The 72089-nt window shown below is 32.9% G+C and overlaps 4 protein-coding genes across 5 annotated transcripts; 2 read left to right on the top strand and 2 right to left on the bottom strand.

Annotated features, from left to right (window-relative positions):
* The first annotated feature begins 7160 nt into the window (after positions 1-7160).
* LOC115721736 (pentatricopeptide repeat-containing protein At1g05670, mitochondrial-like) lies at positions 7161-9267 on the top strand. Its single transcript, XM_030650807.2, has one exon. The coding sequence runs from the start codon at positions 7360-7362 to the stop codon at positions 9127-9129; it is 1770 nt and encodes a 589-aa protein (XP_030506667.2). The 5' UTR covers positions 7161-7359; the 3' UTR covers positions 9130-9267.
* Positions 9268-20593: 11326 nt separating this feature from the next.
* Positions 20594-23480, bottom strand: LOC115724148 (probable glutathione peroxidase 2). The gene is made up of 7 exons (XM_030653612.2): positions 23147-23480; positions 22868-22944; positions 22094-22155; positions 21858-21976; positions 21388-21555; positions 21249-21295; positions 20594-20813 (listed from the first exon to the last, which is right to left on the bottom strand). Exons 1-6 carry the CDS (start codon positions 23294-23296, stop codon positions 21257-21259), a joined length of 615 nt encoding a protein of 204 aa, XP_030509472.2. The 5' UTR covers positions 23297-23480; the 3' UTR covers positions 20594-20813; positions 21249-21256.
* Positions 23481-40902: 17422 nt separating this feature from the next.
* Positions 40903-67532, top strand: LOC115721856 (G-type lectin S-receptor-like serine/threonine-protein kinase SD1-1). 2 transcript variants are annotated; one of them, XM_061103720.1, is made up of 7 exons: positions 40903-42386; positions 42973-43086; positions 43389-43531; positions 66114-66324; positions 66602-66671; positions 66768-66918; positions 67014-67532. In XM_061103720.1, exons 1-7 carry the CDS (start codon positions 41045-41047, stop codon positions 67323-67325), a joined length of 2343 nt encoding a protein of 780 aa, XP_060959703.1. In that variant the 5' UTR covers positions 40903-41044; the 3' UTR covers positions 67326-67532. The 2 variants fall into 2 exon arrangements, with proteins under 2 accessions (XP_060959703.1, XP_030506805.2); XM_030650945.2 differs by having other exon boundaries at positions 40906-42386; positions 66434-66671.
* Positions 67533-71009: 3477 nt separating this feature from the next.
* Positions 71010-71444, bottom strand: LOC133031363 (uncharacterized). Its single transcript, XM_061104847.1, has one exon. It carries the CDS (start codon positions 71442-71444, stop codon positions 71010-71012), a length of 435 nt encoding a protein of 144 aa, XP_060960830.1.
* Positions 71445-72089: the final 645 nt, after the last annotated feature.

Raw genomic sequence — 72089 nt, 5'->3', positions numbered from 1 at the left:
AAAACGATGAAATAAACACATATAAAGTTTAGGAAACCTTACATTGGTTGCAGCGGAATATAATGACTCCTTCCGTTCAGATATCTAGCCCTTGATTCCTTTCTGTAGCAGAGCATTATCAATATCTGAACCTGGATCTCTTTCTCTGAATCTTTGATGCTGAAACTCCTTCTTGCTGAAAGTCTTTCTTCACGATCTTCCTCACTATGATTGAGGTATCACTTGCTGTGTGTGGGCACTACTCTCACACTAAGATTTTCGAAATTGAAGAGGGAAGGAGAAAGAGAAGGGTCAGCCAAAGATAGGGAGAGAGAAGGCTCAGTTTTTTCTGAATCAGAAGTGTAGAAATTAAGTGTAAATTTCCTGAAGCCTTCACTATCTATTTATAGCATTTCACTAGGGTTAGGTTTGCATTATTTGGCATTAAAATAATGAAAAAAATCAGTTTAAATTTCCTACAAAAGGGGTCGGCCCTATACAAGTGGATTTGGGCCTCACTTTTTGTAATTTTGCAGTTTTACCTTTTCTGCATTTGATTTTCTCAAAAACGCCAATTTTCAAATTCAACCATTTTAATGCCAATTCTAACTATTTAATAACTATAAATAATTATTAAATAATATTTTCATTTATCATATTTATTAATTGAACCATAAAAAGTATCATAATTAACAAATATGCCCCTATTAACTCTTTCTTTACAATTTCGCCCTTACTTAGTGAAAAATTCACAAATAGACATAGTCTAATTTGAGAATTATAATTGATTAATCAAAACCAATTATATGAGTCTTACAAGCAATATTATCTCAACTAGTGCGGGGACCATGGGTCTATATAACCGAGCTTCTAATAAGTAGATCAAGAATTTAGCACTAAAATTCACTAACTTATTAATTCTTCGTTGAATCCACGCATAGAACTTAGAATTGCACTCTCAGTATATAGAATGCTCTATATGTTCCACCATATAGATGCATCATTAGTTATCCATTGTTATAATCCTAATTTGATCAATGATCCTCTAAATGAATGATCTACACTGTAAAGGGATTAGATTATCGTTACACCCTACAATGTATTTATTCCTTAAAACACTTGACCCCGTATAAATGATATTTCAGCTTATGTGAAATGAGTACTCCACCATTTATGTTCGTTTGGTCAAGCTCGAAGGAGATCATCCTTTGCTTACTATTCGCCAGATAGAAGCTATAGATTCCATGTTTATGCTAGCGCTCCCACTCAATTGCACTACCGTGTTCCCAAAATGTACGTATCACCCTGACCTAAAAGTAGGCTTAACTAACAAATCAAAGAACATGAATAGCCTTTCAAGATTGAGCCTAATCATAACAGGATTAAGAACATTTGATCTAGGATCAACTTGGCGATATTGACTTGAATATATATTACGGTAAGTTTAATAAATCTAAGTCAAAGTTCAATATTGATCCCTTCTGATGCATACTCCATGCATCCAACCTGAGCTTTACTTTAACCAATGCTCTGGAAAGAACATAGCACTTCTCCAAATGCAAGTAAACTCTGTTGTAGATTATCATATCAGATAACCCTATGTCTGATAAATCTAGGAAACTTTATTCACATAGTCATGTTTACTTTCCAATGTGTTGACCGCACAATAAACATGATCAAGTATGTGAAAAGGGTTTCAAATGAATTTATACATTATATACATATAATCATGAAATAAATCATGTGAACCATGCAACATTAAATGTTATTTCTGATCTATATTAATAAGTAAATCTGATTATATTGAAATGAGTTTTATTTAGGGCATAAAACCCAACAGTTACCTATAAATACATATTGATGACTCACACTTAAAGATTGATGAAATTTCTTGTCTTCTGAAAATTGAGCCTCCTACCTATAGCCGAAACCACTTCCTCTCTTTTCTTTTTTATATTATTCAGCCTTGAGTGATAGAGTGAGTACCCACACACATCAAGTGGTATCTCAATCATAGTGTGTAAGACTGCGAAAAATCCAATCAATAAGAAGGAGAATCAGACTCACGAAGGAGAGAAAGAGATCCAGGTTCAGATCTTGATAATGCTCTGCTACAGAAAGGAATCAAGGACTAGAGATCTGAACGGAAGGAGTCATTATATTTCGCTGCACCCAATGTAAGGTTTCCTAAACTTCATATGTGTTTATTTCATTGTTTCAGAAATTCATATTAGAATGTTAATGAAACATACTTGTTAGTAAATCTAGATCCTGGTAAAATATTTCCAACAACTGGCCTCAGAGCCATGGTAATGATTTACTTTCATGAAATATGAATTAAAACGATGATGTGTGTTGATTTGGATGGCTTCATGTGGTTTATGTGTTATTTGATGAATGTATGTGTTGTACAAAATTTTTCCATGAAAATTATTTTTTCTGTTTCTGAAAATATTTTATTTGGATTTCATGTGAAAAATTAAGCAATTTTGGTTTTTACGGAACTCGATTCCGATAAAAATTGCAAAAGTTGTGAATTTTGGAAGTTTCGGGATGCATGGTGCTCAATCGCACGCACCAGGCTTCGGACAAGGAAGCCTGACGCGCGCGGACAAAGGAGACGATGCCTATCTGAAGCTGTGTCATGCTCGTGTCTTAAGACACGGGATGCTGCACCTCGCCCGCACGTTCCCCTGCATCTCGCACCTCCTGAGGCTGCACCTGCCGAGTTATCTTGGCCAAGGACCCTGCAGCGTCCCTCTCCCACGCGCGGACTGGGCTGCTTTGCAGCTTGTTTTGGAGGCAGCTGGGAGATTAGCCCCAAAAATCCGATTTTTGTGGGATTTTTTCCCAATTTCGAATTTTTCCAATTTTCAAACCCCAAAATTAAAATAAAATATTATTTTTAATATATTTAAACTTAAATATCATTTTTTAAACTAATAATATTTATTTTCTTAATAGATTATTACTAATTTTGATACTTTGAGATTTAAATTTAAAAATTAATTATTTTTTTTTTTTAAATTATGGTTAGATTTAAAAATTTAATAATTTCTTTAATATTTATATATTATTTAATTATAAGATCATATATTTTGACATTTAACATATTTTAAATTAAAAGATAACTTTATCTTTTTTATTTGAAATATTATATTAAAATTATCTTATATGACAAATTAAATAATTAATAAATTTGAAATTAATCTAGATATTTTTATAGATATTCTAACCATAATATTGTCAAATTCAAAAATTTGTTATTTTGTTAAATATTTAATTGTTTACAAATTATAAGTTTAAAAATGATATTTTACTATTATATATCATTTTACTTATTAGAAATTTATAAATTTTATTTTAAATATTTAAATAACTTAGATATTTTTGTAGAAATTTTAATAATGCTTAATTTAAATATTTTGACATAAAATTAGGAAAATTATTATTTATTTATTATTATTATTTAAAAAAATAATAATTATCTAACCATATCTATTTTAAAATTGGTTTATTTTATTATTTTAATTTATTAAATTATAAGATTAGAAAATGATATTGAAGATATTTATTTTCAAATCATTTATCTTATTTGATATTTAATTTAATTTGATAAAAATAATTCAAATAAACCTAGATATTTTAAATTAATTTTTATTTTTGAATTTTAAATTTTGATGATATTTTTAAGGTTGTTTTAACAACCCTAAATTTTCAAAATTTAGTTGGTTAGTTTAAATAATAATTTAATTATATTAATATCTTATTTCACATCTGTTACATGGACATTGTTTGTTTAATTTTATCGTTTGTTCAAAAACTTTTTTTTAACAAACCTATTATTTATTTGATCTAAATTGCTATGATTAACTTGTTGACAGATCCAATGATCTAATTTTAATCATAGTACAATTGTCAATAGATCCTATAAATAGTTTGTAACAGGTAAATTTTGTACTTCTTTCATCTGTGTAAACCTAGTAACATGATAGGGCCCATCCAAATCATTTGACCTGTGTGAGCCTATATGTTTGCTATTGGGCTTAGATGCATATAGGAAGCCCATTTAAGTTTTACTAAGTAAATGGACTAGGTTGCTAAAATAAAATTTGATATAAGTAATTTTATTTGGGCCCAATTAGAATTGGGCTTATTCAATGAATAAAAATTATTTATTTAATGGTTAAATTCCTCTCCTTTGGGTCTTGTGTTAGAGTTAGGGGGTAAATAGCAGTGGGTACGACATGCTGAACCCAACCCTCCCTCACATGAACCACCCCAATTGTGAAGGCTCATTTGCCTTATTTAAATAATTGTATTAGGTTAATTATATTAGTCTAACATAATTAAAATTGAATTAGCAACATAATTACCTTTTAAAATATATGAAATTTATTTTTCATTTAATATTTTAAAGTTAATTTTAGAAAAACACTTAGTTAATGATATATATTCTAGATAGTTATTTCTAGTACTAGTTATTTTTTCTAATATTTAATTAGGAAAATATTTTAAGTTGAAAATTAATTAATTTATTTTAATTAATTTTGGACCAATTTAAAGTAAGAATATTTTTTCTAGTATTAAATTAGAATTAATAATTAAGTTTCTTTTATACTTGATTATTTAATTCTTGTATTTAATACATTTAATTAAATTAAAATTTAAATATTTAAGTTGATTTAATTCTTGATACTTAAATATTATTATTTTCAGGATATTTAATTAAATAGAAAATTATTTTAAGTTGGAAATTTTATTTTTCAGAACAACTTAAATTTGAATAATTTTCAAAATATATTCTATTTTATTTTATTCATCATTTTTTTATACAATTCGAAATTGCATTTTTTTAAATGCTGAAAATTTTGAATTTTTCTTGAAAAATAGATTAAAGTTAAAAATTATTTATTTTAATTTTGGACCAACTTAAATCATTATATTTTTCATTTAAATGATTAATTAAAATAAATGAACTAAAATATATTATAATTAGAAAATGAATTAATTAGTCAATGAAAGTCTAGATAGTTATTATCTGTTTGCTCGAAGTATTTTTCTGGTGATATTTAATTAAATAGAAAATTAATATTTAAGGTGATTTTCATCATGATACTTAAATATTTGAAATTTTTCTTAATATTTAATTAAATAGGAAAATTATATTTGTGTTGAAAATTAATTAATTTTGGACCAACATAAATTGGAATAATTTTTCAGGATTTATTTTATCTTATTTTAAGCAATTTCAAAAATTGTATTTATTTTAAATATTTTTTTTTTGAATTTTGCGTTATATATTTATAGAAAATTAAATTTGAGTTGAAAATTTTTAAGTAATTTTGGATCAACTTAAATTGAATAATTTTCAAAATATTTATTGGAATTAATACTAAGGATGGAAAATAATTTTTTTTTTTTTTTACTTTTCCATCTTCCGTAAGTATAATTTTACAAATATTAAATTAAAATTTATATTTAGAATTTTATTCTAAATTGGAATCTTAATTAAATAAATATATATTAAAATAAATAGATTAAAATAAATATCAAAGAAAATACAACTCTTTAAAATAATGAGTTTTTAGTTGTAAGGATATTCGATCTCCATTGTTGGTCTTACAAAAGTTAAATGTTTTCAATATAACCTTCAGACGCTAGACTTCGTCCCCCTTATGGATGATTATTCGTTGAAAGCATTTAACACCGTAAGATCTCATATGATAAGTATTTTGTAAGTTTTCGTCTCTATTAGACTCTCCCCTACGGTGACTACTTAGAGTCTGATAGATTTTAAAAATTTGGTAAATTTTTAATGTGCTAAGAATTTAATATTTTGTCCTTGTCATTGATTTAGGCAAATAAAAGAAAAATATATAGGAAAAAAATGTATTATTAGTTCTTAAAAGATAGATTTTGGAAAAAAAAAATATTAGTTTAGATATAAAATTAAAATTCTTTTAAAAAAAATAAGTCGGGTTGGATTAGATCCAATCCGAATAAACCGGGTTCGATCATATCCGATTTGAATAAGCCGGGTCGGATCTGATCTGATCCAAGTATCTGATCTAGCAAGAGGGGCGAGACAGATCATTACATAATTCGGATCGGGTCGGATCAAATCTGACCTGACCCATTTATACTCCTAAGTAGAATGAAACTTAAGGTATTTAATTTTAGAAAAAAAATAGTATTAAGTGTATGAAACCGAAAACATAAAGTATTTATGTCGCAAATAATTTTTTTTAGTTTTTTTTTAATTCTTTTATTTATTCATTTATGTTTTAATTTTCTAGACACTTAAATTTATAACTTTTTTAATTTAAAATAATTTTTATAATGTGTAAAGAATTAAATTATCTGGACCAATATAATTTTGACATGTCATGAAAAAGCTGACTGGACAATATTGGAATACACCATGTAGGACATTAACGGAGAAAATTGGATGAAAAAGCTAAATTAGAAACAGAACATGAATTTAGGAGGTTTGACCGTTAACGGGTTACAGAAAAGGTATAGTATTGGAAGTTTAACCACAATTTACTCAAAGAAAAAGAGTTAACACTATTTGGGACTATGTGTTTTGTAAAAATTACCGATTGGACTATCTATTTTGTTAAATGATAAAATAGACCTTGTATTTTCTAAAATTGTATAAATAAAACTCTGAGTTCAATTTTTGACAATTTTTTTAATATAACAAACTTAAAGATAATTCTTAACACGAGTAAATACAGTAAACGTAACTAGTTTTGTCGTAACACTTTTAAATCGAGATATTATTAAGTTTTATTTTGATATAATATCAACTCAAGTTACTATAGTACAATTTTAAAAAATACAAGATTTAATCTATTATTTATCGAATCATAGCGTCCAATTAATAAATTTTATAAAACACACGCTAAAATAATAGGAAAATTACCCCATATACTATTTTTTTAACCTTTTTTTTTTTTCAAATTTACGGTTTGAGTTTCTAAAGTGATTGCAGCGCTAGTTGCTTTGCAATAGGGGTTTCTCTACGATTTTTTGTTGCAACGCTAGTTGCAATAGGGGTTTCTATGTAGAATTTCGTAAAAATGCAAAAAAAAAAATTATTTGAAGTGTAAGAATGAAAAAGTCCCAAAATAATATTTGTTTAATAAAAAATTATTATAATAGGACTTTTGTTTTTTTTTTGATAATTTGTTGGATTACCAAACAATCATATTTACCCTGTACCAAGTGAGGTTTATTTATTTTCTTAAATCTCATATTTGTACATTTTTGGAAAGCACCTGGGGCTGCCGGGCTGGGGCTGAGGCTGGACGCTGGAGGTACAGGGTGGGAGCACGTTTTTCCACATTCCATAACCACAACACAACCAAATCTATGCTCCGCAAGGGTAATCATGGAGCTCTATCTCCTTCTTCCAATCTCTTCAAGTTTCTTGTACCTTTACTTTTTTCTTCTCCTCTTTCTTCTAAGCCCAGCTTGACCTCCATACCTCCCAAACACCTAATCACTGACCCAAAAGTAAAACTACAACCCATCTCCAAAGCACCCATTTCACTCACTGCACCATATCCACTTGGTCCAGACATTGTAAGTCTTTCTACTGCTAAATCAATTTGTTCTTTACTCGCTAACCATGGAGACACAACAACAAGCATTGAGGATTTGTTGAGTACTTATAAAGACAAGTTGAACTCAAATGTTGTGCTTCAAATCTTGATGAACTATGGGCAGTTGGGTCGAATCAAGACCTTGGAATTCTTTTCCTGGGCTGGAATACAAATGGGTTTTCAGTTTAATGATTGCGTGATTGAGTACATGGCTGATTTTTTAGGTAGGAGGAAACTGTTTGATGATATGAAGTGTCTTCTGCTGACCGTGGTTTCTCATAGTGGTCGAGTTTCTTGCCGGACTTTTTCAATTTGTATTAGGTATTTAGGTAGACAGGGGAGGATTAGTGAAGCCCTTTGCTTATTTGAAGAAATGGAGTCAAAATTTAGGTGCAAACCTGATAATCTTGTATACAATAATATGCTTTATGTGCTATGTAAGAAGAATTCATCTGAGCAGTTAATTGATCTTGCAATTACAATTTTCCGGAGAATTGAATTGCCTGATACTTATTCGTATAGTAATGTTGTGGTTGGTTTATGTAAGTTCGATAGAATTGAGACTGCCCTTGAAGTGTTTGGTGAAATGGGTAGAACCGGTTTGGTTCCTACTCGATCTGCAGTGAATGTTCTTATTGGTAAGTTATGTTCGTTGAGTGCTAAAGAAGGGGCAATAGAAAAGGTTAGAGTGGCTAATAATCGTAGGCCTTACACAATCCTAGTTCCAAATGTGGTTGTAAGGAGTGGATCTATACAGCCTGCAGTTAAGGTTTTTTGGGCAGTTCACGGTTTGGGTTTGATACCTAGCTCGTTTGTCACAGTCGAGCTCCTTTCGGAGCTTTGTCGACTGGGTAAAATGGACCAGGCTCTTGATATATTAAAAGTTGTTGAGGACATGAAGCTGAGTTGTTTGGATGAAAGTTACTCTATTGTGATGAATGCTATGTGTAATCATCGTTGTGTGGAGGAAGCTAGCCATTTGTTTGGGAGGATGCTCTCCTCTGGAAAGAAGCCTAAGCTGTCAGTTTACAACTCTATTATTAGCATGCTATGCAAGATAGGGAGTTTGGATGATGCTGAAAGGGTCTATAAAATTATGAACAGAAACAGATGTCTCCCCAATAATATAACCTATTCTGCATTGATCCATGCCTACGTTGAGGCTGAAAATTGTGAAGCTGCTTATGACTTGTTGATGGAAATGTTGGGTTTGGGTTGGTCTCCACATTTTCACACATATGATATAGTCTCTAGACTTTTGTCACAAGCTGGGAAGATGGATATGTGTTGTAAGTTAGAGAGGAAGTTGGAAAGCCAAGCTTTGCAGAAACTCTGTAAAATAGGTCGGTTAGAGGATGCTTATGAGAAGCTCAAGTCCATGCTTGACAAAGGTCTTTGCCCACCAGGGTATGTGAGGGAAACTTTTGAACAAGCCTTTAGAAAACATGACAAGCTGAACATAGCTCAAGAGTTACTAGATAGAGCTGACCAGACACAGAAATCTGATGAAAAGAAATTTGAAATGTTTAGTAATTAAATACGTTTCCTTTTGTTAATAACAGTGTCTCATGGTTCCTCATCTCTCATTGGCTCCTTTTAATCTATGCATCTGCTATCTATTGTTTGTGTATATATATACATTGTACATACTAAAGGAGACATGTCCTTTGATGCATGTGTATACATAAACATAATATAAATGATGACTTTTCCCTTGGTCAAAAAATTTGTATGAGAATCAGGTTGTTATTGCAATGAATTGAAAGGTGGAGTGAATTAAACACAATTGTGGTTCTTCTCAGCAAAAGTGCAGATTTTATATCCATCGTTATATTCTGCACAGAACAACATTGTCAATCTGTTTTTATAAGGCTGCTTCAAACAGCTAATTTATACATTCAAAGAGAAAGATAGATCGATTAGTTGCAAAATAAGACCTAGATATTTATATTACAATCTTGAAGCCCGTTTTACTTTTTCAGTTGTATTTTTCAATTGATAGCTAAATATAAAATCCTTTCTTTTTTATTTTTATCTCTTAAGAAATATAGATTTGATTAAATTTTTTCTTTTACTCTCCTTTGTATATAGAGAGATGAATGCCTTATAAAGAGAATTTGAAACGTTATTACATACTCGTATTTTCAAACCATTTATCTATACTAGTAAAAGTCGTATCTACAATGTATTGTTGTCATGATAAACAAATCAGACTTAACAGTTAATCAACAGTGTAATCAATAATGTACCTAGTTAATTTACATAGTGTAGTACTAATATTATGTTTAGTTAACCAGTCACCACATATATAAAAAGTGACAGTTTTTGTTAGTTGGTCAAACTGCCAACTCACCTGTTTCTATGAGTTTGGCATCTCGGTATCACCAATAGCTATATAAATTATAAAGGGGTGATTCATTTCTCATTCACCCCACTGAGCAAACGGAGAGTGTTTGGAGGGATGTCAAAGGATTTTAGTGTGTGTTTGATCACCAAATCCTCATGTGAGAAATAATTGTCATAGCTCCCTAATTTTGTTTCTTTACTTTCCGTTTTTTAGTTGTACGAAAGCTCAATTTACTTAATGATCAATAAAATCATTTTGTTTTCATCTTCCCTTGTGTATGGTGTCTCTAGTAATTCAATTCTTGTTTATTCATATTGTGTATTAATTGGGTTGTGCTTTGTTGGTTAAGTTAAATTCATCTTTGATCTTGTGTCTCGAGTTCTTGTTGTGTTGTTCTTGAATTTAGGTGATTAGAAATCACAACAAATAATATCAGAGTTTGGTTGAAGGTGCTCAAAGATTTTAAGAATTGTTTGAAGGTTTAAAGAACTCTACTCAAAGATGACATCAACAAATTTTGAGGTGGATAAGTTTACCGGGACTAATGACTTTAGTCTATGGAGAATCAAGATGAAAACTCTATGTTCATCAAGGAATTGCAGCAACCATTGATGAAGAGCTTGTCAAAGAATTGAAAGATAAAAAGATAAAGAAAGACACTAAATCAAAAGCTAACACTGCCATACTGTTGAGCCTTGGTGATGAGATTCTCAGGAAAGTTTCATACAAGGAATCAACTCTAAGCCTATGGAAGAGGCTAACATCGATTTACTTTAAGAAATCATTAACTAACAAATTATATCTCAAGAAAAATTGTATACTTTGAGAATAGATGACACTAAAGAACTGAGAAAATATTTTGATGACTTTAATAGAATAATTTTGGATCTTAACAATATTGGTGTCAAACTGGATGATGAGGATCAATCAATTATTCTACCTAGTTCTTTGCAGGTATATGAGCATTTTGTGAATATCTTTCTATATGGTAAGGATACTTTGACCATGGCCGAGGTCAAGGCTGCTCTCAACTCCAAAGAAATTCAAAAACATGAAGAGAATGGAGAAGATTCCAATGGTAAAGGTCTCTTTGTCAAAGGCAGGTCAGACAAAAGGGATCACAAGAATTTCAAACATAAAGCCAATAATCATAAACCCAATTCAAAATCAACATTCAAGGTAGGGAAGAATTGCTACTACGGCAAGAAGGAGGGACATTATAGAGATGAATGCAAGTTATTAAAGGCCAAACTCAACATAGACAAATCCAAAGAAAGAGGAAAGGCAAGCTTTGTTACAAATAGATATGACTTTGCTGATGTACTTGTTGTTTCAAGTCAAGAATCTGGCCAATAATGAATTCTTGACTCAGGGTGTTCATTTCACATGACACCACACAAACACTTGCTCAATAACTTTAAAGAAATGACAAGTGGGAATGTACTCTTGGAAAACAACAAATCCTGCAAGATTAAAGGCATTGGATCTGTAATGTTCATTATGCATGGTGAATGCACCAAGATTGTTTAATATATTAGATTTTTTCATGAATTCAAGAGAAGCTAGCTAGCAATCAGTGAACTTGCAACAAAAGGGTGTGTCATCAAGATAGAAGACTCCAAGAAGGCTTCAAAGGGATCTTAAATTGTTATGAAAGGAAACATCAGGAATGACATTTATGTTTTAGATGGTAAGTCTGTTACTGGGAAGGTAGATGCAGTAGTTAAAGATAGAGTTATTGAACTACTCAGGTTGTGGCATCTAAGGTTGGGCCATGTGAGTGAAAGAGGCTTGCAAGAACTTGATAAGGAAGGTTTGTTTGGTGATAAACTAAGAGGTAAATTAGAATTTTGTGAAGAACATGTCTTTGGTAATAGTTGAAGGGCAAAACTCCCAACTGACATTCATTGCACAAAAGTCACTAGTTCCGCTAATTCCTGGACCATCCTGTCTATCTTGTTTGTGGACAACGAGCCCTAGTGAGCTCTGACTACAACAGGAGCCTCATCCTTAGACATCGAGGTTGGGATGAATCTATCGCTCTTTTCAGACTCATCCGCGAAGGCTCCCCCCCCCCCCAGAGTCATACCTATGGCTATCTGACAAGTCGCTCATCTGAAAGATAGAAAATCTTTTCAGTGTTGTGTGAGTGCAATTTGAATGAGTTAAGTGCCCTCACCCGCGTTATAAAAAAATTTAAAACTGGCCATGTATCTCTAGAAATGGCTAGGTGTTTCTCAGTGTCATAAGGGTCATATCAATACATGAACATTAATTCACGGAGAAACACCCACCATTTCGAGAATCTAGTCAGTTCCAACAAATAAATAAAATCCGAGAAAAATAAAAACTAGCCGTATGTCTCAAGAAATGGCTGGCACGTTTTGCAGTATCTCAAGGGGCATGCGATGATTGCATGAACATTAAGTTGATGTGACACACCTACCATTTCAAGAACTTAGATAGTTTTCATAGAAAAAATACATATAAACTAAAAGCAAAAAAAAAGGCATAAGAGTTAAAAACTCTAAAAAAACGGGGTCACAAAGTTTAGCTATTGGTTAGATAAGGTTATTTTGAGCATTCGAATATTTGAAGGAAAACTTGCGAGTATTCAAGGTGTTCTTCTTAAAACTCGCGAATATTTGAAGTGTTCTTCCTGAAACCCACGAGTATTTAAGTTTCAGGCATTTATTTTCCAAAAAAACACAGTATTTTGCCTAAACTACGAAAAGCAAGTAGCAAATCCTATTGTTTCATGCATTTTCTACCCCTAAAAACACAGAACGCATACGAATTCTTAAGAAAAAGAAAATGGTTACAGAAAAGGTAAATCACTAACCTTGAAATACAGTTCTTCCTGGATGATCTGTAAGTAGTGAAACCTTCGAATCGTTTTCAGTTAAAAGAAATTCAAAATTTCTGAGGAATTTTGAGAATTTGAAAATTGAGTAAGGGAAGGGGAGAGATGGAAATGAGAGGGAAATGATCAAGGATTATTTTGTATCATGGGGCCTTAAATACCGGTATCCCTCATTTATTGGGATGGAGACACGTGGTAAAGGAATGCCTAAGGTCTCTCAATCCAAAAGTTACCAGTGAAGACGCCTGCACATACCTCGAAGGGTTCTAATGATGTGGCACCTCAAAGAAATAAAATAATAATTACAACCATCTTTTCGAAACCCTCGACAAGACAACCAAGAGTCACCATCTCGTGACAACCACTCATCTGCCTCTCTCTTATAGTTTCTCTCATGACATGGCTGTCAATCGCGAAACTAGGGGCATGTGTTATATTGTGAATTTTTCACCTAGAAACTCGAGATTGGGCTCCCATAAGAATGACAGATGGACTCACATCACTCGAGGGTTGCTGAGCTATCAGATGAGGGCCTCTCAAGAATAAACCTCGCCTGAACCAAGCTCAGCGAGATGATGTGACCTTGACAGAGTCTAGTCGCATTATTATGCCTCGCATGATGTAAGACCAAGAAGGAAATGTTCAAGTCTTGCATATACCAATATATATGCGATGTCTATGAAGACTTCTCCTGCGACTTAGTAAAGATTGACTCTTTACTTAGCGAGTTGGTCCGAATGACCTAACGTGCTCGATGACCCGACTCGCACATCTTGAGTTGTCGACGCTAACAAGGTATCTGTATACGCGACTCGATTAGGACGTAGATACCTTAACACAAGACTCATTAGTCTTGTGTTAACAGGAACACACCCTAAGCCTGCGAGCTTATGCTAGTATATGAATAGACAACTCGCACTATGAAGATTGCGTACGTTGTTGTATTTAGTAAAACAAATTAAAATTGTTTTGTATTTATTCCATTCACGTTTTCTTATATTTAATGTTGATATTCAATGTAAAATGGTTCAATAATTAAGTTTTGTATAATCAAAAGGACACTTGCTTTGTATATAAAGGAGTGATCCAGTATGAATAAGAACAAGACAGAAATCCTTGCAACAGTGGACTAGGCAGACCATGATCTGACTAAACCACTATACTTCTTCGTGTTCATTGTGTTTATCAGTTTTTCCAATTTGTCTGTGTTGTCTCATTTGAATACTCACTATTTTAGATTAGGTTGAGTACTCGCACTTTTTAATAGATAATTATATTGTTATTTTTATGGGATAATTTCATAAGGCACAATTTTTTGTAAAAAAATTATATTTTTTCGCTTAAAGAATTTTTTTTTATATATATTTTTATGGTTTTCCATAAAAACAACATGAAAACAACAAGAAAACTACATAAAAATAACATCAAAACAATAACAAAAAATAACATACAGATAATAAAAAATCAACATAAAAAGACCATATTTTCAGTAAATAAAATAAAAAAAAATCGTAAAAATATTTAAAATTCTGTAAAACAGTATTTTTGTAATTTTTTGTTATTTTTGTGTATTTGTGAAATAATCCCTATTTTTAATTAGTGTTGTCAAAATTCTTTTAACAATAAATTTAAATATTAAATTGGTATTAAGTAAGTATGAGTAAATTACACTCTATACCCTTTTTATATTGTCCTCTTTTATTTTTACCCTCTTTTTTAAAGTCTATCATTTTTACCTCTTTTTTTAAATATTGTACCAATTTTGCCCCTGTCACTTCAAGATACTCTTCATGTGACTCTCTTATGTCAGGGTATTTTAGGTACAATACATATAAAAAGAGGTATGTTTTAAATAAATATAAAATTAGAGGCAAATTTGATTAATTAATTAATAAAAGGGGTATTTTTCAACTTACCCCTATTAGTATCGTTATTTTCAAATACATATTTGATTCTAAAATTAAAAAAAATAGCATTAAATTCCTCATAATTTTAGCTTATTATGATCTTTGTTGAAAACTTATTGTTTGTATTGTTTAGAGGTTCTTTAAACGAAAGTTGAATTTTTGTGAGGAAAAAAAGTAAAAGAAAGATGGAAAATTTGTGAAAGAAACATAAAATAATTTTTTTTATGTTCGCTATATAAAATTTAATTAAATCAAGTTTGCATATACGAAATTATTTTTTTATTATTTGATTCCTACATTTTAGTTACTTTTTACATTACCTGCCAAAATTTAAAATCTAAAACATTTCAATATTATTATAATACAGTACGCACTCTTCGAGTCAGTGCCCAACTTCAATTTGCCTCTCAGCTTTGTATTTCTTTGCATAAAAAAAGCCATCAATTACATTTAGAGTTTATATAGCTCAGCCGAAGCTTCTTTCAAATAACAGATTGAAAACTACAACAGAAATTAGAAATTTGGGTCGAGTTGCTCAGCGTCGCTCAAGCCTAACAAACTCCCTCATCCAGCTGGGCTTCACGCGCTTTCTCTGTCCACGCTCTCTCTCTCTTCCAGCAGAGCCATCGGCTGGAACCATTGTTCCCGTGCTGGTTTCTTCAGTTGCAACTTCCATTTCTATGTTGTGCCCGTGGTCTTCCCCTTGGGTCTGTTGGAGAGCTTCTTTTCCCAAAGTTCCCAAGTCCAAAGTTAATGGGCCACTTCCTTGGGCCGAACCCAATTCTCTAACAACACCCCCTTCCTCAAAAATAACCTTGTCCTCAAGGTTGTTCAGCCCGTATGTCTTGCAAAATGAGGAAAAATTTTCCCAGGTAGCATCCTCAAGAGAACTCAAAGTCCATTGTACTAGAACTTGTTTGAGTGGACCCGTTGGACCTGCAGTGATTCGCGTTGCCAGTATAGCATTCGGTAACATCACAGGTTTGTTGGCTACAGTAAGCTCGGGCAAGGGGTAGCAAGTTACAGAGTCGTTTCCATGATATGGTTTCAGTAAAGAGACGTGAAACGTGGGGTGAATGCGACTGCCTGGTGGTAGCTCCAATCGATAGGCGACCTTTCCGACTCTTGCTGTTACTGCAAAAGGTCCGAAAAATTGTCTGCACAGTTTGGCATTCAGTCTCTTCGCCACTGTGGTCTGCCGATACGTCTGTAGCTTGACTAACACCAAATCACCGACTTTAAACTCAATGTCTCTTCGTTTTTTATCCGCCTGCTGCTGCATTCTATGTCTGGCCTGTTGCAAATGAAGCTGCAAATGGTGCAGAATATCATCCCGCGTAAGTAGATCATCTTCCACTGCTTGTATGGTTGTGGCCCCTCTTGTATACGATGGAATGGTTGGCGGTGTTCTCCCATAAACTGCTTGGAACGGTGTCATCCCAATGGCCGAATGATGACTAGTATTGTAATGATACTCAGCCCACGATAAGAAGTTTGTCCACTGTTTTGGGTTGTCTGCCGAAAATGCCCGTAGGTATTGTTCCAAGTAGCGATTGGTAACCTCACTTTGTCCGTCCGATTGAGGGTGATATGCCGAGCTCATGTTGAGTGAAGTACCCATTAATTCGAACAATTTCTGCCAAAAGGCGCTTGTAAATATCGGATCCCGATCGGACACAATCGTTCTTGGTAATCCATGTAGTTTAATCACCATATGTGTAAACAACTCGGCAACTTTAGTGGCTGAATAATGGTTTGGAAGTGCTCCAAAATGAGCATACTTAGTAAATCGATCCACAACAACCAAAATATTAGTGGCTCCGTTTGACTTGGGTAAACCGACAATAAAATCCATGGATAAGTCTTCCCAAACTCTCTCCGGAATAGCTAATGGTTGAAGTAACCCGTATGGTGCCTTGGTCGAGTACTTCACTGTCTGACAAGTTGGGCAGTTTCGAACAAACTCCTTTACTTCTTTACGCATGCCAAGCCAAAAAAAATTTGCTCCCAGCCTTAAAAATGTCCTCTCGACTCCTGCATGACCTCCAATACGCGAAGAATGGAATTCAGCCAGCAACTGGGATTTTAAATTAGAATGCTTACTGATTAGAAGGCGGTGGCGGTAATATAGAAGTCCGTCTCTGACAGAGTACAGCGAAGTATCAGCGCTGCCTTCTTGTAATTGGCTGTGTAGTTGTCGTAGGTCCGGGCATGTCATGTTTTCTTGCTTCAATTCATCCAGAAAGTCGAAAGACCCCGTACTCATAGCCAGCAATAGATTCGAATGGTATTCTGCCGGTAGTCTTGAGAGCGCATCCGCTGCTGCGTTGTGTTTGCCCGACTTATATTCAATTGAAAACTGATATCCCATTAACTTGTGCAGGAATTTTTGCTGTTCCGGAGTCTGAATAACTTGAGTGAGCAGTTCTTTAAGGCTTCGGTGATCAGTCCGAATAATAAAGTGCCTACCCAACAAATATTGTCGCCATTTGGTGACTGCTTCGACTATTGCCCTCATCTCCTTACCGTAGGTAGAAGCTGTAGCAAATTTAGGTCCCAGTTTTTTGCTAAAAAAAGCTAGTGGATGGCCTTCCTGCATTAACACACCACCAATACCCACATTAGAAGCATCAGTTTCAATCACAAAAGGTTTAGAAAAATCGGGTAGATGGAGGACTGGTGTTGTCGTCATTGCCACTTTGAGCTGTTGAAATGCTTCGGCTGCCTCGTGATTCCAGTGGAAACTATCCTTTCGGAGGAGTGAAGTTAACGGTGCAGCGATAGTTGCATACCGAGCTACAAATCGTCGGTAGTAACCCGTCAAACCCAGAAATCCTCGGAGTTGTTTGAGCGTCTTCGGAACTGGCCATTGTACCATTGCTGCCGTTTTTGCCGGATCTGCCCGAACACCCTGCGGAGAGACAATGTGCCCGAGGTACTCGATTGTGTCTTGGAAAAACTGGCATTTGCTGAGTTTGGCATAAAAACTGTTATCCCGCAATAATTGTAATACAGATTTCAGATGGTGCCGATGCTCCTCATTCGAACGACTATAGACCAAAATGTCGTCGAAAAAAACTGTAACAAAACGCCGCAAAAATGGTCTGAATACCTGGTTCATTGCCGCCTGGAATGTGGAGGGAGCGTTGGTTAAACCAAATGGCATGACGACAAACTCGTAATGGCCTTCATGTGTGCGAAAAGCAGTCTTGTGGATGTCCCTCGGATCCATTCTAATCTGATGATACCCAGCACGAAGGTCCAGCTTAGAAAAAACCTTAGCGCTGCCCAGTTCGTCTAACAGTTTGTCGATGGTAGGAATTGGAAATCTGTCTTTTATGGTAATGCCGTTGAGCGCTCGATAATCTACACAAAATCTCCACGTCCCGTCTTTTTTCTTGACCAACAAAACTGGCGATGAGTATGGACTTGTGCTTGCTCGGATGAACCCGCATTCCTTCATCTCATGAATCAACTGCTCGATGATGTCTTTTTGGAAGTAAGGATATCTGTATGGCCTTACATTAATTGGAGAGGTTCCTGGTTGTAAGAAAATGCGATGGTCCATGGTGCGGCGAGGTGGGAGATGTTTCGGGTCAGAGAAAACATCTTGGAACTCAGTGAGTAATGCGGACCCTTCACTGGGCAAACTTCGTTGAACTTCCACTAGTGCATCGGTACCCTTTTCCAGCTCTGTCACGGCTGTGCAGATTCGAAAACAGTCACGAACATCTCCATCTAAAATCATAGTATGTAGCTGAGAGTAGGACAGTTGATGAGCCTCGAAATCCTTAGAGCCTGCGAGTTTTACGACTTTACCGTCCCATGAAAATTCCATAGTTAGGGCTTTATGGTCATGAATACAAGGACCTAAAGTTTGCAACCATTGCATCCCGAGCACGACATCTAATCCACAAATCGGTAGTACATACAAATCGACCACAAAACGGTGTCCCTGCAACAGTAGCTCTACTCCTCGGCACAGTTTAGAACAAAGAAGAAAATGGCCACTGCCCATATATACTTTGAAACGCTTCGTCTCCTCCCACGGCAACCTTAGTTGAGTTGCTAGTGACTCCTAGATAAAATTATTGTTGCTGCCGGTATCAATTAGAACCTCCAAGGTTTCCGTCCCATGGTTGGCCGAGATTCTGAATATCCGCGGGTTCAAGGGGTTTGACAATGAGTTTAAGCTAACCTCCTCCTCTGCATTATCCTCCAAGTCATTACAAATGGTATCCCCTGTAGAGAGTTGTTCCTCATCTTCGGAAGTACACAAGATGAGCATTCTATTTTTACACTTGTGACCAAAACTAAACTTCTCATCGCAAGTAAAACAGAGACCCTTGTCCCTTTTTTCTTTCAATTCCGCTGGTGATAGTTTTTTGATTGGTAATGGGGAAATGCTCGAAACTGATGACTGTGGTGGAGTGATACCTGGTTTAAACGGAACTATGGAGCTGGTAGTCGTTGTTGTACTTGGCGCCGTGGGCTTACTGTACCAAGGTGAACGTTGCAGATCCACCTTCCGTCGGCCTCCCAAATCGTCATTCCTCTCTTCGAATAATTGAGCCTTTGCCATGGCATCATTCAAATCGATGGGCTTAGCCAGAAGGAGTTCACGCCGTATCTCCATTTTCAACCCCCAAACAAAAAAGTTAAGGAACATCGCCTCTGAGACTCCAGTGATTCTAGGCATAAGAGTTTCAAATTCTGCCCTATAATCAGCAACTCGGCCTGCTTGAGTCAGTTTCGACAACCTTCCAAAAGGATCATCGTATATCGATGTCCCGAAGCGTTGTTGCAGTGCTCGGATAAAAGAAGACCAATCAGTGAGTGCCCCTCCCTTCTCCATCCATTGAAACCATGTTGAAGGTGACCCCTCCAAGTGAAACGCGACCATCGCTAAGCGCATTTCATCATCCACCTTGTGCAGATCGAAGAACTTATTGATTTTGTAGATCCAATCCTCAACGTTTTCTCCATCAAACCTGGGTACCTTGACCCGTAAGGTCTTGAGTAGGGAATTTACCTCCTGATGATCCCTTGTCATCCCTGTCCTCCTAGTGTTCGACTGGCCAGACTCCCTCGCAGTCCCATCGTGACCCTCGGAGTTCTCTGAACTGGCTTGCGGCAACTGGGTGAACCTCTCTTCAGTCTTAGCTACATGCTGCTCCAGTAAGGCAGAAAACTTCTGAAATTGAGCATCAGAATGCTGTTTGAAATTGAGCTCCATTGCTTGAAGTAACCCAGCAATTTCCTCATTCTTCATTGTGAGTAAAATCAATGAAAGCACCAATAATACAGTACGCACTCTTCGAGTCAGTGCCCAACTCCGATTTGCCTCTCAGCTTTGTATTTCTTTGCATAAAAAATGCCATCAATTACATTTAGAGTTTATATAGCTCAGCCGAAGCTTCTTTCAAATAACAGATTGAAAACTACAACAGAAAATAGAAATTTGGGTCGAGTTGCTCAGCGTCGCTCAAGCCTAACAAACTCCCTCATCCAGCTGGGCTTCACGCGCTTTCTCTGTCCACGCTCTCTCTCTCTTCCAGCAGAGCCATCGGCTGGAACCATTGTTCCCGTGCTGGTTTCTTCAGTTGCAACTTCCATTTCTATGTTGTGCCCGTGGTCTTCCCTTTGGGTCTGTTGGAGAGCTTCTTTTCCCAAAGTTCCCAAGTCCAAAGTTAATGGGCCACTTCCTTGGGCCGAACCCAATTCTCTAACATATTATTTTTCAAATATGATTTTTTCTAAACCCTCCAAATATGAATTTATTATTAGTTTTATCTTCCTTGTTGTAATAGTTTGCTTTTAATTATAAAGTATCTATGTATTTATTTATTTTTGTCTAAATATCACATATGATAAACTCACATAATTCACAATTTGTATGATAATTATTCAAATAAATTATTTTAAATCAATACGTACATTTCACCGAGTATAAATTAAACTAGTATAGATAAAGAGGGCAAGGCGTACATAAGGTTTATTAACGAATGATCGAAACACGAAAGAACACCAAGTCTATAAATGAAGAAACAGTATTGACACATCTGCATAGTCATATCACATTTTATGGTGAAAGCAACTCTTTCCTGCAAATCCAAAATAAAGAGTGTTAGTCCACATAAAACATCTCTGCCATCATTCTTGATCAATGGTTTTAAAAATTCTTTATTTTTGAGTAAAAAGAAAAAAAGAATAGACAACATTTGCCAATGAACAGGATCAATATTACAGAAAATCTGTATCCAAAAATTTATAAAAATGATACTGTGTAGGAGGAAACCTTTCTCCATGAATATATATCCTTCACATCCACATAACTTATTGCATTATTTATTCTAATCTTAACCATTTGTAATTAGGAAAACCAGAGTAGGTCCAAGGCTATGAAAAAGAAAAACACCACTTTTCACTTGAGACTTATTTTATAAAATGAGAGCTTGCATATAAACCAGAGAAATCTTTGATTATGAATATATTTGTGTGTGTGTGTAAACAAAGAAATTATGATAACATAATCTAACCTTGGCTCTCAGGAAGTGGAGGCCTCCAAGAGATTCTGAATGTCTTTCTGCATAAAGAAAGAAAACACAAAGTTGGGTGTGAACAATGTACTATGCTTCCTCAGAGTGAGTGAGAGTAAATGAGATAACTTAATCTGACCTCAATTTTGAGAGGAGCTGTGGTAGGAGCATATCTCTCCACAACCTTCCCTTCTTTATTTACCAAAAACTTTGTGAAGTTCCATTTAATTCCATCTCCAAAGATGCCTCCTTTCTGGGCTTTCAAGAATTTGTAAAGGGGAGCTGCTTCCTTCCCATTAACCTCAACCTAATACAATCAACTCAAACTTTTTAAACCAGAAAGGAATGCATGCATACACGAATATTTTGTTATGAACATTTACATATTTACTTTAACGTGAGTAGTGGCAAACATAATATTAAGATTCTCTGCATAACTAATTGCATAAACAGTTCAGTGAATTAGTATTATGAATACAAGTTATCTCTTGCAATATGTCATGATTTCAGAGATAAAGCAGCATAACTTATAAAGTTTCAAATTGGTTTTGACAAAATCTTTGAGAAGCTTGCTTTTGCTTTTCTTTCCTTTCCATTTATCAGGATTACCTTATCAAAGATTGGGAATTCAGCTTTGAACCTTGTGCATACAACATCTTGAATCTCCTCATTATTTCCAGGCTCTTGTCCAGCAAATTGGTTGCAAGGAAATGCCAGGATCTCGAAACCTACCAGGAACAATTTACATGATCGTGACAAATTCAACCGTCTCAAGTCCCAGCTAAAACTTATTATCAAAAGAAATAATAAACATTGGCAATTTGGCATTAGAGTGAGTCTTGTACCTTTGTCTTTGTACTTTTCATAAAGAACATTCAGCTCCTTGTAGTTTGACTGTGTTAAACCACTGCAAAATAAAGATAACAAAAAATATAAAGAATGCGACAAACAAAAATCAAGTTGAACACACAAGTACCATAGAGAAAAGGAGTTGTTGCTGTTAGAAAACTATTAAAGTGGTCCCTCTTTAGAGGTTCCATATATAAGCAAACAGTATGTACTTAATTTGCTCTAACATTGCTTAGGTAGATCATCATGAGAAATAAAATCCAATACCTACTGTGAGCAAACCGTGAGCCTAATTTAAACCAGAATCAAGCATTACCTGATCAAAATTACATGGATTTTACTTTTAATATTCCTTATAAATTACATGGATTTCATTTTTCATCTTCAGTCCAATGGTTCTTTAAATTAACAAAAATCAAAGTTGTATTGTATCACTGTTAATCTGACTTTCACATAGCCATTCATAAAAAAAAAAAAAGTTTGAAAACTTAAAATTCATCCACACTGTTAAGCGAATTTAATCTTAGAGTAAAGACCATTTTGCCAAAATTTGCTGTAAAAGTCTTTCAAATTGCAATAAAACTCTATTCCTTCAGAAATTTGTGTTACTTGTTTAAGCATATCTTGAAGACAAAATCGTACAGAGTCACAAATGTTCTTAAATGTTTCTATATTTTAGTGATAAAAAATTGTTCGCATAAATATTTTAACTTAAGAAATGATAACAACACAGAGCAATTTATATTGATGCAAAAGAGTATGTTTGGTACCATTTTGAAGCAACATTGACGATAAGAACGACCTTTCCATTATATTCACTCAGACTCACATCATTTCCACGAATATCCTGAAATCAAATCCAATTACAAAATTAGAATAACTAAAACAAATATAATAATTAAAAAAATTCCAAGAAGAGCACAAAACAACCCCAAAAAACAGAAACACAAGAGAAATTCTGTTTAGAACTTTTTCTAAAGATCTTAACCAATCATATGACACTCCAAACAGAAATACTTGAGGAAAAAAAAGGCAGAAGAAATAAAGACCTTCACAGTGAAGTCATATATGGATTTGGGGGTCTGTTCAGTTTCGGCCATTTTGATGGAAAGAGAGAATTGATGAGTATGATAGTAGTAGAACAAAGCAAGAAGCACAAATAAAAGAGACACCAAATTTGAGAATTTCCAAAAATGCATTGCCGTATTTGAATGTGATACCTATTTTATAAATTATTTATTTAATGTATTTGTTGACAAATTGTCCTGATTATGGAAACTGATGGGAATGCGATTTCTTTATTTATTATTTATTCATTTATGGGTTTGTTTATAAATGTGAAGGGATACATTGGAAAGGCGTTGCACTGCACTGGTATGGAAAACTTCAATCAAAAGTCAATCATAAGACAATTATATGATTTTATACCTTCTAACATGGAAACCAGCTACGCTAAGCTCGGCGTCTGAAATAAAACAATTAAAAAAATAAATAAAAAAATAGAAACATAAAAAAGAGAAAAATGGGACCAAATAATTGTCTAGAAGACTAGAACTTCACATGTTGACAAATATAGCAAAAATTATTAGTATTTTTTATTGGGCCAAGATTGGAAAATGGTACAACATTTGAAAATTAAATTAGTATTTTTTTAAAATAATTTTCTTATATATATAATAAATTAACTAATAAAAATTATAAATATATATATACTATACATTATTTTTAAATATATATATAATAATTAAATTAAGTTATATAATTTTTTTAGTATTACATATCATTATATTGTAACAAAAACGAATAAAGATATTAAACCATTAAATATATACAATAATATTTGATATATCGTATTATTCTAAATTAATATACCGTATTAATAAAATTAGATACGAAATTATAATAATACTTAATCAATACTCAAAAAATAAATATGTCATACTAACAAAATTATATACTTACCAAAAAATTTATATTATAATAAAATAAAAACTAAATATCATCTTAAATAAATGATATATTATAGACAATAAAAACTATATATCATACAACAAAACATATATACCTACAATAAAAAATAAAACAAAATAATATAATATTATTAAAAATAATTGTATATACTTGTTGCCCTTAATTTGGTCCATAATACGTGGACCAACACGGCTGTGACACGTGGATTTAAGGAGAGACTGAGATAATTCGACTAAGTCTTCTTAATCAAAAGGATCAACAAGAAGCATGCCCCCCGGAGAAGGTATAAGGGATCCACATGCTCCCGGAGGGCAAAGCTATAACAAAGCACCTCCGGGAGGTATCAAATCTTATCTAAATAGTCACCTCGCCTTTAATGCCGCATGGGAGAAGGCGTATTGGAATTGCCATAAGTATTAAAGTCTGATGGCGTAACCCCCCTTCTGCAGCTATTACGCTATGATTAATGAGCCTAGTAACGGCTACTTTATGAGAAATCACATCAGTCAAGAGAGGATAATGGATTACATCCACCTAACCCCTAAAAAACCTAGGGTTTAGACCATGCATTTCCTATGATATATTCATTGGGAATGTGTGTCTCTACTGAATAATACAGAAAGACATGTACCTCGGTTCTAGGGATCACCCCCCAAAAACACTATAAATACCCCCCAAACTTATTAAGGCAGGGGTCGAGAATTCTGGGTTTCATAAGAACAAAAGAGAAAAGTCACCAAGAACATTTTCTGTAATAAATACTCTCATAAATAACAAAGACTCCTGGACTAAGGCTCATTAATGCCCCAACCACGTAAAATCTCGTGCATTAACTTCTTACAACTTTCGTATATATTATTATATTGGTTGTCGAAAACCTCGGTCAATATTTTGGTGCTTTCATTGAGAGCTGAAGGAAGCGTCTACAAGTAGACAGTAATATTACAAAACAACAATGGTGGAGACTCGCAACACGCGTCAACCCCGTAATCCTCAAGACGCCCAAGATCCCGACAATGAGGAGGTGGCCTCAAGAGTGAACGTGGGCTCTGAGGAAGGAGAAGGAACCCACGACGATGAATACAAAGGAAACTTTGATGAGTATGACGCCTATGACGAAGGTAGTTACACAGAACTAGTGCTCTTGAGACAAAAGGCTGCTAATCACGAAGTTGAAATCACAGCCCAAAAAGAACAAAACAAAAAGATGCAAGAGGTGATGCTTGCCATGCAAAAAGCCATGGAGGCAGCAGGAATCCACGTGCATCATAAAGCCATCCCTGCAGGACTTGGAGAAACACCAAGAGAGTCCTCGCCAAGTGTCCAAAAGTAGAAGTCTAGGGAACCTAGCCCTATAAAGTATCCCTCTGAAGGGAACTAGCATAAAAACCCTACTTCCAAACCTGGGAAAAAGAAAAAGGTGCAGGATCCGCGAAAGGTCCGCTCAGATTTCCCGAAAGGGAAAGGTCCGATGAGGGGCAAACTCCAAAAAGGGAGTCTTGGCCCTCAGGATCGAGAGGACCGAAAGAGCGTTTCTTTGCACCAGGAACCTAGAAGGAGAGCAAGAAGGGGCCAAAAATACCCTCCCGTCGATCTGAGACATCAGATTAATGAAAAACACGGTGACCTCCGGGATCACCCAGACCAAAAGAAACACGTGCCCGCGGTCTCCACGTGAACGCTAAATGAAGGAATCATGGCTGAGCTTGCCATACTCCGAAAAGACATTGCGCGGGTCTCCCGGAGACAAAAAGGTGATGACTCCGACTCTGACTGTGAAGACCGGGAGCCATGTGTCAGGCACATCCTGGAGGCGGAGCGTTGGGTTTTATGCCCTAAATAAAACTCATTTCAATATAATCAGATTTACTTATTAATAAAGATCAGAAATAATATTTTATGTTGCATGGTTCACACGATTTATTTCATGATTATATATATAATGTATAATTCTATTTAAGTCGAGAACATATGAATTTGTTAATGATTATAGTGTTGTCAGCACAGTGGAATATAATCTTAATTATATGTTCGAAAGTTTATTTCCTGATTTGTCAGAACACTGGATTTAGACTGGCATGGTATAATCAGCGATAGGTATTCTTACACCTTGGATAAGTGGTATGTCCTTTCCAGGGCATTGGCAAAGTTTACTAGTATCAGATGTATGGAGTATACATCGGAAGGGACCGATATTGAACTTTGATTAGATATATTAAAATTTACCGTAATATCTATTCAATTCAATATCACCCGTTGATCCTAGACCAAATGATCTTAATCCTGATATGGTTAGGTTCGATCTCAAGAGTATTATACATGTTCTTTGATTTGTTAGTTAAGCCTACTTTTGGGTCAGGGTGATACGTACATTTTGGGAACATGATAGTATAATTGAGTGGGAGCGCTAACATAAATATGGAGTCTATAACTTCTATAGGAATTTAGAAGTGAAACGATGATATCCTTCGAGCTTGGCTAAACAGAGATAAATGGTGGAGATCTCATTTCACTTCGCTGAAATATCATTTATACGGAGCTAAGTGTTTTAAGGATAAAATACATTGAAGGTGTAACGGTAATTTAGTTCCTATTCAATGTAGATCATCTATTAGATGGTCATTGATCAAATTAGGATTATAACAATGGATAATTAATAGTGTATCTATATCGTGGAACATATAGAGCGTTCTATATGACTGAGAGTGCAATTCCAAGTTCTAAGTGTGGATTCAATAAAGAATTAATGAGTTAGGGAATTTACTTGGTAAATTCAGTTCGACTTATTGGAAGCTCGGTTTATATAGGCCAATGGTCTCCATACTAGTTGAGACCATACTGCTTGTAAGACTCAGTTAATTGATTTTGATTAATCAATTATAATTCTAAAGTTAGACTATGTCTAGTTTATGAATTTTCACTAAGCAAAGGGCGAAATTGTAAAGAAAAGAGATTCTAGGTTTATTTATTAATTAAGAGACTTTATATGTCTAAAATAATAAATATATTAAATGACAATATTATTTAATAATTAATTTTTAGTTATTAAATAATTAGAATTGGCATTGAAGTGGTTAAATTGGAAAATTGGCGTTTTTGAGAAATTGGGATGAAAAAATGACAAAATGGCAAAATTGTAAAGTGGGCCCAATCCAACATCCTATGGCCGGCCACACTAAGCATTTACCATTTATTTTTCTATTATTTTAATGCCAAATAAATCTAACCTAAACCTAGGTGGTTACCTATAAATAGGTAGTGATGGCTTCAGGAAAAGATGATGCATCTCATTCCTTCAGAGAAAATCTTCTAGCCGCCACCTTCTCTATTTTTTTCTTCTTCAATTTCGAAATCCTTGAGTGATAGAGTAGTGCCCACACACATCAAGTGGTATCTCAATCATAGTATGTAAGACTGTAGGAGATTCCAAACAACAAAGAGAAGAATAAAACAATTAAAAAAATAGAAACATAAAAAAGAGAAAAATGGGACCAAATAATTGTCTAGAACTTCACATGTTGACAAATATGGCAAAAACTATTAGTATTTTTTATTGGGTCAAGATTGAAAAATGGTACAAAATTTGAAAATTAAATTAGTATTTTTTTTTTAAATAATTTTTTTAAATATATATAATAAATTAACTAATAAAAATTATAAAAATATATATACACTACACATTATTTTTAAAAATATATATATAATAATTAAATTAAGTTATATAATTTTTTTAGCATTACATATCATTATATTGTAACAAAAACGAATAAATATATTAAATCATTAAATATATACAATAATATTTGATATATCGTATCATTCAAAATTAATATACCGTATTAATAAAATTATATACGAAATTATAATAATACTAAATTAATACTCAAAAAATAAATATATCATACTAACAAAATTATATATACTACTATTAAATTATATATACTTACCAAAAAATTTATATATAATAAAATAAAAACTAAATATCATCTTAAATAAATGATATATTATAGACAATAAAAACTATATATCATACAACAAAACATATATACCTACAATAAAAAATAAAATAAAATAATATAATATTATTAAAACAATAGTATATACTATATTAACAAAATTATATACAACCACAAAATAAGTATATTATACTTACAAAATTATATATCACCTTTATATATAATAAAATAAAAATTAAACATGATACAAAATATAATAATATACTATACAATAAAACTTATATATCATTTTATAAAAAATATATACCTTATAACCGAAATATATATAATAACAATAAATAAAAATAAAAACATATAAGATGCTAATGTCAACAAAAGTACAATAGAAAATCGAACTTAAATATTATTTTAAAAAAATGATATATCGTACAATAAATAATACATATACCATTCACCAAAACATATATACCAACAATAATAATTAAAAAATATATATATTATTAATATATATATATATACTATACTAACAAAATAATATACCACAATTGAAATATATATACAATGACAATAAAATTATATGTCACCATTGTATATAATAAAATAGAAACTAATTAAATATTAGACAAACGATTCAGTCACGCTTGTTAAGGAGAGTAACATGTTACTCTCCTTTGATCATAACGATTGAGTGTTGTATAATTATATCCAATGGCTGAAAACAATTATAAGGAAAGTAATTATTTCTTTTTAAAAAAAATCTGACATGGATTTAGGGCCCGTTTGGCACAGCTTTTAAAAAAGCTAAAAGTGTTGGAAATTATTTTACCAGGATCTTAGATCTACTCACAAGTATGTTGATTAACACCCTAAATATGAACTTTCTAAAACGATGAAATAAACACATATAAAGTTTAGGAAACCTTACATTGGGTGCAGCGGAATATAATGACTCATTCCGTTCAGATATCTAGCCCTTGATTCCTTTATGTAGCAGAGCATTATCAATATCTGAACCTGGATCTCTTTCTCTGAATCTTTGATGCTGAAACCTCCTTCTTGCTGAAAGTCTTTCTTCACGATCTTCCTCACTATGATTGAGGTATCACTTGCTGTGTGTGGGCACTACTCATACACTAAGAATTTCGAAATCTCAATGAGGAAGAGAAAGAGAGTGGATTCGGCCAAAGATAGGGAGAGAGAAGGCTCAGGTTTTTCTCTGAAGGAAAAATAGAAAATTTAAGTGTAATTTTCCTGAAGCCTTCACTATCTATTTATAGCATTCCACTAGCGTTAGGTTTGAATTATTTGGCATTAAAATAATGAAAATATTAGTTTAAAAATTCAAACCAAGTGGCCGGCCATGTACAGTACTGGGCCTTACTTGGATTTTGCAGTTTTCTCAATTGTGCATCTGATTTTCTCAAAAACGCCAATTTTCTAATTCAACCATTTAAATACCAATTCTAACTATTTAATAACTATAAATAATTATTAAATAATATTGTCATTTATCATATTTGTTAACTGAACCATACAAAGTATCATAATTAACAAATATGCCCCTAACAACTCTTTTTTTACAATTTTGCCCTTACTTAGTGAAAAATTCACAAATAGACATAATCTAATTTGAGAATTATAATTGATTAATCAAAACCAATTATATGAGTCTTAAAAGCAATATTATCTCAACTAGTGCGGGGACCATGGGTCTATATAACCGAGCTTACAATAAGTAGATCAAGAATTTAGCACTAAAATTCACTAACTTATTAATTCTTCGTTGAATCCACGCATAGATCTTAGAATTGCACTCTCAGTATATAGAATGCTCTATATGTTCCACCATATAGACACATCATTAGTTATCCATTGTTATAATCCTAATTTGATCAATGATCCTCTATATGAATGATCTACACTGTAAAGGGATTAGATTACCGTTAAACCCTACAATGTATTTAATCCTTAAAACACTTAACCCCGTATAAATGATATTTCAGCTTATGTGAAATGAGTACTCCACCATTTATGTTCGTTTGGTCAAGCTCGAAGGAGATCATCCTTTGCTTACTATTCGCCAGATAGAAGCTATAGATTCCATGTTTATGCTAGCGCTCCCACTCAATTGCACTACTGTGTTCCCAAAATGTACGTATCACCCTGACCTAAAAGTAGGTTTAACTAACAAATCAAAGAACACGAATAACCTTTCAAGATTTAGCGTAATCATAACAGGATTAAGAACATTTGATCTAGGATCAACTAGGCGATATTGACTTGAATAGATATTACAGTAAGTTTAATAAATCTAAGTCAAAGTTCAATATCGGTCCCTTCCGATGCATACTCCATGCATCCAACCTGAGCTTTACTTTAACCAATGCTCTGGAAAGAACATAGCACTTCTCCAAATGCAAGTAAACTCTGTTGTAGATTATCATATCAGTAAAACCCTATGTTTGATAAATCTAGGAAACTTTATTCACATAGTCATGTTTACTTTCCAATGTGTTGACGGCACAATAAACAGGATCAAGTATGTGAAAAGGGTTTCAGATGAATTTATACATTATGTACATATAATCATGAAATAAATCATGTGAACCATGCAACATTAAATGTTATTTCTGATCTATATTAATAAGTAAATCTGATTATATTGAAATGAGTTTTATTTAGGGCATAAAACCCAACAAAAAGCTGCATTTTGAAAAAGCTGTGAAAAAAATGTGTTTGGCAAACAGTCAAAAAACAACTTTTTGAAGAATTTTTGAAGAAGCTACAGCTAAAAGCTAAAGCTACTCCAACCCAACTTTTAGAAAAAGTTGTTTTGATTAAAAGACTATAATAATTTTTTTTGTACTAAAATCATATTTACTTATTTATTACATATTAAAAAAATAAAAAAAAATTAAAATAAACTAATTATAATAAAATAAATAATTATTAAATCTCTTATTTTTTTTTAAAAAAATAATTTATATTTTATTTTAATATTAACAAGCAACATCAACCTAGAATTTTTCTTATATACTTGAGTTTCTATTTTTTTTTTTACATTTGATAAAACATAATAAACAAATACTATAAATTATTTTTTATCAAATTCATAAAAATTTATATTTGAAAAAAATTTAAAAATATATATAAAAAAATAAAATATTTTATAAAATAATTTTTTACATATTTGTGATTATAATAAACTAAATTATATTATTATCATTATAATAGATTGTTACTTTAAAATTTATAATTTACCAAACACTCAGCTCAGCTTTTTTCTACAGTTTTGCTACAGCTGCTTTTTCTCACAGCACAGCTACAGCTGCTTTTTCCCACAGCACAACTGTGCCAAACTAGCCCTTAATAAATGACACTAGCAGTAGGGGTATTGCACTTTCCCCTCCAACTACTGGTCATCTATTTGATAGATAAAAAAAAAAGAAAAGTGAAAAATAAGACGCTCTAGCTTTCAAGGGTATTTACTTTACTGTTTTGTTTTCACAAAAGAAGTTTCTAAAAGCCCAACTAAAATTCAGCCCATAACTTTTTTGACATTTTTTAAGAAAAACAAAATTAATAACAACCACTTGGGCCAGGATGAAGGATTACATGGGTTAGCATATAGTAGCCCAAGACTAGTGACGGTTCCATGCAAAGTATCAAACAAAATAAATCATATTTATAAACAACTTATTTTCCTAAAGTTTGATTATGCAATTCAATACATGAACATTAAAAATATTTGATCAAGTATTAATTATTAGGGAAATTACCCCATTTACTATTTTTTTTAACTTTTTTTTTTTTTCAAATTTACAGTTTGGGTTTTTAAAGTGGTTTCTTCGGTGGTTTCTATGTGGGTTACTATACGATTTTTAGTTGCGATTTAGGTTGTTCTGCTAGTTGCAATTGGTTTCTAAGTAGAATTCCATAAAAATATAAAAAAAAAAATGTGTTTTGAAGTGTAAAAATGATTCCTCGCCTAAAACTTTACAGTCATCGGGTTGCAAATATACTCTAGTACTTACACAATTAATTAGTTATTCCATAAAAAGATATGACATCAATTCACATTCCCTTTATCTTGACACGTGTCCTCCAGTCGAATTTCGGGTATAACATTAAGAAATAAAATATATTTAATTTTTTAATTTTAAATAAAACGTCTAATTTTATGATTTTGAGAGTTTGTTGAGCCTCTCAAAATCTGAAGACGTTTTTGGGTTTGTTAATATTTTTAGCTTTGTATAAATTTTGTTCAAATGAAAAAACTCTTAAAAAAAGTTCTTTTAGGACTCATTAAGCCGTATAAGGGTTGTATTATATATATTAAATAATAAATAATATTATGTTTAAATAAAGTAATATATTGTATTAATTATTAAGACTAAAAATTTTAATACAATATAAATTATAATATTAAGTAGTAGAAATTACACTATATATGGGAAAATTATAAGAGTTTACTTTTTTACGGCATAAATAAATAAAGATAAGGGATTATGGATTTTTTTGTTTTTTTTTACATTTATATGAGTTTTTTTTTATGCCATATTTTTGTAAAAAAAGATGGAAATCTCATATTTGTAAACAACAATAAGTTTTCCCAGAAAAGTTGTTGGCACCGGAAAGTCTCTGGAAAAATTATTGTCGTCGAAAAAATCACAATCGCCGGAAAAGTCACTGAAAAAGTCACTGTCGTCAGAAAAGTCATCAAAAAAGTCACCGTCACCAGAAAAAGTCACCAAAAGTCGATGTCTCAAATATAAACAAAAATAGAACCGGTTATAATTGAAATATAACCGATTTTGTTACACAAATTATAAAAATAAATAAAACAAAATAACTCAAACTAATTATAATTAAATTAGAATCGGTTCTATAGCATAATGAATCAAAATAAATTACACAAAATAACTCAAACTGGTTATAATTGAAATATAACCGGTTCTGTAACATAAAGAATAAAAACAAAAAAAATCAAAATAACTCAAACTAATTATAATTAAATTAGAACCAATTTTATAACAATATGATAAAAAATAAAAACAAATAACACGAAATAACTCAAATCGATTATAATTAAAATAGAATCGTTATATAGGCATAATGAATGAGTATTTTTGAGGTAGATATGATATGATTGTAATTATTTGTGGATTGGAGCATGTTGAATGGAAGTTTTTGTTTAAGTTATTTTATTTAACTGGTTTTTGTGTGTGAGTTTTTATCTTAGTTGCTTTACGAAACTAGTTTTTTTGTCTTAAACTTTTAACTAGTTGATAAATATAAACGGTTTCCTTATATTATATTTGAGTTATTGTGTGTTATTATTTGTGTTTATTTATTTTGTTATGGAACAGGTTCTTTTCATATTTATACGTTAATATTTTTTGAAATTGATCTCTATTTTTTTTTTAAAAAAAATTATAATCAGTTTTATAAGGTATTATGTGTTATGAGGTTTTTTTATTGTAGAAATAGTTTTATTTTTAATTTATGTTTCAATGTTTTAGGAACTGATTTCCCCTTTATTTTTTAATTGTAATCGGTTTGAATTACTGTGTGTTACTTGTTTGTATTCATTATGTTATATAAGGTTCTATTTTCGTTATAACTAGTTTTGAGTTATTTTATGTTATTGATTTTTATTCATTATAACACTATTATAGAACTGGTTCTCTGTTAATTATAACTGGTTTAAGTTATTTTATGTTATTTAATTTTATTCATTATGTTACAGAACCGGTTATATTTTAATTATAACCGGTTTGCGTTATTTTGTGTTATTTATTTTTATTCATTTTGTTATAGAACCGATTCTATTTTTATTATATCTGAGACATTTGATCCCCACTTTTTTTTTAAAAAAAATTATAACCGGTTTTATGAGGTATTATGTATTATGAAGTATTTTCTTGTCAAACTATTTTTGTTTTTAATTTATATTTCAATATTTTAGGAACTGATTTCTTCTTTATTTTTAATTGTAATCAATTTAAGTTATTGCGTGTTACTTGTTTGTATTTATTATGTTATATAATCGGTTCTATTTTAGTTATAACCGGTTTGAGTTATTTCGTGATATTTGTTTTAATTCATTATAATACTATTATAGAGCCGGTTCTATTTTAATTATAACTGGTTTGAGTTATTTTATGTTATTTATAAATAATATTATGTTTAAATAAAGTAATATATTGTATTAATTATTACGACTAAAAATTTTAATACAATATAAGTTGTGTTATTAAGTACATATCAATTGGTCTGTATATAGCTTATATTATAATATTTACAAAGATATGGGATCAACCCAAATTTTCGATCCGAATCTAGTGACTCGGACCAGGATGAGGATCGAGACCCGGATCAAGACTCCCACCCGGACCTAGACCAGATCCCTGATTCTGGACTCCGGACCTGACTTGGAGTTAATGTTGGGGTCAAGTATTTATTATAATATAATATAATATATGACGTACCAAATCAATTTAAGAAGATTTTTGCAGGTTTGGAAGCCCAAAAATCATAACTTCTAAAAATCCTGTCAATAAACCCCTTATTGGAGGCATTTTTCAGGTAGTATTTGGAGCTGATTGCCATTAGTTAAATAACAACAGCTAAGGCTTGGTCTGTAATGATGTGGCTTAAGACAAATGGGACAGCTGGTTTATTAATTACTATAACAGAAAAGTAGAGTGGTAGCTGCAGCTGCTGCAGTGCATGCGACCATATTAAATGTTTTCGCAAGTTGACCCAAGGCAGCTAACTGTCGCATTATATATAAATGCTTGAAGCTGTGTGAGTTGCATGCTCATATATAATTAACTATCACACCGAAAATATGGGTAATGAACTTCAATTATGTGCTAAAAAATTTCGAAACTATTATTAAAATAAGAAATGTAAAAGGATCTTGTTATTTATGATATCTCAATTTGTTCAATTAAATATTAGATCTCATATAATTTAATATAATAAATTTTAAAAAATATCGCTAACTAATTGCAAGACGTTACTCTTAAGTAGTCCTAGACACTATTAGTGCCAACCAATAGCAATGGTCTATTAAAATATACATATAAGTATTAGAAATTATTTTACTAGAATCTTAATTTACTACTCATGTGTGTTAGATTATAACTAATCTAACATCCTAATACATAAACTTAAAACAATAAAATAAACACAAAAGGTTTTAAGAGATCTTTACAGTAGTTGCAGGGGAATATAATGTTTCCTTCCGTTCATTTCTATAACCATTGTTCATTTCTGTCGCAAAGTATAATCAAGAACTGAATCTGCATCTTCTTCTCTTTCGATTGTGTTCATCACAGTCTTCCACAATGGCCTCAGTATCAACTTGAATAATGTGGGTTCATACTCAAATGACCTTTGAAGAATATTTTGATAGAGTATTCAGTGAATTTCGAAAATAATTAAGAAAGAGAGCAAGATGAGACATTTTTTATTAGCTTTTTCAATTCTTTTCTCTTTCTTTATATAGGTATTCACTTAGGGTTAGATTTAGATGAGATTGACTTAAATAAAGTTTTGGGTTGAAATCTAATACTAGGGTTGAATTCAATCATGAGCTTTAGAGTTAGATTTTTGTCATTTTATTTCAACCAATGAAACTAATGTGTTCTTTTTAATTTTAAATCTTATCTCAGCTGATTATTTAAATACCAATTTTATTTTAATAATTATAAATAATTATCAAATAAAATACAGTTTAAATATATTTATTAATAAGACCCACAAAGTGTACTAATTAACAAATAAACTCATCTTCTCAAAATCGCCAAAACTTGGTAAAAATTCTCAAATAAGACATGGTTTCTTTTTGAATTCTAATTGACTTACAAGATTAATTAGTTGAGTTTACAAGATGATATTATCTCAAATAATGTGGGAACCATAGGTCTATGTAATCAAGCTTCTAATAAGCAGATTTTAAAATTTATCGAGTAAATTTCCTAACTTATTAATTTCTCCTAACATCACTATAGATTCAGAATTGTACTCCTGATTACATAGCTCTATACACCTAGTATAGATAAGCTATGAATTATCTATTGTTTCAACACTACTACAAAAAAGAGATTTTTGCGTCGGTCAACTATTCAGTCAAACTGGCTAACCGACACAAAAACCAACCCTCACTTTTTTTCTTTGATTTTTCACCAATGCCAATAATAACTAATTTGCATTGAGTAATACTCTGACACTAAAACAAAAATTGCGCTAAAGATGATTTTTTTTTAAAAAAAATGTGGGCTTGAATTTGAGTCGGTTTTGCTCAAACGCAACATTTCAGTTGAAGGGTTTTTGCGTTGGTTTATGAACTTACAGTAAATTACTTACAAAAAATCCCAAAATTGAGCTTCGACCCATTTAAAAAAAACCATACTTATATATATCCTAATTTAACCTAATTCCCTCAGTCGCCCCATTTCTTCTCTTACACACTCTCTCTCTCTCTCTCTCTCTCTCTCTCTCTCTCTCTCTCTCTCTCTCTCTCTCTCTCTCTCTCTCTTTCTATGACAGACCGCTGATGATGGAGCCCAGATGATGAAGGCTACCGCTCGCACCATTGACTCAGATGGACCCCACGTACCCACCATATCACAGTAATGTCTCTCTTTTCACCCCTTTTGATCTCTTTATCTTTCGATCTCTCCTTTTCTCATTTGATGTTGGCTGTTTATTTAGGGTTGCAGTTTTGCGATAGCCATGGGTGGTGGTGTGGTGGTGGCATGCGATGTTTGTGGTGCAGTGGTGGTGGTCCGGTGGTTTAAACTTGTGCATTTTGGGTTTAAATGGTTATTTAAATATGTGTATATGTTGTGGTGTGAGATGTATAATAGTGTGGTGGTAGTGGTGATGCGATGGTTCTGATTTTATTTATTTTTAAAAATTCTTTTACATCGTTTCATGACCGAAGTAAAAACCAATTAGCGTAAGTGCACTGGTTTTTTTCTTTGGTTATGAACTGAAATAAAACTTTGTTTTTTACTTCGGTTCATAACCGAAGAAAAAAAAACATTTAGCGTCGGTTCGAAATTAAAGCAAAAAAAAATCAATATTTGCGTCTATAGCTATAACATCGGTTACACAAACTGAAGCAAATTACTTATGTGTCACTTTAAAACTGAAGTAAAAGGCTCTTTTTGTTGTAGTGCAATCATAACAATTACTGATCTTCTATAGACGGTTTACATTGAGTAGAGATAAAATTACTGTTTTACCCTTCAATGTATTTTATCCTTAAAATACTTAGCTACTTGTAAATGATATTTTGGGACATTAATATAATTACCGAAATAAGTGCTCTATCATTTATCGTGTTAGTCTAAGCTTCTAGAAACCATCTTTCATTTCTAATAAATATAGAATCTATAGATCGATGTCTATATTTATGATTAACATCCTAGTCAATTACACTATTGAGTTCCCAATATGTAAGTATAGGCTAGTCCTAAGGGTAAGTTGGTAATTAACAAGTGAAAGAACCCGTACAATACAACTAAGCTAGACCTTAACCATCTCAAGATTGAGATCAAATGATCTATGATCCCCTAAGTGATATTGACTTAGAAAAGATATAACGGTAAGTTTACGATATCTTTCATATTATTAATATCGGTCCAGTTTGATGTATAACCGATACATCCATTCCTTGTTTACTTTACTAATAGTTTGGAAAAGACATTCCACTTATTCAAGTGTAAGCAAACCCTATTGCTGGTTATTACGTTAGTATAAATCTAGTGCAGTGATAAATCGTGAGACTAAATAATTTGAAACATATAATCACAATTACTTTCTACTGTGAAATATGAAACATATAAACATATAATCATGTATAAAATATGCGAAGAAAGCATATGACAAGTTTAAGGTATAATTTTTTATTTTTACTAAAAGTAAGTAAGATTATAATGAAATTAAATTAAGTTTATTTAGGGTATAAAATTCTAACAATAAAATATACCACCTAATATAAATTAAGTTTCGCCTACAAGTGTCAATTTTTAGTTTCAAATTATGTAATACTATTATGTATGTTTATATATTCAAATTAAGAGTATCTAACATATTTTTGTTTAATAACCATTTATAATTGGTTAATAAATTATAATAGTATTTTTCACATAGAAATTATCTTTTTATGAAATAGAAAAGATTATGTTGCCTCAAACTTGAATTTATATCCTAATAGTACCATTTGAGTCTGAAAACCATTTCAAAACCTCCCCTCTCTTTTTTACAATTGTAGTATGTATTCTGGCGTGTACATATTATACTTTGAAAATTTACTTTAATGGTTGTAATCATTACATTTGGTCTCTAAATTTGTTGGTTCCAATAAGTCTAATTACGATTTATCTACAAACGTTGAATTAGTGCGGCAATAGAACTCGTATATATCTTTTTCAGGCCATCAAAACTCTACTTCTTTGTATGGGTTTTAGAATACTACTTGTTGTAGTGGCTGAATTCCTCTATTGTAGCCAGCTCTTTATCTCTTCAAGATACTTATTGTTGCCTATAGACTTGATAAACAAGTGCTCCAACGTTTCTGCTTCCTTTCCACACACCAAGCACACATCATCATTTGTATAAAATATTTTAGTCTTTTTTTTTTTTTTTTTTTTTTTTGAAAAAAATAATAATATTTAAAAAAAAAAGTGTCATGTGACTTGACTTTTGGGCTAAGAAAAATTGATCAGTGGTCTTTCTTTTGGTAAGTATCAACATGTGCTTTATTTGGTAAATTTTTGATGAGTTTCCTCTTAAAATTTAATTTCTTATTCTTTATATTTTGTTAAATTGTTGATCATGATTGTTTTTCAGATCTTATTTTTTAGAAAATCTTAGTTTCTTTTTGTCTTTGGCGCTTATAGATAAACAAAAATGGGGAGTAATTGGATTTTTAATTGTATACTCAACTGTCCAGGGGAGTTGAGGTTTGTGTTTATGTTCATCTTTGGTCAAAGTTAGCTTTGAATTTTTGTTTAATGTTGTGCTTCTGAGGGGGGGTTTATTTTTGTTTCGCTAACTTTGTTTTGTAGGTGTTGGTTAATTAAAAATATTTTGATTATCTAAAGTACCAAAGGGGGAGATTGTTAGGTCCTTTTTTGGAGATTTAGTTGTCAAAATATTTTTTAATTAATATGGATTTTTATTGAGCATTTAAATTATTTTTATTACATTGATTTTGTGCATTTTATTGCTCTTTTCTATCTTAAGAAATAATCATTTTTCAACCGGACTTTTCTTTGTTTGGAAACTTCTTGTAAAAAGAAATTCTCTTATAGAAAGTTCTCTAATTTTGAGAAACTTGACATTCCCTTTTTCTAATTGATGATTTCAATTTTTTCTTTATTAGAACAAATCAAATTATCTTTATTTGGCAAGTTTGAAGTCCAAATTTGTTATCTTGGTTCAATTTGGAAAGTTTCTTTTTTGGTCCTGATCTGCTACTGCAAAACCTGATTCTAATGCTGCAAATCAGGACTTTTTTTAAGAAAGTTTTGTACAGCTGGAAAATCGTTTGTGTGGCTGTCAGGGTTGCTATGTTCTATAAATAGGACCTAGAGAGCAACAAAATATTTTTATCTCTTCAAGTCTCATATTTTCATATCTTTCTTTGTGAGAATAGTGTTTCATTTGTAAAAACCTAGAGTGTTCAACTAGATTTTTGTTTTCTTACTATGATCTCATACTATTCTTAGAATAGGTTGAAGAGAAGCTTTGAACAAGCGTGGGTCTTCGGGAGAAGACTTTTCCAAGTCTCATTTCGGGAGGAAGTGAGCATATATCTTCGGGAGAAGATTTGTTTAAGCCTTACTTCGGGAGGAAGTAAGCACACATCAATAGATGAAGGGAGTTCACTACTTGGTGTGTTTCAGAGATCAGATTACCAAGGTGAATTACAAATGGTTGCGGCAAATCACTAGAGGAAGTCAAAATTTGTTTAAGTCAATTGCTTTTGTAAACTTTGATACTTTATTAATTGATATTATTCTCTGGGCGTAGCACCGTGGACTAGGATTGTTCGAAAGAATACTGATACCACGTACAAATCTCTTGTGTCAAGTGATTTAATATACTGCAATTATTTTTATATTCTGTCTGTTCTGGTTTGTCTCTACAAAACTGGTTTGTACAATTTCAGAATTACATTTTGCTGCTGTAGACGTATACAGTATTATATTTAGTATATTTCTGTAATAATTATTAACATTTACAAAAACTTAATTTTTCATGCTTGTTGGACATGGGTGCTCCCTAGTGTGGCTACTCCTTAAACTATTCAGGACTTGCCTTTCTCTCTGTGAAGGTCGTGATTTGTTGTTCTGGGCTTCTTTCCCTTAAAAAAAATGTATGTAGAAAGTAGCTACCCCTAAATAGCATCTAAGAAATCCATTGCCTCGTATATATAAATCTAGGTAAACTCAATTCCAGCTGCTTATTTGATGTAATGACCCCTGGGTCTCTCTAGTGCTTGTATGTGTATGGACATCTATTGTTCTTTTCTTAATATAATACGCTTAATCATACAAAAATTAAATTAAATAAAATAAGGTTTGCCGAACTTAAAAAAATTAATATAGGTACATGAAGATATTTATGTCATATAGGCTTCTAAAAAAAGAATTAGATATAAAGAAGTAAATTGGAGATTAAAAAATATGGGGAATATAGTAGAGTTGTATGTGCCAAGAAACAATTTAGGTAATCAGTAGTGTAAAAGGTCATTTCAAATTTTTAATGAAGATTGGATACAAGGTGCCATATTTTTTGGACCATGTACTATGGTTCCTTTATACTATATATATCGTTGTCATTAGACTGGAGTTAATAGATTGATTGCTTGTTTGTCTAGCAACTTGCTACCCCAACAGCTTGAATTAATGAATTTCAATATAAGGAAGAAAGAGCTTGACGAATAGTCAACTTGTTCTGATCTTTTTGTTACAAATTATAAATAAGGTATTTTCAATGCTCCATTTTAATATAAGGTATTATAGCACTAGTGCACTGCTATTAATTATTTGTAGCAGCACTCAAATGTCTATATTTTACTCTATTAGCATCATCTATGCTATTAGTATCCTCTTCTTTTGTACTACTTCTTTTGCATTTGAGACTAGTCTAAGTTCATCTCATTCACTTAAAGATGGAACGACTTTGGTTTCAGAAGATGAAACATTCAGGTTGGGCTTTTTCAGTCTTGGCAGCTCAAAGAATCGTTACCTGGGAATTTGGTACAATAAAATCCCAATACAAACTGTTGTTTGGGTTGCTAATAGATGCAATCCTATTAATGAATCATCTGGCTTGTTGAGGATCAATAGCATTTTTGGCAGTCTTGAACTTCTGTATGGCAATAACAGTGTTGTTTGGTCAACTAACTCAACTAAACAAGCTCGAAAGCCAATTATGCAACTCTTGGATTCTGGAAATCTTGTCCTAAAAGATGGAGAAATCAACTTGTGGGAAAGCTTTGATCATCCTTGTGACACATTTTTGCCTGGGATGAAGATAGGATGGAACTTGAAGACAGGTCATCAGTGGAGTTTAACTGCATGGAAGAATGTCAATGATCCTTGTCCTGGAGACTTAAATTACGGGTTTGACATAAAAAATAACGCATGCCCAGAAATCTATATTCTAAAGGGTACTCAAAAATATTATCGTTCGGGGTCATGGAATGGCCTTCGTTTCAGTGGTGTACCAGAAATTCAGGACAATCCAGTGTATGATTTTATTTATGTCTACAACAATAGTGAAGTGTCCTTCTCGTATACTATGAAGACTATGCAATTGTCGTCAATGATAGTACTAAAACAAACAACTGCTAGTCGTCAACGGTTGGCTTGGGTAAATAACAAGTGGAATGTTTATTCAACTTCCCCGGAAAACGATTGTGATAAATATAATCATTGTGGAGCCAATGGAAACTGTTCTATGGTTAATAACAAGCCAATATGCCAATGCCTAGATGGATTCAAGCCCAAATCTCAAGAAGCAATGAATTGGTCTGAAGGTTGTGTAAGAAATGACAACCTCAACTGCTCGAATGCCAATAATCATAGATTTGAAAAATTTGGCAGCTTGAAACTGCCGGAAACCATAAATTCTTGGGTGAACACAAGTATGAGCCTCATTGATTGCAGGGAAAAATGCTTGAGAAACTGTTCTTGCATGGCTTATTCAAATTCAGATATTAGAAGTCAAGGAAGTGGCTGCATATTGTGGTTTGGTAGTAACCTGTTCGATATTAGATATCTTTCTTCAAATGGAGAGGATCTATACATTCGATATCCGGCTGCAGAGATAAGTATGTGGCTTAATTTCTATCAAAATGCTATTCTAACATTGTTCTGTTTGCATTCATAAATTAAAAACTGTTTTTTATTTTTTAAAATTGAAAATAGTTTTTAAAAACTAATAGGGGTTTGTTTGGCAAAAAATTTTAAAAACAATTTTTTAAAAATTGAGTTTTAAAAAACTAGAAAACAGAAAACATCAAAATGTTGTTCGCATGTTATTTTCAAAAATTACTTTTTTGTCTAACATATTATATTTTATATTTTTGCTCACATACTCGCATCGTAGACTCAGAACCATACTCGACCCCGAAACTGAATGGGTTCATGTCATACGAATCTGGATGGGTTCATGTTATGGTATGATGTTAAAATATTATTTTTCTTAGTAAGAAAAAATTTAAAAATAATTTTAAAAAATTTGTGCAAAACACCATTAAATTTTTAAAATAATAAAAAATTGTTTTTTATTCTCACATTTAAAAATACAATTTTAAAAACTGAAAATTAAAAAGATATCCAAACAGACATAGTTCTATACATTATTTATTTATTTATTTACCAGCAGTCTGATTTTTTGAAATACGTAAAAATCAGTACATAAACGTCGGAATGGCCTAATAGAAAAAATAGTTGCAATTGTGGCTTCTGTTGGAGTTGTATTCGGGATGATCGTTGCTTACTGCATTTACAGGAGAAATTTCTTAAGAGGTAATGCTGTTGTAACTTTTTCTGTTTCTTAGCAAGGCTTTCTTATTAATTATTATCTACAAACCTTTGATTTCAAGGAAATTTAATAATTGATGCATTAATTAGCATTTTCCGATATCTTTGGCTTATCTCTTACTATATATGTGTCACGAGAAGACGAGTCAAATCAACAGATATGTGTTTAAAAGATGAAATATTGTAATGTTGTGAAAGTGATGCAATCGTATATGACAAAAAGCACGTGTGTCTTGCTAAAAAAATTCATCTACATATATAGCTCATTTTTAACTCTCCATTCACAGGTACTGGAAAAACATATCTCAACAAGGAGAGAACAGAAGAAGCGGAGCTTCCACTTTTTGACCTTGCTATTATATCTCACGCAACTAATGATTTCTCAAATGCAAACAAGCTTGGACAAGGGGGTTTCGGAGCAGTTTTCAAGGTAAACTTTGATAGGCGACTTATATATCTTTTGTCTATTAACAAATAATTAAATGAAATATATAGTCTCTTATCTACATTGGGTGAGTTGTCTTACTCTTTTAATTTTATTGGTCCAATTGTAATCTTAGGTGACCTATGTCTTATAAAGACCAATATGCTTATAATATAAATAGAGATGGGGCAACTCTTTTAGATTAGCTTCGAATTAGATAAGAGTAGACTCTTTGTGTAGAGACCAATCCTCTCAAAAAATTGAGAATTTGGAGAGACGAGCCTCTCGAAAGCTTGATATTGTAAATTTTTTCACTGTTTTTTTAGAATTAACATTATTGAGGAATTAATCAATGGTGTTAATTTTGGGAAATATCTCATACAACTCTATGATTATTCTATCAAATTGGTGCGGTGAGGTACGGATATGGTGCCTAAGAAACAAGCAGAGACCGGTTATTCTTCCATTGTTTCAGAGGAACATTTTCAAGTTCTGAAATTTGCAATTTTTTGAATTTGTTGAGAATCATAGGGTTCCATCTCAAAACTAATTGGCAATGAGTGGAGTATCTCATGTTCTTATATACGGATCAATTCTCTACTATTTATTCTATGTAGGACAATATCCACCATAGAATCAAATGATCTCTTCATGAATCAATACAAAAGATGATGCGACAACTTCATCAACAATTACAAGAATCTCTTCAACAAATGTTACCGTACATTTTAAGAGACTTTCTTGGAAGTATAAGAAAAATGAAGAATTATCCAAAAATTCAAGGAGGATGTTAATGGAGATGTTGGCAGCATGGAAAAGAAGGAAAGCAAGGATCAAAAAACCCCCATGGCGCCCTAACACAACGCGTCAATACTGGAATACAACTAGCAATCACGAGCATCGCTCCTATGGTTGACTTCCACTTGAATCAGAGCTCAGAGTGGGGATTTTTTTATAGGAGCAAGAAGGACTCACGATTCTGACATGAAAATGATTTAAGATGTTGAGTATGCCATTTTTCGATGGCGAGAATCCTAATGAATGGATATTATAAGCAGAAAGATTTTTCTCTTGTAATGGATACGATAACGACAAGAAGATTGAGGAAGCTATCAATATCATTTCATTTTTAGGGGATATTATACTATCGTATCAATATGAGATTAAAAAGCAAGACATATGAAGTTGGGATGAGATAAAAAAAACTGGTGCTGAAGCATTTCAGAAATACTCAAATGGGTCCCTTCATGATAAATTTATGGCAATCAAGTAAAAGGGTTTTGTATATGAATATAATAAAAAATATATCTGGTTCTTTACTCCATTAGACAACATAACGCTAGAAGTTCAGTTCAACACACTTTTAAATGGATTATTACCATCAATAACGGCTTAATTGAGGGTACAATATCCGAAAATTGTTGATGGGGTGATAGAAATCGCCCTAGAACAAACAAGAACCATTCGAGAACTGGGAGAAAAAGTGTCAAACGCGTCCAATTCTAAAGATATTGAGGGGAAAAGGAGACCAAAAGCATCTATTGAAGAAAGAACCAGTGAAATTTAGTGTGAATACAACCATGGGCAGCCAAAGTGCCACCTACATGGGAATTTCATGGAAATCGTTTGTTCGATAAAAGATCTTATGAAAGAGGAGAATCAACAACTCATTCTAGACATGTGAAGAGATTAAGAGAACTAAAGTTTCTGACCTTTGACAAGGAAAATTTTGATAGCGCGGATACTATTATTTGTGATGAAAACAACATTGTTTCACCCAAGGAGATGGTGTTTCCATTGAGGAAAATCGAGCTTGTTGGAGCAGTTTGCAAGGATGAACAACAATAGAATAATAGAGAAGAGAACTCAAAGGCACGTCAAAAGGAGTCAATTTCAAGGGGTTATTTTTTAAGAAAAAACACATGTTTGTTGTAAGAAAGAAACATTTATTCTCTGCCACAACAAAACATATACGATGGACATTGTTGACGGTAAAAACTTGTCAACTAACTTTAGGCCAAAAAATCAAAACTCAAACACAAGACTTAAAAAGAGGATGAAAATATGAAAGCTTAAAGAGATGTTCAAAGCCATAATGAAGGACAAGAAATTCTTGTATTTCATTGGGTGAAGTATTCCAATAATTTTTCAACACCGTTTCACATCAAAGAAAGAGGTATTTGTAGGCTCTAATGGCATGAGATACAAGTGTAGTCCTAAGGGACAAGGTGACATCTAGGAGTTACAAGTCGCAGGAGGTGGACTTGCAGCTTGTACCTTTGTTTGGTGTCAGGTTGTCCCAGGTATCAGAGATGGTAGTCATTGTGCACCACCCTTGGTCATGATGTCAGGGCTTGTAGGTGTGGTGCCTCCACTACTCGTACCCTTCCTCATACTCAGGTCATGTAGGTGTCATGGTTGTACCGTAACATTTGCCCACCCACGTGCTTTCCTTGTGTTCTTGATTGTCGGCCTAAGGACTATAGCTTTAACACTTAAGAAAAATTCGGTAAGTGTTGATCATGGAATGGGCATGCTTGATGCATGCAGAGTGAAGACTTATAACTGCAACCTCATTCACACATAATCTCTCTCTTGCTCATTTCTTTTTTGACCTTCGCTCCCCAAGTCACCAACCACTTCTTTTGGCCTCTCCATCGTGCCAACATCACCCACTAGGCTTCCTCATCTCGCCAATCACCACCCTCAACTACCCATCTCGCCAATCACCACCCTCAACTACCCATCTCGCCAACATCACCCACTAGGCTTCCCCATCTCGCCAATCACCACCCTCAATAGCCCATCTCGCCAACACCCCTATCTTGCAAACACCACCCATCTTGCCAACAACCCCATCTTGTAAACTCCACATTTCTCAAACCCCCATGTTGCCAACACCACAATCCTCATCTCCACATCTCCCTAAGTTGCCAAGATCATCATGCTCATCTCCTCATTTGACCAACACACCATCCTCATTTCCCTAAGTCACCAACATCACCATTATCATCTCCCCATCTCCCTAAGTTGCCAACATCACCATCCTCATCTCCCCATCTCCCTAAGTCACCAATATCACCATCATCATCTACCAATCTCCCCATCTCACTGAGACCTCTTCTCGACCTCCCCATCTTGCCCAACACTCCTTTCATGGGAAGCCATGAGTCTGACTTTTAATAACTTTTGAAAATAATAAGTGCCAATTTTTGGGGTTAACAAGCAATCTTTTGGGTACACGTCCATTGATCTTCTGGTTAAGCATCGGCTAATCTCGAAAGTTAGCCTTGCTAATTTTTGGGATTAACAAGTAGCTATTGTTGCCTAAAGAAAAGAAGACACCACTGGTCATGTTACAACATCTAATGAGATTTTAGAGTTTAATAATCTTCGTTGATGAAGGAACTTGTACGATTGGCATGCATAATACAACATGAGTCTTCTAAATTTAATGGATTTTGATAAAGGGAAAACCAAGGAAAATACTAACCAAAACATAGTCCATTGCCACGCTCAGCAGCAGGAGATGAAGTGTTGATCAAGTGGCACTCTCTCTCAAATTTTAACGCAACAAAGGAATATATCTTTGAGATTGAAGAACAATTTCAAAGTTTTCACCATGAGGACGTGGTGAACATTCTTGGAAGGGTATTGATAGGCCTAAGACTTATCTTTTATATCACATAATCATTAAATGATGAAATACTTAGTCTCTTATGTACATAGGCCGAACTCTCTTAATGTTTTAATAATGTTTTTCCAATTGTAATACTAGGTGGCCTAAGTTCTTTTAAGACAAATCCTTATAAAAAGAGATGGAGAAACCTCATTTAGATTGCCTTGGAACTAGCTCAGAGTAGAAACTTTGTGGATAGACCAATCCTCTCAAAAGATTGGGAATTTTGAGAGATCAGCCTTTGAAAAAGCTCAATATTGTAACTTTATCATTATTTTTTTAGAATAAAGATCACTTGGGAAATTTATCATCCCAAATTTTTTCCACCTAACGTGGCATGTCCACGTAAGCCAAGACTAAGGATAGGTGGAATACAACCTTGTCAATAGCAGGACAAAGTCTCCTTATAAGGCATGGCAAAATCGTCAAGCAACAGGCGAGAGGAGTTAAGCAAGTCGTCAAGAAGTTGCACAACCATGTCTGGAAAACCAAAGGGAGTAAATGGGCTAGCCATGAGAAACTTGTATGTTCGGCCAGGGTTTGAGCACAAGCTAGTCAACCAAAGAGGGCCCGTTCAACCAAGGAAGCAAGGAATTTGCAAGTAAAGTTGTACAATAGTTGGCCAACACTTGCCAAAGCTGGCAGACTCTTGACCTACCAGACCTTGGCAGGCACTTGACCTGCCAGACCCTAGCAGGCACTTGGTCGGCCAAACCCCCAAAGGCACTTTGTGTGCAGCCTGCAGGCTGGCAAGCACTTGGTGTGCAGCCTGCAGCCTGGCATGCACTTGGTGTGCAACCTGCAGGCTAGCAGACACTTGGCGTGCAGCCTATAGGCTTGCAGGCACTTGGCGTGAAGCCTTTTTTGGGATAACAAGCCAAGCTAAGATTTGGGCTTCAACAACCCACGAAAATAAGGGAGGAATATCAGTTATTCCTCTATTCTTGGGGGATAGTTAACATATTTATTATTTATTACTTAATCATGTAACAAATTCTTAATATTCCTTATTTTTTTAAGGATAATTAGTTATTAATCTCTTATAAGCTCTCCTATATAAAGAGCATGAACCTAACCTTAATTCTTCAATGTCTCTAAGCTCCCTAAAACTCTCAAGCTCTAAGTCTAAAACCCTAGCTCTACCTCTCTCTCTCTCCTCTACACGCCCAAGGCTTCTCTCTTACTTGAGATTTGCCAACTTGATTCTAATATTGTTATCTTAAGAGAGCCATTTTAGAATCCACGACCCATGTGATCTCAGTGGTATTATCGATGGTATTAATATAACCAAAAGGGGAGTAGATCATTACCCGCTAACTAAGGGGGTCAAATCTTTATAAAAATATATTCTCTTTTACTTTCATGTTCTTATTGTGTACACGTGGTCGCATCAGTAATAAATACGACTCTGCTATCAATTGGCCAAATCTAAGGTTGATAGTTTGGTGCTTTCATTGAGAGCTTTGTCAATTTATCTGATCAAACACCATGGTTAAAACAAGGAGAACTCTGGCTACACTTCTACCTCATCATGTCTTCCTCAAGACCCTATGATTGTTGATCACGATGTTCGTGGTCCATACACAACTAGAATCTCCATGAACTCGACAGATGTGGCCAACCTTGCCTTCTCGGTAAGCATCACAAACTTGGCCACTATGATTGGTTAGGTGGACACAACAAACTTTGTTGGTCTTAATGGCCAACCTCTACTGCCCAGGGAGGATCCCAACTAGCGCCTTGTACTGGAAGAATGGCCAAAATGGAGCAACCCCTGGGCACCACAACTAGATCTCATCCCCGGTATTATGCCGGGGGAACGAGGCTAGAAATTGGAAAACCAGCCATTAGCAAACCTAGTGTAGACTTGGGAGAAGATCACGAGTTAGCCAAACTTAGAGAGGTCATCTGCCAAGTCAGATAAACTAAGAACTACGCGTCGTTGGATGCGATGCTTTTACACAATAAGGATGCAAATTTTTAGGATGGATGGATTACCAAGAGCACATCCTTTGATCTCACCAGGAAAAACTTGACCGCTGAAATAGAGCACCTAGTGACCTAATAAGACATTTCAATGAAAGAACTACCGAAAGAGGTCATGATCTCATTAGAGATCCTTTCCAAGGTAGATTGGTTGACAGATCAGGGAGGGTCTACAGACAAACTATCCAACTAGGTTCTTTTGGAACCAGGACAGACCTTCCCCTACCCAAAGGAGGACAAGTCTTGCCACAAAGATCTAGTGGCAAGAACAAAAGGATCTCAACAACTAGCAGTCTAGGAGGCCAGCCAGGGATCTTTGGCATAACAACACCCCTGATTGGCCAACCTCTAGCCGGCCAACCCCTGAATGGTGTACCTCTACCCAACCAACAAGGTGAACTCCCATCCTAGAACATTTTGGAGAGAGTCACCCAAAGGCCAACCTTTAACCAGCTAGGTCAAAAACAGTTGGAATGACCTAAGACAACAACAACCTGAGAAGTGAGTACAATCACTTCAGATACGTAGATCCACCTAACTCCAACAATTAATGTAATCAACCAACTATCAATACACAAGTTGCACTAGCCAATCAAGGAAGAACAAGTGGCCAAGCCATGCCCAGTATCGGGCTAGCCAGTTAAGAACAGCTGTGTAGAGTAGGGCTGGCTAGTCATGGCCAGCTCCTTTACCTAGGGCTAGCTGGCCAAAGCAGCTGCTAGGCTGAGGGCTGGTGAGCCTTGGACATACACTCTCCCATGGGCTGGCCAAGCTTTTGCCAATCTAGTGCTGCAGCCCAATCAAGAAGGGCTAGTCAACCAAGCTCCTGTAGCAGCAAATCCTTCTGTACAATCATAATAGGATCAAATACAAGAAATGATCAAGGGCTTAGCTGGCCCAAAACCATCAAACCTTGAGTTGGATAGGTCAGGGGGCTCACCTTTCTCGGCATACATCAATGACTTACCCTTGCCCAAGTTCAAGATGCCAACTTGAAAGATGTACAGAGGAAAGAAGATCCCCTAGTACACCTAGAACACTTTAAGATCAAACAGTTCTCCAACAAGTATCTAGAGATGTGTGTTGCTGAATCTTTTTGGTAACCCTGGCTAAAATAGCCCAACAATGGTATTTTAAGTTTGCCCCAGGAACATTTAATTCTTGAGAAGAATTCTTCTCAGAGTTCTATATTAAATTCTTTGCCTCAAGAAAAATACCTTCATGACTTGAGGATCTTGTCAAAATAAAGCAAAGACAAGATGAGCCTTTAAAAGACTACATTCAAAGGTTCATGGTTGAGGCCACAAAGGTCAAAGGCCTAATAGAAAGAAGCTCATATACGACCATACTTAGAGGCATCTTGCCATTTAGTGAATTGTTGAAAGATATTAGAAGGATCTCAATGAGCAACATGAAGGAGTTCCTTGAGCAACCCGATGGCTTCATAAAGTTAGAAGAAGTTATCCGACAAGCACAGATAAGAGGGCAGGTCAATTATTGAATAGACACAAGGCATCATACTGCCCCAACTTTTGTCCGAGATGCCTATCAGCACAGACAATATCTGCCAATCTTCCAACAATGAGAATATTAGACGCAAGCATAACAACGATGGATCTAGCCAAACTAATGGCAAAAAGGGAAATTGAACGATTCCCTTACGCCATGAAGTCTAAGGGAGAAGGAGGAGAAATGTGCATGCTTCACTCTCCTACCAAAACTCTCACAGCAATGCATGCCAACTGGCCATGGCAACAGGTGTCACCAAAACCTAAAGCACCTAGGCCATCGAGCTCGGCCAGTATAAGGCTACCTTTCAACCTAGCATGGTTAGAAAAGGCCAAGATCTCACCCACTTCATGGCTAAATATAAAACAATATCTCCCTAAATCTCTCAAGATTTAGGAGAAGAGTGAAAGCAAGACAACTCAACCTAGAAGATGCATTGACCACCTGCCCAGTGCAGGCATGGCGCTCAGGACACTTGGGGAGAAATAGTTTCACGAGGCAATAAAGATCGATTCAAAGCTTCTAAAAATGAGGCTGAATATGAAGCTTTGATTGCTGGCCTCAAGTTAGCACATGAGGCGTGGGCTAAATACCTAGATATATACCACAACTCTCAATTAGTCGTAGGTCATGTCCTAAGTTAATATGTAGCTCAATGAAAAATATGATGGCCTATTTGAGCTAATTTCAAGACTTGTTAAGTCAGCTCAAAGGTTGTACTAAAAGGCAAGTCCCTAAAGATATATGACGCAACAACTAATGCACTAGCTTGACTAGCCAGGAGCGCCTTGACAGCCAAGGAAAACTTGGTACCCATTCAGTTCTTCAAAGAACTAAGCATCCCAATTACAAAAGAAATAGACATGCTAGAAAACCATCCTATTGCTCTTTAGCGATGGCCTCCCATCACTCTTTAGTGATGACCTTTGCACAATAAACCCTGTAGAGGTAGCCAAAAATAAAAGATGTAGTACCCATCACTTTTTTTAGCATATATGGCCTCCCATCACTCTTTAGTGATGGCCTTTACACGGTAATCCACGCAGGGGTAGCCAAAACGTGATTTTAGAAGTAGACATTAAGTTGTAAGATTTTGTTACACATAAGACCAATTGTGTCTAAACCACTTGCTAACAAGATAACTTCTTAAAGTTATTATTGTTCAATTCCACATGCGTACACCCGGTAGCACCCAATGAAAATTCCTAGGCAAGGTCTATGAAACCTGGTGAATTACAAGTGACCAACAGACCGTAAGTCTGCATGCTCACTTGGGGCGTACCCATACTGTACAATGCATTGAACTAGCATGGAAAAATTGTGTGGAGAAATTTTAAAACTTAGTATAAGCTACAAAAACTACCTCTAAGTCAAGTGGAGGCATACTTTAGCTTGGCATAAAAAAGGTAAATCTGGATACTTACATATTATGGAAATAAGAAGATAGCCACGCTGGTCATTTGTCCATAATAAAAGGCTTTAAGGCTAAACAATAGTAGTGTTTAAAAATATAGTGCCTATAGGCCAAAAGCAAGAACATAAAAGCCTTATGGCTAAATATGAATAAAAAACCGTTTCAAGTGCATAAGGTGAGGGCCCCATAAGAACCGTACAACTTGACAAGAATCGGAAAAAGTTCCCATAGGTACCACATACCAGGCTCAATCTTTAAGGCAAGGTAGAGTTCTTGGTAGGTTCCAAGCAAAAAGGCAGTGTTCCTTGCAGTGTCCAAGCCATAGATAAGACTCTTGTCAACTGTACCAAAGGGTACTTGCTAGATAATGTGATTGTCCAAGGCGGGGTATTAGTGAGGTACGATTTCAAGTGTAACAACTTTGACAAATGTTGAGTCTTAAGTTGAGAATTCGACTATAATATACTCACCATTAAATGTCATATAGAGTTTCTAAGGGATCCACGTATGAGACTAAGGTTGTATATGCCTACAAGGCCATGACAAGATTCTCGCCGAGGTTAAAAGATGACAGAAAACTGGCCACCCACTTGGAACTAGGGCCTAGGTTGGCTAGGGTTCCCAAGCTTTGAGAGGGTCAGCCAGGGTCCCATGATCCAACAAAAACCGACCAGGATCACCAAACTCAGGCATGAACCGGCCAGTTTCTAAGGTGAAACCCTAGAATCGGCCAACTCCCATGAAAAAACCCTAGGGTCAGCCTGGTCTCAAACAAGACCCCTAGGGTTGGCCAGGGTTAGTTTTGAATCAAAATGCATATTTTTCAAAACTTTAACGTGTTCTTCATGACTCAAAGAGTCAAGAATCACAAAAAAAGCCAAAATCGAATCTTTCATCAGAAAATCACACATTATACATTCTAAAACTATCATACGGATTCAAATACCAAAAAGATTATAATCTAGCGTGAGAACCAAAAAGTTTCTAATAGCTTAAAAAGCTTGAAACTTATGGAAGATTCAAAGAAGAGATGTCAAAGAAAAGAAGATGAGACATACATGGAGAGAGAAGATCCAAGAACTAAAGGCATGCCATGGAAAAAGCCAATACTTGGCTAGACAAGCTTGCTCGACAGAGGCTACTATAGGCAACACCAGAGCTGGGATGGTATGTCCAGGTAAGCCAAGATTGAGGGCACATGGAATACAACCTTGTCAATAGCAGGACAAAGTCTCCCTACAAGGCATGGCAGAACCGTCAAGCATCAAGTGAGATGAGTTAAGGGAGCCATCAAGAAGCTACATGACCATGTATTTCCAGCCAAAAGGAGTACATAGACTAGCCAAGAAAAGCTTGTAGGGCCAGCTAGGGTTTGAGCATAAGCTGGTCGACCAAAGAGAGATTGTTAGACCAAAAAGGACCTATTTGACCAAGGAAACCTAAACTTAGAAAGGAAAGTGTTACAAAGGTTGGCCAACACCTACTAAGGCTGGCCAACACATGAAAAGGTTGGCTAACACTTGCTAAAGCTCGCAGGCACTTGACCTGCCAGTGTTGGAAATTATTTTACCTGGATCTTAGATCTACTCACAAGTATGTTGATTAACACCCTAAATATGAACTTTCTAAAATGATGAAATAAACACATATAAAGTTTAGGAAACCTTACATTGGGTGCAGCGAAATAATATGACTCCTTCCGTTCAGATATCTAGCCCTTGATTCCTTTATGTAGCAGAGCATTATCAATATCTGAACCTGGATCTCTTTCTCTGATTCTTTAGTGTTGAAACTCCTTCTTGCTGAAAGTCTTTCTTCACGATCTTCCTCACTATGATTGAGGTATCACTTGCTGTGTGTGGGCACTATTCTCACACTAAGAATTTCGAAATTCAAGAGGGAAAAGAAAGCAGAAGTAGCGGCTAAAGATAGGGAGAGAGAAAGGCTCAGGTTTTTCTCTGAAGGAAAAATAGAAAATTTAAGTGTAAATTTCCTAAGGCATTCACTATCTATTTATAGCATTCCACTAGGGTTAGGTTTGAATTATTTGGCATTAAAATAATGAAAATATAAGTTTAAATTCCCTACAAAAGTGGCAGGCCATACATAGTGGATTTGGGCCTCACTTTTTGCAATTTTGTAGTTTTATCTTTTCTCCATCTGATTTTCTCAAAAACGCCAATTTTCTAATTCAACCATTTAAATGCCAATTCTAACTATTTAATAATTATAAATAATTATTAAATAATATTGTCATTTATCATACTTATTAATTGAACCATACAAAGTATCATAATTAACAAATATGCCCCTAAAACTCTTTCTTTACAATTTTGCCCTTACTTAGTGAAAAATTCACAAATAGACATAGTCTAATTTGAGAATTATAATTGATTAATCAAAACCAATTATATGAGTCTTACAAGCAATATTATCTCAATTAGTGCGGGGACCATGGGTCTATATAACCGAGCTTCCAATAAGTAGATCAAGAATTTATTACTAAAATTCACTAACTTATTAATTCTTCGTTGAATCCACGCATAGAACTTAGAATTGCACTCTCAGTATATAGAATGCTCTATATGTTCCACCATATAGACACATCATTAGTTATCCATTGTTATAATCCTAATTTGATCAATGATCCTCTATATGAATGATCTACACTGTAAAGGGATTAGATTACCGTTACACCCTACAATGTATTTAATCCTTAAAAAACTTAACCCCGTATAAATGATATTTCAGCTTATGTGAAATGAGATCTCTACCATTTATTTTCGTTTGGTCAAGCTCGAAGGAGATCATCCTTTACTTACTATTCGCCAGATAGAAGCTATAGATTCCATGTTTAGGTTAGCGCTCCTACTCAATTGCACTACCTGTTGGAAATTATTTTACCAGGATCTAGATTTACTAACAAGTATGTTGGATTAACAACCTAATATGAATTCTAAAACAATGAAAATAAACACATATAAAGTTAGAAAACCTTACAAAGGTGCGGCGGAATAATATGACTCCTTCCGTTCGGATCTCTAGCCCTTGATTCCTTTACGTAGCGAGCATCACCAAGATCTGAACCTGGATCTTCTTTTCTCCTTCTTTGATGCAGAAATTCCATAGTCTTCCATACTATGATTGAGATACCACTTGATGTGTGTGGGCACTACTCATCACTCAAGCATTTCGAAATTACAAAGAAGAAAAGAGAGAGAGAAGGTGGCGTGAGAGGCTTTTCTGAGAGAAACAAAATGATCAATGATGTGTGTCTTAGTTTCCTCAAGCCAACACTTTCTATTTATAGAAAACCCTCTAGGTTTAGGTTAGAATTGCATGACATTAAAATAATGGAAACTACAAATGGGATTTCCTATGCAAGGGCCGGCCATACAAAGGGTATTGGGCCTCACTTTGCAACTTTCCCATTTTGTCAATTTTCCATTCCCATTTTCTCAAAAATGCCAATTTTCCAATTTAACCTTTTAAATGTCAATTCTAATTATTTAATAACTTGGAAATAATTATCAAATAATATTGCCATTTAATATATTTATTAATTTAGACATATAAAATATCTTAATTAATAAATAAACCTAAAATCTCTTTTCTTTACAATTTCGCCCTTGCTTAGTGAAAATTCATAAAGTAGACATAGTCTAACTTTTAGAATTTTAATTGATTAATTAAAATCAATTAACTGAGTCTTACAAGCAGTATGGCCTCAACTAGTATGGGGACCATGGGTCTATATAACCGAGCTTCCAATAAGTCGAACCGAATTTACCAAGTAAATTCCCTAACTTATTAATTCCTCATTGAATCCACACTTAGAACTTGGAATTGCACTCTCAGTCATATAGAAACGCTCTATATGTTCCACGATATAGACACGTCATTAGTTATCCATTGTTATAACCCTAATGTGATCAATGATCCTCTATATAGATGATTTACACTGTACAGGATTAAATTACCGTAACACCCTACAATGTATTTTATCCTTAAAACACTTAACCCTGTATAAATGATATTTCACCTAAGTGAAATGAGATCTCCACCATTTATCTTCGTTTGGTTAAGCTCGAAGGAAATCATCCTTTACTTCTATTTTCCAAATAGAAGCTATAGATTCCATATTTATGTTAGCGCTCCCCCACTCAATTGTATTACCGTGTTCCCAAAATGTACGTATCACCCTGATACAAAACTAGGCTTAACTAACAAATCAAAGAACACGAATAACACTCTTGAAATTGAGCCTAACCATATCAGGATTTCGATCATGTGATCTAGGATCAACTTATGATATTGAATTGAATAGATATTTACGGTAAGTTTCAAAATCTAATTCAAAGTTCAATATCGGTCCATTCCAATGTATACTCCATACATCCGATACTGGTAAACTTTGCCAATGTCCTGGAAAGGACATAACACTTTTCCAAGGTGTAAGAATACCTATCGCTGATTATACCATGTCAGTCTAAATCCAGTGTTCTGACAAATCAGGGAATCAACTTTTGAACATATAATAAAGATTATATTCCACTGTGCTGACAACACTATAATCTTTAACCAACTCATATGTTCTGGACTTAAAAAGAATTCATACATTATATACACATATAATCATGAAATAAATCATGTGAACCATGCAACATAAAATGTTATTTCTGATCTTTATTAATAAGTAAATCTGGTTATATGAAATGAGTTTTATTTAGGGCATAAAACCCAACACTACCGCGTTCCCAAAATGTACGTATCACCGTGACCTAAAAGTAGGCTTAACTAACAAATCAAAGAACACGAATAGCCTCCTGAGATTGAGCCTAATCATAACAGGATTAAGATCATTTGATCTAGGATCAACTAGGCGATATTGACTTGAATAGATATTACGGTAAGTTTAATAAATCTAAGTCAAAGTTCAATATCGGTCCCTTCCGATGCATACTCCATGCATCCAACCTGAGCTTTACTTTAACCAATGCTCTGGAAAGAACATAGCATTTCTCCAAATGCAAGTAAACTCTTGTTGTAGATTATCATATCAGTAAAACCCCGTGTCTGACAAATCTAGGAAACTTTATTCACATAGTCATGTTTACTTTCCAATGTGTTGACAACACAATAAACAGGATCAAGTATGTGAAAAGGGTTTCAGATGAATTTATACATTATGTACATATAATCATGAAATAAATCATGTGAACCATGCAACATTAAATGTTATTTCTGATCTATATTAATAAGTAAATCTGATTATATTGAAATGAGTTTTATTTAGGGCATAAAACCCAACAAACTCCCACTTGCACTAATATAAAACAAAAAAGTGTGTTTCAAATAATCTCAACACCTTGATATACAAATCAAGTGTAGTAGTAGTAAACTCCTCGTAATAGGATCTGAAAGGTTGAATTAAACACAACCTTTTCTCCACCATTACTCTTCCTTAATCACAAAATTATTGATAATGTGAAATTCCTCTCTATATGTGTACTCTCTTGGGATACTGGATTCTATATCTTTGGCAACTACTTCTTGGTTATTCAGGAAGTAACACAAGTAGTTAAGGCAATTTAGAATGGTGCCAAAAATGTATAGAACTTTCCTTAGACTGAATAAGTACCTTTCCTGTAACTTTAACATTCAGTCCCTTCCTGGTAGACCTAGAGACTTCAGATAGGTTTTTACACTTCTCCAAAATCACTATTCCACCCCCAGAGTAATCACCATCTTATCAGAAAGATTTTCTAGCACAAAGGCAAATTTCGAAATCTGATATGGTGTAGTCTAAGAGTTTTAAACATACCCTTATAGACTAACATATAGTTCTTCTTCTTAATCTTAAGATTTACTTGATTATCTTCCAATGTTCTTCTCCTGGATTAATCTGATACCTACTCATTACTCCCACTCAACAGTAGGTGTCTGGTGTAAGGCATACTAAAGCATGTCTATGACCTCTCACTATTGATTTAAGAAATTCTTTCATGGCTTTATCTTTTCTGGAATAGTTGAGACTTTTCCTTAGATAAATAAAATCTATGCCTAAGAAATTGTGAAGCTTCTATAGATTGCCATTAGAAAGAAAATGCTTCAGCATCTTACTAAAGTAAGTTGCTTTCATTAGAGTAAGTAATTACCAGGTATACCATAAGCCATAGGTTTAGATAAACTCAAACCAATAGTACTAGGAACAGGAAGTTTTGTTAAGTCCATTGAATAGACTTATAAATGAAAATTTCCTTTTATGTCCTTGTAATAGAAAACTTTAGGTCATTCCATGTGAATGGATTAAACCATAGTTCTATTGACTTTTCTTCTTAGTTTCTTATTTTGACAATCCATTAGTTGTTTAAACTTACAATGGATTTTAATCACTAGTGTCTCCCAAGTCATGAGAAGGTGAGTTCCTAGAAACTCTCCCACTACGACAAGGTACCGTAAATTATGTCTAAGAAAACTAAATGGTATTGATCTCTTCGGTTGTGATAAGACAACAGAGGCAGTGGGATCATCATATGTCAAATAGGATGATAGAACACTTTTGGAATCAAGAAATAAATATCTCCTGTATTTGCTACTTTATTTTCAGACTTAGTCATTATCTTAGAAAAGTAGTATTTGTTTGAACAAACACTTTCTTATCTATTGACTATGGGATGGTCCACCCCTAATCACTTAGAATAGCTAACAAACCATGGTTAACAGTTCTAGCTTTTCTTAAGATTTTGATTAGGTCATCCATGAATCTACTAATGATTTACATTAAGTACCCAACCATTACATCATTATGAAATTGTATTACCATAGAAGGTTTTAGGCAACGACTAGTAACTAATCATCAATATGCAACTCGAAATTTCTGAGGAAGTAAGTTTAGATATAATTCAAAAATCAATTTAATAATCTTTGAACTGCATATCTACTAACTATTTCTCCACCCCTATCAGTTCGCAAGATCTTTAACCACTTACCTTAATAGTTTTAACCATTGCTAGAAATTAATGAAATTTGTCAAACATTTCAAATTTCTTGCTAAAAGGTATAATCTAGAGTTATCATTTTAAGAATACAACGAAAATTTATATCCACCCCTGAATGTACATCCATCTGTGAATGAGATGAACTACTTTCAGTGGATATAGGCATATTAACTCTTTGCAGAGATTGCTCTTGTCAAATCCACTATGAACAAGATACGAATGCCATAGATTAAAAAAAATGTGGTAGTGTCTTTCGATGACTTAGGTTTAGTTACATCAAAGAGTTCTTAGAATACTGCAAGTGGATCCTGGTCACAGAATACCTAACTCATATTCCATACAGTTTGAATCCATTAATAGAAGATGGATATTAAACACTTGAGAAAGTGTAACTGTATTGTATTCTGGAATTAGAAATATAAGAAAATTTCTGTTTGGAATCTAAAATTAAAGTCAAAGACTTAAATTTATACCAAATATAATGAGTAATTCTATCTTGGACCACCACTAATAATTTAACTCTAAGTCAGATTTGCCCATACAAGTAGGAGATTTCTAAGATTGAGGTTTTATATCAATTGGGAATAGAATTTCGAGATTATAATCATATGCGTCATTTAATTTCTTAAGAGAAAATATAGAATGACATGAAATGATTTATAGACCATTCATCCAATGATATGTTATTGAGCTAATTCGAAATGAATAAGCTAAAAGGAATTAGGATAATTTCGTTTATAAATAAGAATCCAACGATGCTTCGATTAGCGAAAGTCAAAGTAATCTTATTTATACAATCTTCTTGTTTCATATTGTAAAAATACTAGTCTAAGGTGTCATCAATTGATGAACAGCTAGATGTCGCATATACAATATTTATCTTTCGAGATCTAACACTATTATGTATGTCTAATGGTGAAAATTCATTAGGAATTTATCTCATTAGATAAACAAACCAAGTTAGACCAACAATGAAGATTCGAAATTAAACTACAGCTTAATAATAGAAAATAACATGAATTATTTCCATCTTAGTAATAATTTCCAATAAATATTTAGAAAAATATTCACTTTAAGTTGTTACAAAATTAATTTAAATTAATTTACAACTCAAGTCTAATTTTCTATAAATATATATTGCATTTCGAAAAATTAAAGTATTCAAGGATACAATTTTCGAAAAATGCATGTTAAAATAAAAAATTAATCCTGGAAAAATTATTCTAATTTAATGTTGGCCCAAAATTAATTAATAAAATTAATTTACAACAAAAATATAATTTTCCTATTTAATTAAATATATAAGAAAAATTTCAAATATTTAAGTATGAACTTAAATATTAATTTTCTATTTAATTAAATACACTAGAAAAATACTTCAAGCAAAAATATCACCTATCTAGATTTTCCTTTGACTAATTAATTCAATTTCTAATAATATATTTTAATTCATTTATTTTAAATTAATCAATTAATGAAAAAATCATTGATTTAAGTTGGTTCAAAATTAAAATAAATAATTTACAACTTTAATCTATTTTTCAAATAAAATTCGAAATTCCAGCATTTAAGAAATGCAATTTCGAAATTTGATTAATAAAATAAAGAAAAAATATATTTTGAAAATTATTTAAATTTAGTTGAAAAATTAAATTTCAACTAAAAATAATTTTTTATTTAATTAAGTGTCATGAAAAAGAAATATTTAAGTATCATGATGAAAATCAACTTAGATATTTAATTTTCAAATTAATTAAATGTATTAAATTCAAGAAATAAATAATTAAGTGTAGAGAAGGCTTAATTATTAATCTCTAGTTTAATACTAGGAAAAATATACTTAAAATGAATTGTACCAAAATTAATTATATAAATAATTAATTTCACAATGTATAATATTTTCCTATTTAATATAAGAAATAATAAGTAGTCTAGAAATAACTATCTAGAAAATATCTTATTTGACTAAGTATCTTTTCCACAAAATTTGAAAAAATATATAATTTAAGTTGTATTAGAAAAAATCTAGAACTTAAATATTTTCAAATTTAAATTTAATTAAATATCAAAAATTAAGTTGTAACCACTTAATTTAAAAAAAATATATTCCATTTTAAGTTAATATTCGAAAAGATATTAACTTAAAAAATATCTAAAATATTCAATTTTAAGTTAAAATTCGAAAAGATATTAACTTAAAAAAATATCTAAAGAATCTTAATAACCAATGCCTAAAATTACTCAACTTAATTTTGAAATTGTAAACCCAAAAGATATTCAGATTTAAGCTGGATAGTTATAGATAACTAAATGTCAACTTAAATAGGAATATGTAATGAAAAATTTAAATTAAGCTTCAGAAAGAATCTAGATGGTTATAATTCTATATTTAATTAAATACAAGAAAATACATATAGTTTAGCTTAGAATAAAAAATTCTTTAAACTATAATTTTCTTAAATTAATTTCAAAATAAATGAAATTAATTATGTTGCTAATCAATTTTATTAGGTTAAACTAGTTTAATTAACCTAGTACAGTTATTCAAAGCAGGCAAATGGGCCTTCACAATTGGGGTAGTTCATGTGAGGGGGTCCTGGGTTCAGTATGTCGTACCCACTACTATGGCTCCCAACTCTCACACAAGGCCCAAAAGAGAGGAATTTAACCTTAAAATGAACAACTGTTATTAATTGAATAAGCCCAAAAAACTAAATGGGCCTAAATAAAATCTATCAAGAACTATGACATTTTAGTTAGCAACAACAACCTATATGCATCTATAATGAAATTAAACACATAGGCTCACACAGGCACACTTTGGATGGGTCCTATCATGTTGCTAGGTCATACACAGATGAAAGAAGATTGTAAATATACATGTTACAAATTATTTACTTGACCAAGGGAGCCATCAGATCATTAGATTTGGCAAAAAGTAACCATGGCTATTTGCAATCAAGTAATAATAGGTTTTGAAAACTTACACACAAGTTAAAACACATACTCCTGCAACAAGGTCAGCTGGATAGTTGGATGTAGGATTTATTTAATTTTAAATTAAATAATTTCGAAAAATAATTAATTAAATAAAAAAAATATTTTTGAAAATTTAAAAAAAAAAATTGAAAAAAAAAATCGAAATTAAATTAAAAAATTAAATTTAAAATTAAACCTACAATTTTGAAAAATTAAGTTTCAACAAACCTAAATATCATTTCAAAATTTGCTAACTACTTTTAAAAATTTAATATTATTTAATAAATAAAAATTAAAAAAGATAAATGAATATCTTTTTCAGATTTTAAATGTAATTTAAATCAATAAAATCACAAAATTTAAAAGTTAGCAAAATATCTTACATCTATTTAAAATTACATGATTATAGTTATCTTATTTTAAATTTAAATAAGGTCAAATTATTTAAAAAAAAAATTAATTTAAAAATTTAAAATCTGACCTTAAATTTAAAAATAAGATAACATATAATCAAATTTAAAAATAAGATAGATAATTAAGCAAAAAAGATAGATATTTACTATTTCAAATTCACTAATATCATGAATTAAATTTAAAAAATATTAAATAAATTCATTATGATAATTAGAATTGAATTAGGAATAGTAAATATATAAATACAGAACTACACAAAAAATTGGAAGTTAATTCCATGAAAAAGCATGAAAAAACGAAGAAAAACGAAAAAATTGCAAGTTGTACGGACGGGATGCTCTGCATACCTGTCCGCGCGCGCTTGGGGGATGATTGGGCGTGGAAACTCGGCGCACGGAAGGAATGCATGATTTTCGCGCGCAGGTTTTGATGCTCAACCCCGATTTTTTTTCGAAACTTCAAAAAATCATAAATAATTCAAATTAAATCGAAATTGAGTTCTGTAAAAAAAGTAAATTGCTTAGTTTTTTCCATAATATCCAATAAAAATAATTTCAGAAACAAATATTCAATTATTTTTCACGAAAATTCACAAACATCAATCAATCATCAAATAACACTCAATACAACATGATACCATCCAAAACATCAAACAATCGTTTTAAAGTCCAAATTTCTTGCAAGCAAATCAATTACCATGGCTCTGATACCAGTTGTTGGAAATTATTTTACCAGGATCTTAGATCTACTCACAAGTATGTTGATTAACACCCTAAATATGAACTTTCTAAAACGATGAAATAAACCCATATAAAGTTTAGGAAACCTTACATTGGGTGCAGCGGAATAATATGACTCCTTCCGTTCAGATATCTAGCCCTTGATTCCTTTCTGTAGCAGAGCATTATCAATATCTGAACCTGGATCTCTTTCTCTGATTCTTTAGTGTTGAAACTCCTTCTTGCTGAAAGTCTTTCTTCACGATCTTCCTCACTATGATTGAGGTATCACTTGCTGTGTGTGGGCACTATTCTCACACTAAGAATTTCGAAATTCAAGAGGGAAAAGAAAGCAGAAGTGGGGGCTAAAGATAGGGAGAGAGAGAAAGGCTCAGGTTTTTCTCTGAAGGAAAAATAGAAAATTTAAGTGTAAATTTCCTGAAGCCTTCACTATCTATTTATAGCATTCCACTGGGGTTAGGTTTGAATTATTTGGCATTAAAATAATGAAAATATCAGTTTAAATTCCGTACAAAAGTGGCTGGCCATACATAGTGGATTTGGGCCTCACTTTTTGCAATTTTGTAGTTTTATCTTTTCTGCATCTAATTTTCTCAAAAACGCCAATTTTCTAATTCAACCATTTGAATGTCAATTCTAACTATTTAATAATTATTTATCATATTTATTAATTGAACCATACAAAGTATCATAATTAACAAATATGCTCCTAAAACTCTTTCTTTACAATTTCGCCCTTACTTAGTGAAAAATTCACAAATAGACATAGTCTAATTTGAGAATTATAATTGATTAATCAAAACCAATTATATGAGTCTTACAAGCAATATTATCTCAACTAGTGCGGGGACCATGGGTCTATATAACCGAGCTTCCAATAAGTAGATCAAGAATTTATTACTAAAATTCACTAACTTATTAATTCTTCGTTGAATCCACGCATAGAACTTAGAATTGCACTCTCAGTATATAGAATGCTCTATATGTTCCACCATATAGACACATCATTAGTTATCCATTGTTATAATCCTAATTTGATCAATGATCCTCTATATGAATGATCTACACTGTGAAGGGATTAGATTACCGTTACACCCTACAATGTATTTAATCCTTAAAACACTTAACCCCGTATAGATGATATTTCAGCTTATGTGAAATGAGATCTCCACCATTTATTTTCGTTTACTCAAGCTCGAAGGATATCATCCTTTACTTACTATTCGCCAGATAGAAGCTATAGATTCCATGTTTATGTTAGCACTCCCACTCAATTGCACTACCGTCTTCCCAAAATGTACGTATCACCCTGACCTAAAAGTAGGCTTAACTAACAAATCAAAGAACACGAATAGCCTCCTGAGATTGAGCCTAATCATAACAGGATTAAGATCATTTGATCTAGGATCAACTAGGCGATATTGACTTGAATAGATATTACGGTAAGTTTAATAAATCTAAGTCAAAGTTCAATATCGGTCCCTTCCGATGCATACTCCATGCATCCAACCTGAGCTTTACTTTAACCAATGCTCTGGAAAGAACATAGCATTTCTCCAAATACAAGTAAACTCTTGTTGTAGATTATCATATCAGTAAAATCCCGTGTCTGATAAATCTAGGAAACTTTATTCACATAGTCATGTTTACTTTCCAATGTGTTGACAGCACAATAAACAGGATCAAGTATGTGAAAAGGGTTTCAGATGAATTTATACATTATGTACATATAATCATGAAATAAATCATGTGAACCATGCAACATTATATGTTATTTCTGATCTATATTAATAAGTAAATCTGATTATGTTGAAATGAGTTTTATTTAGGGCATAAAACACAATAGCCAGACCCTAGCAAGCACTTGGTTGGCCAGACCCTAGCAGGCACTTTGTGTGTAGCCTACTGACTGGCAGACACTTGATGTGAAGCCTGCAAGCTAAGAGGCACTCAATGTGTATCCTATAGGCTAGCATGCACTTAATGTGCAACCTACAGGCTGGTAGGCACTTGGCCTGTAGCTTGCAGGCTAGCAGGAACTTAGCGTGTAGCTTGCACGCTATTACGAACTTGGCGTGCAACCGCACCTAGTAGGCATTTGGTGTGCAGTCTTCATTCAGGATAATAAGCCAAGCTAAGATTTGGGTTTCAACAACCCACCAAAATAGGGGAGGAATATCAGCTATTCCCTTATTATTGGGGGATAATTAACATATTTCATATTTATTATTTAATTATGTTACAAATGCTTCATATTTCCTATTTTTTAGGGATAATTGGTTGTTAATATCTTGTTAGATCTCTCATATAAAGAGCCTGAACCTAACCATAATTCTTCTAAGTCTCTAAGCTCCCTAAAGTTCTTAAGCTTTAAGTCTGAAACCCTAGCTCTACCTCTCTATCTCCTCTACATGCCTAAGGCTTCTCTCTTACTTAAGATTTGCCAACTTGATTCTCATATTGTAATCTTAAGAGAGTCGATCACTTCAGAATCCACAACCCTTGAGATTTGAGTGGTATTATCTCTGGTATTAATACAACTAAAAGGGGAGTAGGTCATTACCCGCTAACTAAAGGGGTCGAACCTCATTAAAAATATTGTCTCTTTTACTTTCCTATTTTTATTGTGTACACGTGGTATCACCAATAATAAATACGACTCCACTGTCGGTTGACCAAATCTGAGATCAACAAAATTAATTTGTGATGTTTATTTTAGGAAATAGCTGATAGTATATTTATTCTCTAGGATTATTCTATAAAACTTGGAACTTGTGTTTTAGTGATGGGAGAATTAAAAGTATTGAATACGATTTACACAAACAATTATAATTAGTTACTAAAATGATGATGATGTAATTTGTAGGGAACTTTAGCAGATGGTCAAGAAATTGCAGTAAAAAGGCTTTCAAAATGTTCTAGTCAAGGGGTGAATGAGTTTAAGAATGAAGTTATATTAATTGCAAAACTCCAACACAGAAATCTTGTGAAGCTTCTTGGTTGTTGCATTCAAGGAGAAGAAAAATTGTTAATATATGAATACATGCCAAACAAAAGCTTGGACTTCTTCATATTTGGTTTGGATTTTTAAAACTCTAAACTATGTTAATTAGTATAAATGTTTGTCAATTTATTACCTTTTTTTAGAACATCTTATCAATAAGTAATAAGGATTAACATTGCTAGATGAAATAAGAAGAGAATTATTGGAGTGGCACAAGCGCTTTGAAATTATATGTGGAATTGCTAGGGGAATTCTCTATCTTCACCAAGATTCTAGATTGAGAATAATCCATAGAGACTTGAAGTTGAGCAATGTGTTGCTTGATAGTGATTTGGTACCCAAAATTTCAGACTTTGGCATGGCTAAAACATTTGGAGGAAATCAAACTGAAGGGAATACAAACAGAGTGATGGGAACATAGTAAGATTTCTTCGCATACATTTTTAACCATATATTCTATAAGATCAACTATAAGTTTTTCTCATATTTTCTTATGATAATAACCCGTACTTGCAGTGGTTACATGGCACCAGAATATGCTAGTGATGGGCTTTTTTCTATAAAATCGGATGTCTTTAGTTTTGGGATAATGGTGTTAGAAATTATAAGTGGAACAAAAAATAGGGGATTCTTCCATAAGGACAATACCCTTAATCTTTCAGGACATGTAAGTATAATAACAATGAAAATAAAGATATTATCACATACTTTACTCAAATCATAAATTAGTGGCATAAAATTGATGTTTGATGTGTTTTTCAGGCGTGGACATTATGGGAGGAGGGAAATCCTTTAGAACTAGTAGATAAATCTGTGGCGGAGACATGTACTCAATCTGAAGTGCTACGGTGCATGCATATTGCTCTTTTATGTGTCCAACAACGACCTGAGGATAGGCCAACCATGTCAACTGTGGCAGTAATGTTGGGAAGTCATAATGCATTGCCTATACCTAAACACCCTGGCTTTTTCATGGAAATATCTAAGACTAATCATGAAGATTCTTCTTCAAAGCATAACAAAGAATCCACTTCAACAAATGAGGTTACAATTACTCTATTGGAAGCTCGATAAGAGTATATGCCAATATATGAGCATGTTTAGCTAGCACTAACACTAGTTTTTATTATTATCACAAACAAACTCTATGTAATCACTTTGCTGGGAACTTTTCCTATTATGAAGATGGACTTGAATGTAAGTCAATTGTATTTTCTAGAAGTGAACACGTTATATTGTTTTCTTACATTTTTTATTATAATTATTTTTATTTTCGCTAAATTATTGTTAGCCTACTTTGATGGAGAAATATAAACTAAAAACTTAGTACGAAAAGAACTCCAACTCGAATGGCATATAACTCTATGGTTTTTATTGGAGCAAAAAAAACTTAATGAAGGAAAAAAAATAAGCGATAATGTTTTGACAAATCAAATAAAAGACTCTTTTATGTTCAACCTTCTCTCTCGGTGTGGGTTTTTCCAAATAATCTAGCTGCCTGTATTTTAACCTCTTATGGGAAGGCTCATCGTCCCTCTCTAGGCTTAGGTGTGAATCTAGTCAGATTTCTTATTTTTCACATTGGGGTGACTGGATGGTTCACATCAATCTCGGTTCTCTCTTTATTCTCCTAATCTCTCTCTGTTTTCTTGTAATCATTGTGCTTTTTTTGGTCTTGTGTGCTATGGGGTGGTGGTGATCTCTCAAGATCTAGTAGTGCCTGGTTGAGGAGGTTTGATGGTTTTATTCTCAGTTCTGACAGGGCAGGAGCTTGTATTTTGTTTGTGCAGTGTGGAAGTAGAGTGAGGCCAAGTATGTGCTTGGGTTAAGACCAACTGTCTCTTTGTGGCATGTTTGGATATGGTGTGTTGGGGCTTTGGATTGTGGAGGGATCATTAGGACTTTGAAGTTGATTAGTAGTTTGGTGTCTTTGATTTTCCCTTTGTGGTGACTTTTTTTAGTTTTATTATTGTCATTTATTGTATGTTTTATTTATATAATAATTGTATTTTTTTAATACTGTAATAGATTAGTATGGATTGATATTAGTCTGATGCAAGATACAAATGTTGGCTCCTATTGGTTTGTGGGTGTCCCATCAATAATTCCAAATCATTTCGATGAGGACATCTTGGTCTCTCTCCTTGGTCGCAGATATGGGGGATCTCCAGATATATATTGGCCCTCTATTATGTGCTTCAATATCTATTCTATATAAAGTGTGCCTATATAACAGAATTCTTGGTTTATGAGAAATTCATGGGTGACTTTTTATTTATATTAAAAATAAAATAATTTATTATTAAAAATAAAATGGTTTATGAGAAATTCATGGGCCACTTTTTATTTATATATAATAAAATAAAAATAAAATAAATCCCATTAAATCTAAAAAAAAATAAGGTTCTAGATTTTCTTTAATTACCGTATTTCTAACCCAATTTGATTATTTCTAACTCAATCAAATAGTGTTTATATATTGAATTATTTTTTATTAATGGGATTAATCAATATATGAATAATAATTTGAATTAATCTTATAATCTTAACTTTTTAATTTAATTAATAATTATTTATCACATAATTGTTAAGTCTTTTCCCTTTAATTTTTCTTTTGTTGATGATGCTAATTTATTCATATTTTCGTGTAGGTTCGGCCTCAATGGGAAAATAAAACGGAGCACCTAACAACGTATCTTCACAGACCAAGAACTATGAGATCACCCCTTTCATTCTGGGGTGACAGAGGGATCGTACCATTCGATCGAGCCTTTATTTTCATGCTTTTCTTGAAGGTTTGGAGAAAGTTGCAATCAATAGGAAATTTGTTAAATTTCTTATATTAACTGAAATTTTGCTACTTTCTTTTCTTTTCTTTTCTTTTTTTTTTTTAATTTACAACTTTATTGTTTATATCTTATTAGGGACATTCATGGAAATTTAGGTTTCTTTGAAATATACAATTAATGAGCATTACTTTTTGATCATAGTGTGTTTTCTATGGCTGAAAACCTCAATAATCTCTATCATTTGATATCAAATAAAATAAAATTATCATGATGTATACATTATGGTTATTTAATGAGTAATTAGTGTATTGAAATTGTCAAGCTGATATTTAGAATTGTTTATAATTAAATTGTTTCTTTGTCAAAATTAATATTAAGTATATTTATATGTTTATAGGTTTATCTATTTTCTCTTAGATCAATCATGCTCATATAGCAAAAAAATCATACTCATATAGACATGTTATTATCATTTTGTAATTTAGATTTTTTTAGTCATTATTTAGTTCACTTAAACCTCTTCCGATTATGGTAACTGAAGTTTTGTTTCTTTTAGGTACTCTATTACAAAGATCTGTATTACATGTATTATTTATTTTTGACTATGAGGAGGTGGATTTCTTTATTAGGAAACATATAGCGTGACAAATTATTGTTCATATATTGAATAATTATTTTTGATTAATGAGATTCATATAATATATAACTGTGTATATTGAATTCTTTATTCAAATAATTATTTTTTATTTTTACGTGATTATTTATTGTTCATATATCTAGAACCCTATTTGATTAAAGTTAAGATTATAAGATTAATTAATTTGTGATTTATTCCTATACACATAATAATAATCTCACCTAATAACTAATAATATATTTTTTTTAATTTTTAATTGTATCACTTTCAAATAACATAGAAAAAAACTAGCATAAAATTTAGTATACGTGCCTCGCACGTCGCTTTTTGCTAGTTTGTTGATTAACCATCATAACATGGTTGATTGTGTTATTTCCCATATTTATTATTTAAATAATAGAGTTTTTATGTTCCAATTTTTATTTGAAGATCATTAGATGATAGTCATTGATAGGTTAACTTTGTTAGATTTTTATTTGGTTTTAAATCCTAGTATACTTTACATTTCCTTGATGTTTGACCGCTGGCGGCTTATTGGTTCTCTAGTTGAGGTTATTGTTAGTGTTTTCTTCCATGTTATTATAAATGGCTTGCTATGCCTATTTTTCATGATTTTTTATTTGAGTTATATTTTCAAGCAATGGACTTTCTTGAATTTACTTATTAATGGATATTTTTATTTTCTCACATAATAATAATAGACTCCTTTTTCAACTTTTCCTTTTCTTACAAATTTTTAATTATTTAAAATTTTATTAATCTTTCCTTAAAAATCATAAAATTGTATTACATTATAATTGGAAGTAATTGTGTGATAATTAGATAGTGCAATTATTACCCTAGTAATTGCACTCTATTTTAAAATATAGTGTATTTGGATGTTAATTAATAATTTGTTGGAAATATTTTACCAAGATCTAGATTTACTAACAAGTATGTTGATTAACATCTTAAATATGAATTCTCTAAAAAATGAAATTAAACACATATGGTTAAGAAAACCTTACATTGATTACAACAAAATATAATGACTCCTTTCGTTCAAATCTCTAGCCCTTGATTCCTTTCTGTATCAAAGTATTATCAAGATCTAAACCTGGATCTCTTTCTCTCCTTTGGGTTTGGTTACCACCGTCTTACTCACTATGATTGAGTACTTAACTTGCTATGTGTGGGCATGGTACTTTATCACTCAAGTTTTTTTTTTTTTTGATGAATAAGATGATTTCATTACTCCAAACAACCAATTATACATCCAAAGAGCATCCTCAAATAAAAAGAGAGGACCTCACTTCGAAACTATGTACACTTTACAAGGACACAAACAACACTTTACAATGAATCAAACCACACTTTGTCACAATTAGAGGCTTTCTTTGGCCAAATACATGATACTCTATTCTTAGTTACATTTTGTACTTGTTGAAAAATCACCCTACGATTATTCTCTTTACCCTCACAAAGCTTAAGGTTTCGGCAGATCCACAGTTGGTAAATCAGGGCAGCAAGAGCAGCTGTGTACACACCTCTCTTGAGCTTTCTCATCCTAGCTTTTCCAAGCCACAATACAGCCTTTTCAATAGTTTGAACACTAGTCTTCCATCCCAACCAATTTTTAACCAAATCAAAGAATTCTCGGGTGAAAGAGCAAGCAAAAAAGAGGTGATCAACACTCTCTTCTACATTACTGTTGCATAAATGGCAGCTGCTATCAATCTCAAGTCTATAAATCTTCACTCTATTCTTTGTCTTCAATCTTTGTAGCATGGAGAGCCATAAAATAAAACTATGCTTAGGACAATTCAATCGGCTCCACACCACAATGAAGGAGGTGAAATCTCTTTAGAAGGAACTCTCTCATCTAGGTTAAAGGCAATAGTTAAATTATCAAAAAAGTAGATGAGCGAGGGCATCGTGTTCCTTTTATAGTGTTTCAACTAGGGCTTAGGGCTAAATTATATGGATTAAAAAAGAATAAAATATTTGGGAAAAAAAACTTATTGTGTTACAACTCTCTCTCTCTCTCTCTCTCTCTCTCTCTCTCTCTCTCTCTCTCTCTCTCTCTCTCTCTCTCTCTCTCTCTCTATGTTCTTGCAGCTCTCACTCTGAGCTGGTGCCATGGTGAAAACAAGATCTATGATGCAGGGGAAGCTGAAAACTATTGTGAAGAAGAACAAAAGAGGTCCTGATTCCTCAGCTGATGCGAAGAAAACCAAGTCAATGGACGAAGTATTTGGAGTGGAACCAATGGAATTTTCTAATGAAGAAGAGGATCAATTAACAAATGCTCCGGTGCTTAATTCTAACTTGCACGATTGCTTTCCAGAACCTCTCTCACCTAGGTTTTCCCTGAATGTGATACTGCAACATCAAGAAGTAAAACGAGATGTTAACTTCTTCCTGGAAGTAAAT

This window comes from Cannabis sativa, chromosome 9, assembly GCF_029168945.1.
Source record: "Cannabis sativa cultivar Pink pepper isolate KNU-18-1 chromosome 9, ASM2916894v1, whole genome shotgun sequence".
NCBI classification, from domain to species: Eukaryota; Viridiplantae; Streptophyta; class Magnoliopsida; order Rosales; family Cannabaceae; genus Cannabis; species Cannabis sativa.
Note: the sequence above shows the minus strand (reverse complement) of the source record. Positions and strands in the feature narration are given on the sequence as shown.

Excerpts from the sequence above, each read along its gene's own strand:
- LOC115721736 (XM_030650807.2), top strand. The coding sequence starts at position 7,360 with ATGCTCCGCAAGGGTAATCATGGAGCTCTATCTCCTTCTTCCAATCTC.
- LOC115724148 (XM_030653612.2), bottom strand. The coding sequence starts at position 23,296 with ATGCATTTTTGGAAATTCTCAAATTTGGTGTCTCTTTTATTTGTGCTT. Across the intron at positions 21,977-22,093 it reads TGAAAAGTACAAAGACAAAG|GTTTCGAGATCCTGGCATTT; the intron begins GTACAAGACTCA and ends TGTTCCTGGTAG. Across the intron at positions 21,556-21,857 it reads AATTCCCAATCTTTGATAAG|GTTGAGGTTAATGGGAAGGA; the intron begins GTAATCCTGATA and ends TGATTGTATTAG.
- LOC115721856 (XM_030650945.2), top strand. The coding sequence starts at position 41,045 with ATGCTCCATTTTAATATAAGGTATTATAGCACTAGTGCACTGCTATTA. Across the intron at positions 43,087-43,388 it reads CAGGAGAAATTTCTTAAGAG|GTACTGGAAAAACATATCTC; the intron begins GTAATGCTGTTG and ends CTCCATTCACAG. Across the intron at positions 66,325-66,433 it reads CTTGGACTTCTTCATATTTG|ATGAAATAAGAAGAGAATTA; the intron begins GTTTGGATTTTT and ends TAACATTGCTAG.
- LOC133031363 (XM_061104847.1), bottom strand. The coding sequence starts at position 71,444 with ATGCTACAAAGATTGAAGACAAAGAATAGAGTGAAGATTTATAGACTT.